Here is a 72,089-nt window from a genome sequence, read left to right as displayed (position 1 = left end):
CCCCTTTTGTGCCTCCAGTGGCACTGTGGGATCTCAACGTAGTTCTGGGATTCCTCCAATCACATTGGTTTAAACCGCTCAAATCTGTGGATTTGAAATATCTCACATGGAAAGTGACCATGCTGTTGGCCCTGGCCTCGGCCAGGCGAGTGTCAGAATTGGCGGCTTTGTCTCACAAAAGCCCATATCTGATTGTCCATTCGGACAGGGCAGAGCTGCGGACTCGTCCCCAGTTTCTCCCTAAGGTGGTGTCAGCGTTTCACCTGAACCAGCTTATTGTAGTACCTGCGGCTACTAGGGACTTGGAGGACTCCAAGTTGCTAGATGTTGTCAGGGCCCTGAAAATATAGATTTCCAGGACGGCTGGAGTCAGGAAAACTGACTTGCTGTTATCCTGTATGCACCCAACAAACTGGGTGCTCTTGCTTCTAAGCAGACGATTGCTAGTTGGATGTGTAGTACAATTCAGCTTGCACATTCTGTGGCAGGCCTGCCACAGCCAAAATATGTAAATGCCCATTCCACAAGGAAGGTGGGCTCATCTTGGGCGGCTGCCCGAGGGGTCTCGGCTTTACAACTTTGCCGAGCTGCTACTTGGTCAGAGGCAAACACGTTTGAAAAATTCTACAAATTTGATACCCTGGCTGAAGAGGACCTGGAGTTCTCTCATTCGGTGCTGCAGAGTCATCCGCACTCTCCCGCCCGTTTGGGAGCTTTGGTATAATCCCCATGGTCCTTACGGAGTCCCCAGCATCCACTTAGGACGTCAGAGAAAATAAGAATTTACTTACCGATAATTCTATTTCTCGTAGTCCGTAGTGGATGCTGGGCGCCCATCCCAAGTGCGGATTGTCTGCAATACTTGTACATAGTTATTGTTACAAAAATCGGGTTATTATTGTTGTGAGCCATCTTTTCAGAGGCTCCGCTGTTATCATGCTGTTAACTGGGTTCAGATCACAGGTTGTACAGTGTGATTGGTGTGGCTGGTATGAGTCTTACCCGGGATTCAAAATCCTTCCTTATTGTGTACGCTCGTCCGGGCACAGTATCCTAACTGAGGCTTGGAGGAGGGTCATAGGGGGAGGAGCCAGTGCACACCACCTGATCCTAAAGCTTTTACTTTTGTGCCCTGTCTCCTGCGGAGCCGCTATTCCCCATGGTCCTTACGGAGTCCCCAGCATCCACTACGGACTACGAGAAATAGAATTATCGGTAAGTAAATTCTTATTTTATCACTTCCTTATGCCTTCTCCAGGTTAATACATCTGCCCAATGGATCTTGTATTAATTTTTTTTTTAAGTGAAAGATAGAAATAATTACCAAAAGCACCACCTCACCAGCAGTAGTGCGCTTGAAAAAAGAAATTTATTTATACCCTTGCATTGGATCATAGGTTGTCCAGGTGCAAGGTTACTTACTTTTTCTTCCTTGCTCCTACCTCAGAATCAGCTCTGAAGTGTCTATCCTGACATATATGTAAGGAAGAAGCACATGGAATGTCCGGGAGACTCCCACAATAAATGGAAGTACTCCTGCTACCTAGAGAACGGAGGCAATGATCCCAGAATTGTGTAGTCCCGCGTAAATGCTGGGCATGTATGACTTTGATGATGCAGATGGAAGACTTTCTGGTAGTGAAATCCTTCCTATGTATATAAGGCATCTATACAGATAAAGAAGTTAATGGGATTCTGAGTTAAGTGATCTCTTTACTGAGCAGATAATAGGTTCCTGGGAGTAAGAGTGGGAACCAGGCAATAAGAGCGCTTCTTTTATCGTTCAATTGTAAATCCACCATTCTTCCTATTTCAGGGAGAGGAGACCCAACAAAGTTTCATTCCTCTACCCACTTTACACCACCTCCTAAAATGCTGTATTCAAATGTTATTATTGGTAATAGCAGTGACGTGCGTTGAGGGCGGTGACTGGTGAGGCACTGGCGCCACCTCTCCCCCCTCCCCCCCCCCAAAAAAAAAGCATAGGGTTCCCCTTCTTTTACAAAGACCAGGGGGAGTAATGCCGTAGCAGGGGAGACACTCAGTATGGGGTCCCCCTGCCATAGCATTAAGCACCCCCCAATCCAGTCAGCCCAGGGTTGGAATTCCTCAGGAAGTAGGGGCCCCGAAAATTTAAATGGGGTCCTCCATCCTGAGCAACAACCAGCACTGGGTTGAAAGCCCAGTGCTATGTCCCGCACCCCTGGTGGAGGTGGGTGCAGGGTTCATGGCATACTAATATTGTTCTGTACAGTCGGCCTACAGGTCCCAGCAAGCCTGCCCAAGCATTCCGGCACTTGGTGAACCACAAGTGCCAGCATGTGGCACCAGTAGTCCACCTGTAAAGAAAATATTAAAATAAAAACACAACACCTAATGTTTTAATATTTTATTGTTCACCTGGGGGCGGCGGCCTTTAAGCTCTTTTGCATGGCCGCCCCCACTCCAGGACTTCCATCTTCTTCACCTGGGGACGGCGGCCATTGCACTCTTTTGCATGGCCCCAGCTTCCCCAGGGCTTCCGGCGTCTTCGGTTTCGGGAGCTATTGACTGCTCCCTCTCCGCCGCCGGACTGGCCGCCGCTACCTCACCGCTGGCTTATATAAGCCAGTTGAGGGGGCGGGGCGATGACGCGGCAAGCCGTGATTGGCTCGCAGCGCCCATCTTGGACCCTTTCCCCGCCGGGTCCCGCCGCCACTATGCCGCGTCGCGCCACCGCATGTGCGCGTCACAGACTCTGTGTTATAAATATCTTCTTTTTATTATTTGAATCATTATGACAGGGGAGGCACTGCCTCCCCTGACTGCACGTCTCTGGGTAATAGAATATTTTGCCTTCTGTTACAACTATTTAGCCACATGCTGTCTGAATTGATTATTTTACCACATTTTCTTTCTTACATATGTCTGCTGGCATACAGGGCCTACGACAAGGGGGGGGGGGGGGGGGGGGAGTGGGAGTCAAATGGGGACACCTATACCAGGCCCCAAGGATCATAGGAGCCCCAAGGATACGCAGCTTAGTGCCCGGAAGGGATGTAAGCAATCCTGACCAAGGAAGGCAGCGAGCTGTAGGCGATGTGGGTGCGGTCTCAGAGTGACAGGAGCCTCTCACACACAGTGACTGTGTGGTACAAGTGTGCATCCACTCTTCCTAGTCCAGCTCTGTTGCAGGCATTTACGGGACATGGCAGAAGCTCCGCTGCCAGGACTCCTGTGCCCTGCGCCGGCCTCTTCTGGTGGGTTGTGAGCACCGTATGGTACCTGTTATGCGGTGTGAGGATCTGGATACTGGGGAGTGCAGCGCAGGTGTGGCTTGGTATGGGGATACAGAGCTTTGGGTTGGGGTGGGGAAGTTGTGAATGCAGCATGGAGTAATTGAGAAAGACAGACTTTGGGGTGTGTGGGAGGAGAGAGGGAGACATACTGTGGTGTGTGGGATGGGGAGGAAGCAGAGATATACATATTTATATATGTGTATAAGTAAATAAATATTTAAGTTTCTTATATAGCGCAGCATATTTAGAATTTGCTGCTGCATTGAAATGTTGGCTGAAAGTAGCTGTCATTGTGTGTTTTAATCCTGAGTGCTGCTGTTGAAACTTGTTTATTTATACTGTGTACGCAGTATATAAAATCAAAGGGGGTTCCAGAGATATCACTGTACCTGGCCCCAAGATTTCTATTTCCGGCCCTGGTTGCAATTACCTCTATATCTGTCCCTATGTCCCTGCTGCCTCTCTATCTGTCCCTACGTCCCTGCTGCCTCTCTATCTGTCCCTACGTCCCTGCTGCCTCTCTATTAGTCCCTAGGTCCCTGCTGCCTCTCTATCTGTCCCTATGTCCCTGCTGCCTCTCTCTCTGTTTCTATGCCCCTGCTTTCTCTTTCTGTCCCTACGTCCCTGCTGCCTATCTCTGCCCCTATGTCTTTGCCGGCACTCTCTCTCTGTGTCCTGACTGCCACTCATTCTGTCTCTGTGTTCCTGCTGCCACTCTCTCTGTCTCTATGTTCCTGCTGCCACTCTATTTGTTCCTACATCCCTGCTGCCTCTCACTTTGTCCCAACTGTATCTCACCAAATCCCTGCTGACCTTCTATCTGTCTCTATGTCCCTGCTGCCTCTCTATCTGTCCCTACATTCCTGCTGCCTCTCTGTTTCTATGCCCCTGCTGCCTCTGCCTGTCCCTTCTGTCTCTCTCTGTTTCTATGCTCCTGCTGTCTCTTTCTACCCCTAAGTCCCTGCTGCCTAACTATGTCCCTATGTATTTGCCGACACTATATCTCTGTGTCCCTGTCGCCATTCTCTCTGTCTCTATGTCCCTGCTGCCATTCTCTCTCTGGAGATCTGAGTTGGGGGGCCCTTTAAAAATGTTTCTATGGGACCCACAAAGTTCTAATCACGCCCCTGCCTCTATATAAATATGGTGCTGATTCAGAGGTGGACGCTAATGGCATCTCTGCAGAATTATGCAAAAACTACATGAGGTGTATGAAGTAAAAAGTAACCCAGGATTCTGTGATGCGCTGCTACATCTGAAGGGGCAGCATGGGATCATCTGCGTGCACATAGGACATCTAGTAACCCTGAGGTTACTCAGGATGTTGCAGGACCAGATCTGCACGTGTGCAGTGCGGTGCCTGCTCATGTGCAGATCATTAAACATCTGAGATTTATGTAAATCTCAGAATCAGGCATTATATGTGTAACCAAATATCTCCCCCTATTAGCTAATAACACTGTTCTGTTACATGACTTTTTTCTTTTATCTTTGTGTAACAGGTAAGTACTGTGTAGTGTTGTTGCGAGTGCAGATGTCGGTTGACGTACCTGGATTCTTTGCCCGGAATCACCTCTTTGTCCGGATATCACTGCTGGAACCCGAGGCAGAGGGACAAGGAACCCCAACCCCAGAGGACCCAACACGATAGTCACCACACTTTAGGACGGTGACATGAAATTTATTATTGAGGAACAAGCTGGTCACCGCTATGGGTTTAATGGAGTAAGCAGAAAGTACAACTCACAATATGAGGAATACAATACATGCATGAATACGGAATAGCATTGTACATAACCGTGTAAAGTCACCGTATGCTGGTAGGGTATTTCAACATACAGTTTACATTGGCTTTTGGTATACTAAGCACTCTCAGCGCCCCATAAATGTCCACCAAGTTGCAATCTTACGCCAAAATGTTGAATACCTAATGTAGGGTAGTCTCTCTATTATTCACTCTAAGTAGTGTGAGTTAGGCTGCACTAAAGGATTCTCTACAATGTCTTTTATAGAGTAATCAAGTGGCTGGGCAAATGCTAACCTTGTCCAATAGAAGCATAAGGTAGGTACTGTGACTAGTAGGATGGTCTAGCAGGACTGTGCATGCAGAGGTCGACAGCAATGGGATCCTTAAAGCAGTCTTTAATGTCAGAGGCTTAAACCAGTCAAAGCAAAGTTAGCAAGGGGTGGCTTAGTTCAGTTCCCAAGAAGCAACAGCATACCCCTGTCCCTCAACAGAATACAGATAATGGGAGAATGCTAGAAGCGAGGTGATGAAAGGATTGCAAAAGCGTATATGCAGCACATTTTCTATCCCTGGAGATGGAGAAGGTTAATGGGTAGGCAGAACAGGTCACTTACTCTAAAGCATTTTTCCCTCACACTGTGGTCAGTATTAGCTGGCTGGTAGCACCTTGTAACAGAAATAAACTTGATATGTCCACGGGACCTTTTAGTTATAGACAAGTTTCTCACTATGCTTCCAATTATATGGAATCTAAATATGTAGTATAGTCTCTCCTTAGTGGCAGGGAGGCTCCTGACTCTCCTAGTTAGATGTACACCCTTTCAGATAGATTGCAGGCTAAGCAGCTGACTGGCAGCATGTGATTTACTGAGGTAGAGCTGTGTGCAAGGGTTCTTGTCCTAACGGCTGCACTAAGTCTCTCACGTACTGGTAGGGGAATATGTCAGCTTAGGCTGCCACTGGCTGTAATAGTGTTGGGTCTAAGTGCTGGCCAACTGGGTATGGTTTGTCAGTAGTAGGGCTGTGAGCACCTTTGATTACCTGCTCACTCTGTCTCCTCCGGGCGCCTCTCACGAAACAGCAACACGCTGGTCACAACAGCTGTCCTTTCGGAGGTATCCCCCCACTCTATCACCTCTCTGATGGGATGCCTGCGGATCTGCTGTCTGACGGGTGCAGGTCAGGACCCCGGTGCCTCCTTCACAAGCTGTCCTTTCCCTGGCTGTCCTCTCCCTCCTTACGGCGGACAGGCCTCTCCTCAGTGTGGCGGCTGGCGGTTGTATCCCGGCTCTGATCGCGGTGGGCAGCTGGCGACTCTCAGCTCCTGTCCTCTGCTCTTCTCCTGGCAGCCCGTTTCTCCTGCGCGCAGCTCTCTTTAGCACACTCTCCTCAGCACACTGAGTGCTAACTCCGCCACCTCGTTCTCCCGCCTCACTTATCCAATCCTTTCCATCCCAGCGTCCCACTCTCCTCTCACATAACAGGACGGCCTCAGGGTCCTAGTGCTTGTCCGCTCACTGGTCCTGCTGACGTCTCCCAGGCAACAGCAGAAGGACGAGTAGTAATTGATGCTCAGCAAGGGGAAAATTAGTGAACCTTACTCATGTCTTATCCAGTCCGACAGTTGCCAGCAATGTACACCCTTTGTAATACAAATTAAGGAGGTACAGTTCAGAGTGTCACATTTGGCTTCATCTGAGCCATGCCAGTTCAGGAACTCCAATGGCACATCGTGTCCTACCGGCATTACAACATGGAGGTGTGAGAGAAAACCTGAGATTTGGGCACTACCATAAGTGACCAATATGTGCTCAGCTGGGCAAGGGAGAGATGTAGCAAACCTTCTAAAGAGTTTGTTGTCCATAGCAACCAATGAGCTTCTAGCTATCATCAAATATATTCTATAAAATGATAACTAGAACCTGGTTGGTTGCTATGAGCATTGTATGGTGGTCACTGGGATGCTCCTTGTATTGAATATTTCTCACTGGTAGACAGAGACATTGTAATTTATTTTTTCTTCTACACCCGCAAGAAAAAATGTGAGCCCAGTGTGTGTTTAACAATGGATGAGACCCCAGTCAGAAGGATCTATGTTATAGTGATCTTTTACCAAGTCGGTGCTAATCTTTGGAATTCCCTGCTGTTGGATTAAGTAGTAATAATCATTTAATGTGTCTACTTGTCACACTGGTGTGCTGACTCTGCCTACCAGTACAATGCCTCACCTACTGGTGTGATCACCCACTGTGACACAATCTTTCTGCTGAGGCCACTACATGAGGCCACTTTTCAGATTTTTCCAGGGCCACTTTACGTTCTCAATCCACCCCTGTCTGGTAAAATCAAAGTAAATGTACCAGGAGGGTATTGACAAGCCATTAGAAAGTTATCGGAAGGTGGAAACCCTTTTTACATTATCTTATACTGTGAATTTCTTACCCTGTTTCCAAGACAAAGACATTGGGGCTAATTCAGGTTGGATCACAATAAGCGCTCCAACCGCAGTTTCTGATAAAAATATGCGGGCGCATGTGCAGCACCCGTCCTACGCATGCGCCCGCATTTTCTGCGGGGTGGCCGCAGAAAATGCGTTAGCCTCTGCCTGTCAATCAGGCAGAGGCGGGGTGGGGGTGGAGGCAACGATCCGTTTCCAGAGAGGAGACGGAGCATTGCGGGGCGGAGGCTGCCGAACGGGGGGCGGTGCAATGCAAACAGGGGCATGTTGGGGGCATGATCCCGGTGGCTGCATGACGTCATACACAGCTGCCGCGATGGGTAAGATGGCGCCGGGTCTCCAGGAGGCATCAATAATTTTTGCATCATCAAGGGGGGGGGGGGGGAGGCACCAGTCCGCATGCAATCCAAAGGATAGCAAATTCTGCTGATTAGCAGAATTTGCTATCCTTACTGAATTAGACCCTTTGTCAATTATTAAGTTAACTTGTTAATTATGTGAAAGGGAGACATGATATTTTTCGGGAGATGTATCAAGCCACGGAGAGAGATAAAGTTGGGTATTTTCTCAAAGCAAATTATGCTTCTAACTACAGGTATCATTTCATGTACTGTGCTGGATAAGTGACAGAAGATGATTGGCTGCTTTGGACATTTCCACTTTCTCTCTCTCCAAGGCTTGATACATTTCCCCAAGAGTGCTGTATATAAAATATATGTCTGGCTGCTATACAGCAGGCCAGGAGCACCAGCAGGACAGTAGAGTAACAGTCATATCAGTAATAATTTGCGGACCCTGTGAAATTATCATGCAATAAAGAACGGAGACTCAGTCAATTAATACAAAACATTTTTAGTTTATGCTAAAATATTAAAAATTTATTATGAAGAATATTTAACAAATAATATTTGTGAGATATCTCAGAAAACAGTCTGTCTTGGAGGCTTCCCACAAATATTAAACAGTCCCTGAATGTATATATTGGGGGCTGCAATAGATATTGAAGATATCTGCTACAATCCTACTATTGTGATTGCAAAGCAGCCAGCAAAAGTTTCTACGGCAGTTGGTAAACTGTGAAACCAAGCTCCAAAATGCAAAGCATTTCTGAGCTTGGCCCGGCAGCGAATGCCATTTCTGAATGGCGTTTGTATCCCGTGGGATACATGATGCAATTCTTCCCAGGAGAATGATCCTTGTGATCCCTCTGCATTACTGTCTGCTCTCACATACGCAGTCTGATGAATGCACTTGTGAAGTAGCACATCCGGAGTCTAAACCCAGAAGTAAAGTTATCGCATTAGCAATTATTTTACTTCTTATACATTGCAGGAACGGGCATGAGATTGATACTCATTATGGCATAAAAGCTACACCTCTGGACTCACGAAGAGTCATCCTTCAGGACTCAGGAGAGGAAAATCCCCCTTGGGAAACCTCTGGGGAACCATGGCCTCAAGATTGCTCTTCCCTCTGGGCATTAAGAGGTGTACTAATAGGAAGATCAATATGATATCCCGGCGCACGGGATCCTATTGGTCATAATACAGACGCCAGGATCGCAGTGCAAAAAAGGCCAACAGGGGTGAGTGAGGGGTGTTTTCACCTCTCCCTACCCCCTTAATCCTCCCTGTCCGCAGCCTAACACTGGCATCCCCCTTTGTGCCTATCTCTAACCCACCCGCGGAGGAGCCTCCCCACCTGCAGCCTAAATCTAACCCCACTGGGAGCTATGGCTAATGGGAGGGGTAGAATACTTACCTATACCTTCCTATACTTGCCAAAGGTCAACTGCTGTGTATACTAAGAGGAAAAAATGTAAAAAGATTGTTAGTGAATGAACAAGCAGAGAGACAAACTGCAAACAGTAGTGTGGTTGTATAGGGAGACAAATCACTCTATGTAAATATGTTACTCTAACTATTGAGGACATGGAAAATGCCTAAATTAAGGACAATTAACCCAAAAGGCTAGTTGTTTTTATATAGTACAACAGTGATTTTCATCCTTTTTTTATTTGCGGCACACCGAACAATGGGGGTCATTCCGAGTTCTTCGCTCGCTAGCAGATTTTAGCAGCATTGCACACACTAGGCCGCCGCCCTCTGGGAGTGTATCTTAGCATAGCAGAATTGCGAATGAAAGATTAGCAGAATTGCGAATAGAAAATTATTAGCAGTTTCTGAGTAGCTCGAGATTTACTCCTACACTGCAGTCAGCTCAGCCCATTTCATTCCTGGTTTGACGTCACAAACACGCCCTGCGTTCGGCCAGCTACTCCCCCGTTTCTCCAGACACTCCCGCATTTTATTCTGGCACGCTTGCGTTTTTCCGCACACTCCCAGAAAACGGTCAGTTTCAGCCCAGAAACACCCACTTCCTGTCAATCACACTCCGAACACTTCAACGATGAAAATTCTTCGTTCGGACGTGAGTAAATCTACTAAGTTTTGAGCTAAAATACTTAGTGCATGCGCACTGCGTACCATGCGCATTTTTGCCTTAATCGCTCCGTTGCGAAAATCGTCAACGAGCGAACAACTCGGAATGACCCCCAATATTTTAAAATTGCCAAGACACACCATCAGTTCCCCACAGAAAAAAACAAAACACACACATTGGCCCTCACAGTAAAAAAAAATAAAAAAATCCACACATACTTTGGCCTACACGGAAAAAACAATCACATTTCTCCCCACATAAATCCTATTGCTCCCCACATGAATTATTCACATTGTTCTTATTCTCCCCTCATAAATCCTATTGTTCCCCACAGGAGAAATAAAATAACAAATATTATTATCAGCTTTCCTCCTCCCTGTCCCTCAGTGGAGAGGGTTGTTCATAGTGGAGTGCTGCGAATACTGAGCAGTGGGCGGTCGGGCAGGTGTGGATGTGGGTGGGCAAGGAAAGCTGTGTATGCAGCCAGGAACTGGAAGATGTGTATGCAGACGGGTGGGCTGGCTGGGCGGTGAGACGCGGCGGCTGTGACCTATGATATCACATCGTTTTCAAGGCATAGGTCAAGGCCAGAGCACGACTGATCCTCTAAGAAGATCCCGGGACAACAGTTCACTCTGAAGGTGCAGGAAGCTGCTCTGGCTCCGCGGCACACCTTGCAACTGGTCGCGGCACACTAGCCTGTAGTACACAGTACATGGTTGTTAAAGAGATTGTTGCTGCCATCTTTTGCCGTTCGCAATTGCAACGCAGTCCACCCTGAGTGAATCTGAGCAGTCGTAGGCTGAGCAAGTTGGCTAGACACTGAGGGCTCTCCAGCATCAACACAGGTCACAATGGGTAATTTATACACATGCTCGGAAAGGTGTTTGAACAGAAATGACACACCTGTGTACAGTTAGCCACCCCTGTTACTGTTATGAGCCACGGCTGTGGCATTTTATGTTAATACTTCTGTTTATGTTCCCCGTGGGTGTCATGGGGTGTTCGGAGCTCACCTTTAAGGAGAGGGTACTGTTATGAACCACAGGTAGTGGTTCATTCCTATTTTATGTTTATAGTTGTCTTGCAGGCCAGGATTTCCCGTTGCTCTGGTTTAAGAAGATTCTTGTTTGCTGCCAGTGGTGAGTCTGTGTAATTGCAGCTTGTTCCCATGTGTTCAGCCTCACCTGTCTGTTGATTGCACTTTTCAGTTGTTCAGCAGGGCAGCTGCACAACATAATTAATTAAGACTCTCTGTTATATTCTGGCTCAGTGCAATTCACAGATCCTGGTGATAGTTCCAGGGTTCTTGAGTTCTGAGCTAGTCCCTGCCAGTTCCTGAGCTCCTGTCTAGCAGTGTCTGTCTAGCTGCTTCCAGTGTCGGTTCCTGTGTCGGTTCCAGTGTCTGATCCCGTGTCCTGCCGTGAAGCGTTCCTGTCCAGAAGTCCTGTGGCTTTGTCTGTTCCTGGTCGAGTATCAGGCTTCTTGGTGTCCACCGGTCTGTCGTTTGGGATTCTGCCTGTCCTCCGGTTCTGAGAGCCTGTGTCGGCTACATTGGGGGTTCCCGTCCGTTTGCCAGTATTTGTACCGGTTCCGTGAGTAGCGGCTTTGCCGCGTCCGTCGGCCTAGGCCGCTGTATTCCTTGGTTATATCTGTCACTGGTGTTTTGCAGAGGGTTCTGCATATGCTGTCACCGCCGGTACACAACAGTATTGTGCCGGCGTGTGGACAGCATTTCCTTTGTTGTTCTTTTCCTTTGGCGGCGTGCCGCACATATACTTAGTTTTAGGGTTGTTAGTAGCCCCTAGCCTTCTGTTTGCTTTAGTTAGAGGTCCCCTTGTTATTATCCTGTCTCGGTTCACGCCTTGTCTCACTCTAAGACCTGGGGGCATCGGAGTTGGGCAGACCTAATCCGCCCTTCAAACGCGGCTGCCGTGGGCCCAAGAAACCATAGTCACTCAGGCGTGAACTGACCACACGGGTGAAACAATGGAGGTAGGGTGCTAGGGGCTATTTCCACACCACACCTTATTTCAGCATCACGTTCTGGTGCTCTGGACTCACTACGCAACATCTCCCTTGTTCTGAGCACCAGGAACCTAACAGTTACCACCCAAATGCCGACTTCCTGTCAGTCACTTTGCAATGGGATATTCTATGTGAGTAAATATATCTGCCCCCAAGGTCACCCTGTTCACTATCTCCAGAGGAGCAACTCTTCCAGTTTTGACATAAGGAAAATGAGCAGAGAAAAATAGGCTCCCCACTACTACTGTGCTTATCATGTGTATAAGAGGCATTACTAATGTTGACGTTATACATATAAGGGGCACTACTGTGGACATAATGTGTATAAGCAGTACTACTACTGTGGGCATTATTTGTAAGGGGCATTACAACTGTGGACATTATGTGTATAGGGGTACAACTACTGTGGGGATTATGCATATAAGGGGCTATACTACTGTGGACATTAGGTGTATAAGCAGCACTACTACTGTGGGCATTATGTGTATAAGTGGCACTACTACTGAGCGCATTATGTGTATAAGGGGCATTACTACTGTTGACAATATGCATATAAGGGGCACTACTGTGGGCATAATGTGTATAAGCAACACTACTACTGTGGGCATCATTTGTAAGGTGCATTACTACTGTGGGCATTATGTGTATAATGGGCACTACTCTTTAGCATCACGTGACTAGGGGGTGCTACTGTGTGACGTAATGTAAATAAGGGACACTACTATGTGGCATACTATGAATCAGGGGCACTATGTGCGGTGTAATGTAAATAAGATTGTGATTTGTGTGACATAATTTGAATTTGTGTACTATTGTGTGGTGACACCCCTTCTTTGTGAGACCAGACTGCTTTTTTTCAGCCTGCTAGTTGTCACTTTATGGGAGGGCTCAAATGTAAAATTTGCAGGGGACGCCAAACACCTTAGCACCGCCCCTGCCCCCACACCATCTGTATGTCCCATACTGAGCTGCCCCCTTCTGCATAATTTGTATTGTCCAATCTCCCCCATAGTCTCTGTTTTGTACTGTGCTCTCAATACCCCCCACCACACACACAATTACATACTGTAAGTATGGTAACTTACCTCCTGCATGTTATCCTCCAGTCCTTCTTCCTCTGCGACCCCTCCTGTCGTCTTCAACTGACACTTTGCAGATCTCTTTGCCGGTCACCCGACACTCTGCAAATCTCTTTGCCAGAACTTTTCCAGATGATGATCTAAACAACCAAAATTTCTTGGTCAGACATACTATGTGTATAATTGTACTACTATATTTTGTTACGTACTTTCAATTTTATTCATTTGCAATTTATTTTATTGACTTTTTCATCCAAAGCCAAGATCCTGTCTCATAGAGACCCAAGTTATCTGCTCCAGGTTTTATCTTCCCTAGTGCTAGGACCAGGTTAGTATCATACAATACCCACAGTGTGCAGGTTACAGTCAGAATTTTAGAGCTACTGTAACTATCCTTTATACTAGAAATTACACTATGTGTATAAGGGGCACTACTTCTGCGGGCTTTAAGTGTATAGGGGGCACTACTGCTGTGCGCATTGTGTGTAAGGGGCACTACTACTGTGGGCATTATGTGTAAGGGGTACTACTACTGTGGGCAGTATGTGTATAAGGGGCACTACTGTGGTCATTATGTATAAGGGGCACTACTATGGGCATTGTGTATAAAGCATTATGTATAAAGGGCACTAGATTTGGGTGGGGTGTGTTCAAACTGAAATCTAAACTGTAGTGTAAAAATAAAGCAGCCAGATTTACCCTGCACAGAAACAACATAACCCACCCAAATCTAACTCTCTCTGCAAATTTTATATCTGCCACACCTGCAGTGCACATGGTTTTTGCCCAACTGCTAACAAATTTGCTGCTGCAATTAACTCTAAATTAACCCCCATTATGCGTATAACCGGCACTACTACTGAGGGCACTATGTGTATAAGTGGCACAACTACTAAGCGCATCATGTGTATAAGGGGCATTACTACTGTTGACATTATGCATATAAGGGGCACTACTGTGAGCATAATGTGTATAAGCAGCACTACTACTGTGGGCATTTTTTGTAAGGGGTATTACTACTATGGGCATTATGTGTATAATGGGCACTACTGTGTAGCATAATCTGACTAGTGGGCGCTACGATGTGACATACTGTGAATAAGGGATACTATTATGTGGCGTACTAAGTATCAGGGGCACTACGTGCAGTGTAATGTGAATAAGATTGTACTTTTGTGTGGTGTAATTGTCATTGGGAGTACTATTGTGTGGCCACGCCCCTTCTTTGTGAGGCCACACACCCTTTTCAAGCTGCTTGTTGTCACTTTACAAAGTATGGGAGGGCTCAAAATTATAGTTTGCAAGGGGGCGGCGAATACCCTAGCACCGCCTCTGCCCCCACACCATACTGAGCTGCCTCCATCTGCCTGTGTCCTATACTGAGCTGCCTCTGTCTGCCTGTTTTGTATTGTCCGCTCTCCCCCACTATAGTCTCTGTTTTGTACTGTGCTCCCAATACCCCCCACCACACACACAATTACATAAGTATGGTAACTTACCTCCTGAATGTTATCCTCCAATCCTTGCTGCCACTGCGACCCCTCCCGTCGTCTTCAACTGACACTTTGCAGATTTCTTTGCCGGTCACCCGACACTCTGCAAATCTCTTTGCCAGAACATTGCCAGATGATGATCTTCTAAAAAACACAAAAGACTATCCTTAAGCATAGTACTAGTTTAAGTACAATAAAATGTCCATGGTTCAACCACTTTCCCAATTTTCCTTAAACCAAACAACATACTTAAAATTGATCAATTTGCCATTTATCTGTTTTATTTACTTTTTCATCCCAAAGCAAGATCCTGCCTGATAGAGACTTATCTGCCCTCTTTATTTGTGTAACGCTACATTTGTATTCTTAAATATGTCATTCCTTCTTGCGCTTCTCCTAATGTGTGCTTGTACCTATATTCCCTGATCTGTCTATCGTGGCTTGCCTTTTAGCTGACTATACAGCACTCTGTCTTTCTTACCCCCCTCCATCATACCCTGCTATGTAGGACTCACCTCCTCCTACCTGTCTTCCTGCACGATAACTGGAAACTTCTGCAGCTGTAGATACAATGGCCCTCATTCCGAGTTGTTCGCTCGCTAGCAGATTTTAGCAGCATTGCACACGCTAGGCCGCCGCCTTCTTGGAGTGCATCTTAGCATAGCAGAATTGCGAACGAAAGATTAGCAGAATTGCGGATAGAAAATTCTTAGCAGTTTCTGAGTAACTCGAGACTTAGTCCTACACTGCGATCAGCTCAGCCCGTTTCGTTCCTGGTTTGACGTCACAAACACGCCCTGCGTTCGGCCAGCCAGTCCGCCGTTTCTCCAGACACTCCCGAATTTTATCCTGGCACGCTTGCGTTTTTCCGCACACTCCCAGAAAACGGGCAGTTTCCGCCCAGAAACACCCACTTCCTGTCAATCACACTCCGATCACTTCAACGATGGAAATTCTTCGTTCGGACGTGAGTAAATCTACTAAGTTTTGAGCTAAAATACTTAGCGCATGCGCACTGCGTACCATGCGCATGCGCATTTTCGCCTTAATCGCACCGTTGTGAAAATCGTCAACGAGCAAACAACTCGGAATGACCCCCAATGTTACAGGAAGAAGCATTATGATGTCACAGGCTAGGTGTGATGTCACAGTAACCAACAGCAAAGCTACTAAGTTACAGCTTTCTTACATATACATTTTATACATCAATTATAACTGGATTTACATGAATTTCTAGTTTAAAGAAAAATTAGACTAGTGTAGAAAATGAACTATACGGCAATGTTTTACAGAGTGCCTCAATACATAGGTAAAGGGAAAACAGAAGTGAAAGGCATTTCTAGACTAAATCACTACTAATATTTTATAAGGAAATAAAGCTCGTTATCTAGCGGGCTGAATTAATAATTTTTCATTATATTAGTGTGTGTATATATATATATATATATATATATACACACATACAAATTGGCCAACTGTCCCGCTTTTTGCAGGGCATCCTCGTTTTTTTTGGGACTGTTCTGCTGTCCCACCCGCAGGCAGCAGTGTCCCGCAGTGGGGAGGGGGGGGGGGGGGCTTCTATCAATCGCTGCTCTGCTGTAAAACAGCGGAGATTAGACACTGTGCGCTGTGTAACATGCCCCATTTTCTGCAACGCTGCCTGTTGCCGCGACATCGCACTCCCTGATCTGCACATGTGTATATCTAAAAACATCAGAGATGTATGTACACGCTGGGGTTACTTTTTGGGCAAAGCAGTAAATTAATTCTTAAATCTCTTTTAGGGTGAACTGCGTTGACAACAGACTTAAAACATAAAAGACGGCATTCAAAATAAGAAATCACCTTAAGCACTGCTGTTTCATAAATCATCCCCAGATATGCGGACACAGATAGTTATAATTGGTAGTATCAGCAAAGGCTACAGCTATAAATGGGAGTAAAGAGGTTTTGTACAATACTTCTTAATGTATTCTTACAGAGAGGGGGGTGAAACCATCCTGCAGCCTGAGTCAGAGGCTTGTAAGGGGTATATCTATTAAAGTGAGTTTCTTGGGGGTACCTGCAAATATAATGGATCCAGTAAAGAAATAGGGTGATTCTGCACAACATCATTCTGTACATTCAGTAAGTGCAATGATTGGATTCCGAGTGTAGGACCCAGGAGTTCTGCTCACACACAGAATGATGCTTGCACCGCCGGGGATACTGGGAGGGATCCATTTAGATCCCTCTCAGGAATCAATAAGAAGCCCATAGGCTTCTATTAGGCAAGGCGACCTACAGATGGCATTGCCTACTGGGTCCAAGTTCTGCAAAGTAACACTTTCCAGAGCTTGGTACATATGGGAATCACTTTAGTACATCCCGTCCAAAGTCATTTATGGGTTTTAAAGGGAGGCAGGGTATTATTTGTATTGTAGCAATCATACATTATGATGTATTTATTATATTGTCCTAATTCGGATTTGTACATAAGGCCCATTTGTGACTGGGCACTAAAGAGACAGGCGATGGGTTGTCTACTGAGACGCCCACCAGCTGCGGCCGTAACACACTGCGCTGTGCAAACAGTCGCACCATCGGACTTCGAGTAACCCCATAGGGTCAAACCACTCGTCCTCTGTGGGGAGAATGAGAAAAAGTCCAGCACTCCACTCTTCCAATTACTGTACTTGCCATGGTGCCCTCCGAGATGTCCAAGCATCAGAAATTACACAATATGGAATAGCACTACTCATGGTCACACACAGAATAGATAACTGAAAGGCGGCCTCTGTCCTTTATGTAGCCCACAGGAGATAGAAGGGTATATGGGGAGTAACAGACGGCTGATTATTTGATCCTGCTCTAGTTATCAGGGCCTGGCGACAGGGGGCGTTCAAAGGGGACACCTGTACCAGGGCCCAAGGATCAGAAGGGCCCCAAGGATACACCACTTATTGCCCGGCAGGGATGTGAGCCGTCTTGACCAAATAGGGCAGCGAGCTGTAGGCTGTGTGGGCGCAGCCTCAGAGTGACAGGAGCCTCTCACACATACTAACTGTGTGGCACAAGTGTGTGTCTGCTCTTCCGGGTTCAGCTCTGTTGCAGGCAGTTACGGGACATGGCAGCAGCTCCCCTGGCCAGGATTCATGTGCTCTGTGCTGGCCTCTTCTGGTGGGGTATGAGGGCCGCATGGTACCTGCTGTGTGGTGTTCGGGTCTGAATACTGGGGAGTGCAGCGCAGGTTAGTCTCTTCCCAGGGTAAGAGTAGATTGGTGAGGGGATACAGGGCTTTGGGATGGGGTGGGGGAGCTAGGAATGCAGCATAGAGTCATTTGGGAGAGAGACTGTGGTGTGTGTGGAGGAAGGAGAGAGGGAGGTACAGACTGTGGTGTGTGTGGGGGAAAATTTTATATATATATATATATATATATATATATATATATATATATATATATATATAAACAGATGCTGATGTGGCACTCATAACCGATTGGCAAAGAATGAAGTCACACAAAGGATGCTTCAACGTTTCAATCTGTAATAAGATTGTATTCAGGAAATATACAAACAAACAGTGTTTCTTACCTTATATCCCTTCACAAATCACCCAGACAAACACAGGTTGGCTGCGTTCCCGGGCGCGGGAGTCCCGGCCCGAGATTCTGGCGCAGATGGATGACATCATTGCGCACTCCCGCGATGTACGTCAGTACTATTTGCAGGTAACTAGGCAACCACAAGCTAGTACCGATACATGAAAAAAAAAAAGGAAACCGGAACAATACCTAATTACTCCCCTAGCAGAAGAACACATGATCAAGACATCGTAATAACAAAGGAATAATCAATCACATAAATACATTATTATAGAAACATGGTGCACACGCTCATGGATGAATATTCATATCGATCTTGTAAGTAACAAAGTGTTATAAACATCTAAACATGAACATCACTTAACTAGACCCCCAAACCGAAACAATGCGTCTAACACATACCAGATAGATAGTGAAATTATATCATATGGTTCTATGTATATAAAAAGAGCACTGTATCCTACATACAAGGAAATCAGCAGCAGATTCTACAAACCATCAACTTATACCTCAATGATTAAAGAAAGCTAGCAAATGAATTATGATCATTAAGGCCCCGAGGACTGACAACGTCTAGTCTATGGATCCATTCTGTTTCCTTTCTTAATAGCAATAAATTACGGTCTCCACCTCTCTTGTTGATAGGAACGTGATCTATCATCCTATACCTGAGGCTGTTTAGGGGGTGTCTAGCTAAGATAAAATGCCGGGCCACAGGTTGGTCACTGACCCCACTCGCAAGGGCTAACCTGATTGAGGAACGATGAACAGTCATACGTTCCTTGAATTTGCGTTGCGTTTTACCTATGTATGAAAGACCGCATGGGCAGATAAGCTGGTAAATGACATGTGTGCCCTCACATGTCAAATTATGGTTAATTTTAAATCTGGTCCCTAGATGCGAATGACAGAAGGTATCTCCGGTTAATAAAAAGTTATATGTTGTGCATGTACATTTAAAACAGCCTTTGCGAACCTAGGACATAAAGTGCTGTTTAGTGGTTGTGTCAATATTGGAGATATCAGTTTTTACTAGCAGATCCCTGAGGTTTTTTGACCGTGAGTAACATGGCATAAGTGTGTGTCCTACAATTCCGATTTCCACGTCTGCAGAGATGACCGGCCATCATTCTTTTGAAGTAGCGTTTAGCATGGATGAAGCTGTATTGTATTTATTAACCCAATTCAATTTATTTTTCAAATAAAAGTGAATTACAGCGCTAATACAACTGATGCTAATGATATCTGAATTTATTCATTAAAACAGACTGATAATCAAATGTATATAAAATTGTAAAAATTGCTCATAGACCAATTTATGGACATATAATAGACTCCTCAGCAATGACCTTATCTAGGCAAAAGTCCATATGATATTGTTTGGACAGCAGGTCTAATTTTCACAAGGACCAGTTTGATTAGTTACCCATCAGGTGTTCCAATGCATGGATCCGGATCAAGGTCTTTATCTGTAGAGTGGATTCTGGTTCACAGTTCGTTTTTATTTGACACTTTAATGTCCAGCACACTGTGTTCCGTTTAAAAGTGAATCCTGGAAAATTTTCCTTACTTAGACCAACTTGGATTCGGGATCCTGGTTCACAAATAGCATGAAGATGGGTGGTCCTGGGTGGAGAGCCTGATGGAGCTGTCTTGAGTCACGTCCAATGGTCAGGAGCAGTGTTACCTTACGCGTTTCGCCGCTCCAGGCAGCTTTCTCAAAGGGAAAGGCCTAGGCCCCGGCGCGTTAGCGCATTGGAAAGTGGCTAGGTTGCCTTGGCAACCGGGCCAGGGACCAAGCGTGATGCCATGGCAACGGGAGACCGGAAGCGGTGAGTCGGCGCGGATGTGGCGTCACTAGCCCAGCGCCGGAAACCCCTCGGGTCCCGGAGCGATTGAGCAGCGCGGGGAATACTCTGCCGCACACGTGGTGGATCACAGCTTTAAAAGAAAAAGGTTAGTTAGGTATCGCACAAGACTACAATCAATCTTTTTGTAAAGGGCTCTTTATGAAATTTGTCCCTTGTGACCAACAGTGCATTTACATAAAGAATGCCTGTAAGCGGTATTCAAGGAATTTATTGTGGTTGGTGGTGCACCCAGAGTCAATAATACATAGTAATGTTTAAGAAGGGAAAGAGAGACTCTGTGTTGGGGCACGCTTAAATAAAACTTAACTTTTAATTGGAATAAGATAAAATATAGTACCTTGACAGACACACACATATATATATATATATATAGTCCTAAAAGAGGAGGACAAAAAAAGGAGAAGATTCTAGATCTCTCTCTACTATTATCATAGAAATCTGAGAGTAGATTCTGAGAGAATTTAATGATTAAAGAAAAAATTGAAAATAAACATTCTTAATTGATGTAGTAAGTGAGGTGACAGTGACACCTAAGATGAAAATATCAAAATTGGTTTCTACATCAAAGGAGAAAAGGATTTCTGATATAAATCACAATGGCATAGAATGTAACAACAAATTTGTAAACTTAGAAATATAGGTCTATTGACCAATGACCATTGTGATGAATTTATCCTGGTATCCTAGTAGGAGGTAAATTGCCAATTCTAACTTTCTCGTCAGCGATCAGCGTATCGGAAAATGTATGTGAAATGTATGCAAATCTGAAATCAGATGCACACTAGAGTCAATTAATGCTCCAATACTTCGGTTTAACATACATAGATAATGACATGTGGATATTCACAGGTAAGTAATGAGTTTAATATTTTTAACAGGTCTGAGATCAGACAATTAAGAAAGGGAAAAAAAGGTATGAAATTCAGTAAGGTCAAAGGTTGCTCCAACACTTCTGCTTTTCACATTTGGATATAGATATCTATTACTGCACCTGAGATTCCCTAGTAGTCTCCCACCTAGGTACTATTCAGGCTCCTCACTGCTTAGCTTCCAAGATCAGGCGAGATTGGGCGTAACCAGAGAGATATGGCAGTAATATCACATGAATTGTGAATGAGAGAGTGTATGGTTATTGGCACATACCAAAAGAGCACTTCTACTATCCAATTGAGATGCACAGTCTAAGAGTTATTATCGTATTACCGGGAATTTATATGACTGGCATTTTGGATAAGTGAGTACTTGAATAAGTGAGATATAGGAAACAATTAAGCACAGGGCTCGTCCCCTATTGTCCACCGTACCATATAATAATGGACAGTGGATGAGAGAGGCGGGTTACCTGTGCTCGTGGAAAAAAAGGGGGTGGAATTACACAGATATCTTAAAGTTTTATTATATAATCAAAGTTCCAAGATAGGGATCACATAATCATGTGTTATCCTAAGTGAGCATTTATATCTCTTGGAGCAACCAGGGTAGATTTTGAAATTAAGAAAGGGAGGACTGAATGTTCATAATAACATATATTACTTGTTTATCACAATAATCGACATAGAATAAAAGAAAATGACAAGAAAAGAGAATTTAGCGAATTACCTGATGGTAGATCAAAATTAGATAACAAATATCAAAATTTAACATAGGTAATACGATACCAGGAAAGATGGTGGGCTGAACCGTGCACTGTTCAGCACCACATAACACAGACGGCCGTTTCACCTGAGGTGGCTTGTTCACTGTGTGAGAGGATAGTGGAAAGCTATCTATTTAAGGTCAAAAGGGGGGAGTGGTCTCAAATAAGGACCAATCACAGGAAAGAAGAAATATGTACATCATGTGATATGTATGCCCTACTATACACCTCACTTCCGGTTTCGGAAGGGCGGAAGTGATGTGAGATTGTATCATGTGGTAGAGATTTGCATACCTGTAGGGATTTAAGGTTAAAATTTAGAAAAACATAATCGAGACTAATAAGTGTTGGAACCTAAATGTAATGGTTGCGATCAAGGTAAAGGCCCCGTGATCGGAGGCCTACGTAGATGAACTGACAATAACGCGTCACACAGTATAACGCGTCACTTCCGGTTACGGAACCCGGAAGTGGCGCGTATCCATCTGGTTTTTAATTAAGTGCGCGGCTCAGTGAGATTGATAGTGAGTTCAGTTTATTGACGCAGTGGTGAAGTGGATGATACGGAATAACTTATTAGATAAGATAGGTTCTATAATACTCGGAGTGTTTACTCCGTGACCGGAAGTGGCGTCACAGCGCATAACTTCCGCTTGAGGAAAGGTTTGAGGATGATTGCCGGGAATGTGGACCAGCCAAATTACCTCACTTCCTGTTTAGTAGTCATGGTGATGGAAACATAAATAGGGCAGTTTCGCCGTGACCGGAAATTCAAAGCTTTAAAAGGTAAGAGGTTTGTCACTTTCACTTATTCACACCTTGACAAAGGGGCTGCGGGCCCCGACACGTTGGAACAGTGATTTGTTAATACACAGAGTTTTTTACATAAGCCCTGGAGTGACGCTGTGTTTTGTTCGTATGCTATTTGATTGAGAACGGAGGGCACCCAGGCCAGTGATATTAAGGACCAGGAGTGTCGGGCACCAGACTATTGTGTGTATTGGCCCAGTGCACACCACACTGTGGCCAGCCCGAGCCAAGGCACCCGTAGGAGTCCATGCAATGAGGATTTGAGATTCTATCTGGAAAACAATTACCAAGTCAAGCTGTGCGGGTAGCACAATAGAAGCACGGACACTTTAGCACTAGTCTTGGCACTATTGCACTAAACACTTGTAAGCACATCAGCACATGCCCCATGGATACAACAGCAATGGAGGGTCAACTCTTTGGCATGGAGCTTCCCAGCCAGGGTCCCCGTAGTGGACTACAGTTGAATCAGATGTCCCTACCTCCTAAGGGGGGTTTATTCAGCTTCAACGAAGGTGATGCAGATAGGCTTCTATTCAAGGACGCCCTTCCGGAGGCTGACCTCCAGTTGGATGCCCAGGATACCTTTTTCCAACTGCTGAAATTAAAGAAAAAAGAGACAGACTATCTAATGCACGGGATCTCATTATCACAATATTATAGGGAACAAATGATCCCTAGGGGGTTCAGGATAAGGAATGTTCCCACACTAGGGAGATTTAACCCGGAATTCTGTCAGAAATGGACAGGAATCCTTAACAAATGCAGCCTGGACCTTGTGTTGTTGGTTGTGGAGGAAGTTGGAAGGGAACTGAGAGTGACTAAAGAAAAGATTTTGTCTTTTGAAAAGGACAATTTGAAAACACTTAAGGAAGATTCCTCCCAGGACTGGATGAAGAAACTCCAGACCCAATGTGACCTGTACAAAAAGGAATTAATCAGATTTAAGAGGAATAAGCACCTTATTGTAAAAAGTGACTACGAAGACAACCAAGTATATAGATGGCTCCTGGGAGAGGACACCCAAAGACCTACCCAACGGAGTTATACGTTTAAGAGAGATTGGAGAAAGAAGAGAGAAGGAGGCATGAAACTGAGCAATTCCTCTAACAGCGACAGTGAATTCATGGCCCCAGACTCAGATGATACTACCATCCCAGGTGGCATCCCATTAGGGGGAGAGCAGGCGAAGGCCCAAAGAGCAAGAGGATGCCCACCCGCAGAGGGGGCCAGAGCAAGAGATTACAGAAGCCGAGCGGCCAAGAACAAAGCATGATTTTTAATCTTTCGTCTAGGACGTTTACACCACCAGAGATTGCAGTCCTGAATAAAAGGTTGTCTGTCTTACATCCCGACGAACAAACATGATGACTTCACATGGAAATATGATCTGCATAAATTTGCTCGGAAATTAAGACTCCAGGAACATTTCCAAGACTCCAATAATGTACAAACTACTCCCACGATATTTGAAACAATTTTGTCGGCACGATCAGCTTCATCCTTTGACCCACCTTCTACCAACCACTCCCTGAAGACTTTCACACGACTGTTGGATGATTCAGTATCTCGTTACATCAAGACCCCTACCCAGCAGAGGAACAACATGACAAGAGAAGAGAGAGAGGCTTTGAGGAACCCGAGCAATTATAAGGATGTCATTTTCCGACAGGCAGATAAAGGAGGGGGTTTAGTAATACAGGATGTAAGTGACTACCAGGAAGAAATCTACAGACAACTGGGTGACACTCTTACATATAGCAAGCTAGAGGGAGACCCCACCATCCAGTATAAACTAGAACTGGATGCGACCCTAGAGGAGGCCAAACAAGAGGGCAAAATTTCCCCTAAGATGCAGACAGCGCTTACACAGAGGTTCCCTGTTGTACTGGTCCTGTTCACTACTCCGAAAATCCATAAAAACAGCACAAGGCCACCCGGAAGACCGATCATTTCGGCAAGGGATTCTTTGTACCAACCAATTGCACAGTTTCTAGATAGTGTGCTACAACCACTGGTGGTTAAGCAACCCACATTCATCAATGATACAACTGACTTCCTGGTTAGACTTAACAACATAGGGACCATCCCACAAGGCACTCAAATGTGCGTGATGGATGTCTGTAGCCTCTATACTAGTATACCTCACAATGAGGGGCTACAAGCTACCAGAGAATTCCTAATTGATGAGAACATGAAGGACGTGGATGTGGATCTCTTCTTGCAGCTCTTGTCCCTGACACTGCATAGGAACTACTTCCTATTCGATGGAAAAATTTTCCTACAGCAAAACGGGTGTGCAATGGGCAGTAGCGTAGCGCCGGCGTACGCTAACATTTTTATGTTTAAGGAAGAAAGAAAACTGTTTTTTGATAACAGAGACAGGGCCCAGAACATCCTATTATACTGCCTGCTCATTGATGACGTGGTCATGCTGTGGACAGGACCAACTGAGCTATTTAAGCAAATGATGGAGGACATTAATATGCAAGCAACGCATATTAAATTTACATACCTCAATGACCCTGCAAGCATGAATTATCTGGACGTCACAGTAAGAATCACGGATAACCTTATTTCTACCACCCTCTTCTCTAAACCAATAGACAAAAATACACTATTAAGGGCAGATAGCCACCATCCAAAACCTCTTATTAGGGGCCTCCCTAGGTCACAACTATTGAGAACAGCTAGAATCCACAGTGACCACGCTACACTGGAGGCTGAATTGAACAAAGTGGTAGAGAGGTTCAAAATAAGAGGATATGACGCAAAAATATTACAGGAACAGAAAATGGAAGTCCTCAACCTGGAAAGAGAGAAGTTGTTCATTAAATCTGAGAGGAGTTCCAAAGATGTGATAACATGGACTAGTAAATTCAGTACTTCTAGTCCGGTAGCCCAAAGAGCTACTAAAGCTTTGTGGCCCATAGTGGCAAGTGATGAGAAACTCAGATGTTTCAGATCTAAAAGACCCATGTGTTGCTTCACAAGGGGAAGAAACATCAAAGACAACGTGATCCATTCTGACATCACAGGTTTTGGAACTGAGACACCGAAGAATTTTCTGAGTAAAGCACCAGGGTGCTACAAGTGCCTGGGATGCACAACCTGTAAATCTATGTTGGTGGGAACCTCTTTCAAGCATCCAAGTAAAGATCGTACCTTTAATATCCGCCACATTCTGACCTGCACCACGTCCCATGTAGTGTACCTCATCGTATGCCCATGTGGACTTGGCTACGTGGGTAAGACCATTAGAAATTTGCGACAACGGATGGCACTTCACCGTTCTGCCATCTCCGCGGCAATTAAGAGTGGAAGATCGCAGCAACCAGTAGCTCAACACTTTGCTGAGAAGCAGCACCCACTTAGTTCATTAAGACATATGGTGATTGATCATGTGCCCAGTAATTTGAGAGGGGGTGACAGGAATGGAAAATTGTTAAAACTGGAGGCGAGATGGATCTTCAAGCTAGAGACAACAAAACCGAAGGGCCTCAATGATCAAATTCTGTGGAATTCGTTGGGGAGAATCTGAACCATGAGAAGATACTGAACTATCTAGGCCTTAAGGCCCTAGTATATTTATGAGAGGTACACGGGGTTCTAGGAGTAACTGGTGAAGGGTAGCCTCAGCATCTATTCGCTACTCCCTTCCATTTTCAATGCTTGTAGAGGTGGTGGTTAGAGCTGATTTACTATGCCATTAAGTTAGCCACCAGTATGAATGCAAATACAACTGTGATAGGTAGACTATGGTGACCTGCTGACCCCAAGTACTAGAATAGCAATAATACATAGTAAGTCATGCAGATAATAGTAGCAGTTACGTTTAAAGCATGTATCAATGCGGGCATGTACACTGATGTTTTCCTCACTATTGTCACTATTTTGCACCCTAGGCCCCGGCGCGTTAGCGCATTGGAAAGTTGCTAGGTTGCCTTGGCAACCGGGCCAGGGACCAAGCGTGATGCCATGGCAACGGGAGACCGGAAGCGGTGAGTCGGCGCGGATGTGGCGTCACTAGCCCAGCACCGGAAACCCCTCGGGTCCCGGAGCGATTGAGCAGCGCGGGGAATACTCTGCCGCACACGTGGTGGATCACAGCTTTAAAGGTAAGAGGTTTGTCACTTTCACTTATTCACACCTTGACAAAGGGGCTGCGGGCCCCGAAACGTTGGAACAGTGATTTGTTAATACACAGATTTTTTACATAAGCCCTGGAGTGACGCTGTGTTTTGTTCGTATATATATATATATACATATATACATACACAGCTCAAAAAAATAAAGGGAACACTTAAACAACACAATGTAACTCCAAGTCAATCACACTTCTGTGAAATCAAACTGTCCACTTAGGAAGCAACACTGATTGACAATCAATTTCACATGCTGTTGTGCAAATGGAACAGACAACAGGTGGAAATTATAGGCAATTAGCAAGACACCCCCAATAAAGGAGTTGTTCTGCAGGTGGTGACCACAGACCACTTCTCAGCTCCTATGCTTTATAGCTGATGTTTTGGTCACTTTTGAAAGCTGGCGGTGCTGTCACTCTAGTGATAGCATGAGACGGAGTCTACAACCCACACAAGTGGCTCAGGTAGTGCAGCTCATCCAGGATGGCACATCAATGCGAGCTGTGGCAAGAAGGTTTGCTGTGTTTGTCAGCGTAGTGTCCAGAGCATGAAGGCGCTACCAGGAGACAGGCCAGTACATCAGGAGACGCGGAGGAGGCCGTAGCAGGGCAACAACCCAGGACCGCTACCTCTGCTTTTGTGCAAGGAGGAACAGGAGGAGCACTGCCAGAGCCCTGCAAAATGACCTCCAGCAAGCCACAAATGTGCATGTGTCTAATCAAACGATCAGAAACAGACTCCATGAGGGTGGTATGAGGGCCCGACGTCCACAGGTGGGGGTTGTGCTTACAGCCCAACACCGTGCAAGACGTTTGGCATTTGCCAGTGAACACCAAGATTGGCAAATTCACCACTGGCGCCCTGTGCTCTTCACAGATGAAAGCAGGTTCTCACTGAGCACATGTGACAGACGTGACAGAGTCTGGAGACGCCAAGGAGAACTTCTGCTGCCTGCAACATCCTCCAGCATGACCGGTTTGGCAGTGGGTCAGTAATGGTGTGGGGTGGCATTTCTTTGGGGGGCCGCACAGCCCTCCATGTGTTCGCCATAGGTAGCTTGACTGCCATTACCGAGATGAGATACTCAGACCCCTTGTGAGACCATATGCTGGTGCGGTTGGCCCTGGGTTCCTCCTAATGCAAGACAATGCTAGACCTCATGTGGCTGGAGTGTGTCAGCAGTTCCTGCAAGACGAAGGCATTGATGCTATGGACTGGCCCGCCCGTTCCCCAGACCTGAATCCAATTGAGCACATCTGGGACATCATGTCTCGCTCCATCCACCAACACCACGTTGCACCACAGACTGTCCAGGAGTTGGCGGATGCTTTAGTCCAGGTCTGGGAGGAGATCCCTCAGGAGACCATCTGCCACTTCATCAAGAGCATGCCCAGGCGTTGTAGCCAGGCCTTGTAGGGAGGTCATACAGGCACGTGGAGGCCACACACACTACTGAGCCTCATTTTGACTTGTTTTAAGGACATTACATCAAAGTTGGATCAGCCTGTAGTGTGTTTTTCCACTTTCATTTTGAGGGTGACTCCAAATCCAGACCTCCATGGGTTAATAAATTTGATTTCCATTGATAATTTTTGTGTGATTTTGTTGTCAGCACATTCAACTATGTAAAGAACAAAGTATTTAATAAGAATATTTCATTCATTCAGATCTAGGATGTGTTATTTTAGTGTTCCCTTTATTTTTTTGAGCAGTGTGTGTGTGTGTGTATATATATATATATATATATATATATATATATATATAAATGATCTGAAGGGGCCCCAGAGAATATATGTATATATGATATATGTATAAATGATCTGAAGGGGCCCCAGAGAAATCAATGTACCGGGCCCCAAGATTTCTGTTGCCGGCCCTGCTGTCATAACAACATCCATTAGCATTTAAATTGCTGATAGAATACGTTTGTTGTTTCTATTATACGGCGGGTATTACATGGTAGAAGATTGATGCCATAGGATACTGTATAGAATGGACAGGAGAAAAGCAAAAGCTTTCCACAACTGTGGAAGCTGCGTTCCTCTTCCTAGGAATGCAGACGTGGGCTATGTATTATTTGATACATATGTTATGGTGCAGATGCCATATTATGGCTTTAGAGGCATGTGAGGAGGACTGAGTGATATGTAGAGAGGTATGGGGGCATGTGGGGCAGTCTGGTTGGCACGTGTAAAGGCGTCAAAGGCATGTGAGGAGCTCTGAGTGGCTTTTGTGGCATCTGAGGGGCATGGGAGGAGGTCTGGGAGGCATGTAGGTTGGTATGAGTGGCATTCTGAAATATCTGACAGGCATGTTTGCTGGTTGAGTGACATTTGAGGATACCTGAGAGACACGTAGGGGCACATAAGAGTGGCGCAGAGAGGGGATGAATGGGTACTAAATACCCGAGCCTAGCTGCTCTCCACCCCCAGGACCTGGCAGTGCCGCTTCTTCTGCCTTGGAGCGATTGCACTGATTGTGCCCCTCCTTTGATCTTCACTGGCTGAGGGGCATAATGGCAGCCTCCTCTGGCTTTGAGACACCACAAATGCTAACTCTACTTTTTTTGGGTGGTGGTGGTGGGGGGTGGCCACACCTCCTTACATTAGGCCACGTCACATCAAAGTACCCGAGCCCATCCTCTCTATGGTCCTGCAGGTAAGGAGTCTGAGAGGCATGTGGGAAAGTCTGACTAGTGTGGGACACCCCACAGGGTAGCCATAGATGTGACATGGGTCGAGTTAGACATGCCTCCAGGATGAAGTAGGACAACATCACAATGCATTATAAGTCATACATGAATTTACTAAGTTGGTCTCTCTAAAGTGCCTTTGCAAAAGCAGCCATGAAAACAAGTACATGGCAAACAAGGATAGATGTAATTATCTAGCTCTTATAAATTGGGCATAAACCAGAGCCGGATTAAGACCATGGGGGGCCCGGGGTACTTAAGACAGTGGGGCCCCTATTCAAAGGGGGGGTGTATATACACACACACACACACACACACACACACACACACACACACACACACACACACACACCACACATATACACATATATATATTCACACACATATATACATATACATACACCCACACGTGTGTGTGTGTGTGTGTGTGTGTGTGTGTGTGTATGTATGTATATATATATATATATATATGATATGTATATATATTATATACACACACATATTTATATATACACACATATATATATATATATATATACACACGATATATATATATATTATATACACACATATTTATATATACACATATATATATACATTTTATATATATATATATACATATATATATATATATATATATTTATATATATATATTAAAACCCAGTACATAATGTAAATTACGCAGCCTTACGTTTTTTTTAGGAGTCTGAGAGCTGGCTAGCCTGGCTGAGAAAGGGTGCTGGGCTGGCTGCTGCCTCCACGGAGTCCTCACGCGGCTGTCCTCCCTACTCCTTCTCTGCAGCCTGCGCGCCCAGTGGCAGCCAATGTCTGAGCCGCAGGCTGCTGCTGCTCCTCACGTTATTGGACAGCTGAGCCGTCGCTCAGCTGTCCTTCCATCACAGCCTGTGAAGCCGCCGCCTGGAGCCAGAGCCGCCAGGGACAGGACAGCCCTGCCGCTGCGTGTGTCGCCGGTTCCCGGGAGCGCAGCGCAATACCGCAGATCGGATCTCTGTTCCGATCTGCGACGGGGGGCCCTTTCAAAAAAGGGGGCCCGGGGTACTTATCCCCGGGACCCCCCTCTTAATCCGGCTCTGGCATAAACCATTCTGTATTAAACACTTTTCACTTTAATCCAAGCCTGCCCTCTGTGGTTACAGCACATTCATACCATTATAGTATCTATTAATGTCAAAATCTGCTAAAGAGTACAGGAAATTGCCAGCACTCAATGACTTTGACCATGAAGCTTAAGTACAGAAACATCTAGAGAAAGTAGTTGTCCCTGATGAACCTATAATATCATTAGACTTCTGTCAACTAGTATATCATAAAGGGGAACCATAACTCATTAATTTCAGATGGTGCTATCCAGGACAGTTTCACACATTCATTCTAATGGCATACGTAACAAAATTACCTCTTAGAAAAAAAATTAATGAGCAGCTATTTCACAGCGCTTTCTTTGACTATGGAAAGTGGTCATTTGGGTGAGGAACGTGCTCATGCTGTAGTAATCTCCATTACTGGTTAATGATGGCTTTTCCCAAGGAGTTGGCACTCCTCATCATTAACCTTTTTGGAGACAACTGAAAGGATTAAAAGAAACAAAAAGTAACTGTCCTTCAGTCGTTTTATTAAAGCCAATTTCACTGGTTACAGTGTATCATCTTTTATAATGTACAGGTTAAGTACAGTATAAAGATGGACTAACAAGCAATTACAACTACATGTAATTAGTAGCCAACATCTCCTCCTCACTGTGCCAAGGACCTTCGGGATTCGGGAGAACTCACATAATCCAGTTTTGCAGTGCCTCTTAAGTGCCCCATACACTACAACAATATGTCTAGAGGCTGAAGTTGGGGAGATTTCCCTTGAACTCTTCCAGGAACGTTTACATATGATTCCAAACGAGTTGGTACAATTTGACTTTTTTGAGCATGCTATACATCACATACGATATGTCATGTGCCTAAATATCGCATGGGATGTATAGCATGCATTCACAGGTACCATCAGATACATCTGATGGGCTGGATTAGGGTGCTTCAAACTTCCTACGATAGATCGCATGCGATATATCGCGAGCACAAAAACCACACTTTATTTCCGTTCGATTCCATATTATTCCATTTGATCACGACAAATAACGAGTGCAGCACCAACGACCTGGAGGAGTCGACCCGACGCTCACGGGGCCGCGGATCGGATTGGATACACAGCAAAAATGCACGATTTCCCCCTATATATGGGCCCGAATGACTGAATTGAGCTGAAATTGAGCAAAATCGTTCTAGTGTATGGGGCCCTTTAGAGACATGACCACTAGGAGAAGGTGACATTCATACAGTGCTCCAACTGGGGGCAATAACTGGACTGTATTGCTATTTGAATGTTAAATGCTACGAGATGTCATTTCCAGATCCACAAGTGTTGGAGCACAGGTGTTGTGACTTCTGAATGGTGAGGACTCTTCTCATGGAAACCTAGTTATCTCCAAAAGGTTAATGATCTGGTATCCGGATGATAGATAGATAGATAGATAGATAGATAGATAGATAGATAGATAGATAGATAGATAGATAGATAGATAGATAATAAAATTGGGTTGGTGACACTTGACAATTTTTACATCACATTACATAATATCTTAGAGTTATATATGTATGTTTTCTGTTGTCATACACAATGTTCATTCTAATAGCAGAGTAGCCAAAAATATACCACAATGTTTAGACCACCAATATGTGTGCTAGGATAAAAGATGAAATGGCTACAATTTTCCAATGTTTCCATGAGGCAGCACATTAGTGGACTGTATTACAGTATATGACGGCGTTTCTCATACTCAGTCCTTAGACAGTACACCTTTTCAGGTCACCCAGCAGGTGTACAGGTGTAATCATTACTCACCGACACATTTTAAAAGATCTTCAGGGGCAAAATTTACTATCATTCAATTTTGATTTAGAAGGGATTTTTGGCATTCGGTTTCCCATAGATTTTCATTCGATTTGGATTGAACAGATTTTCTAAAGATCAAATTGAATGTAAAATCGATTCTATCACTAAATTCAACTCACATCCCAATGGAAATTGAATTACTGAAAAATATCGATGTCTTTCCATAGCCCAACAAAAAAATCCCCTCATTTACTAAAATTCGATTTGCAAATCGATTTGAAGTCTAACTCAAAATCGAACCTCAAATCCCCAAATGCTTAGAATAATGTTAGATATTTGATTTTGGCTTTTTAACACCATTCTAATGATAGGACATTGATAGTGATGACATTTTAAGTACCCAAAGGTATGAAGGGCAGTGTGGAAGTAGTAATAATGGATGTCCAAGGTTATGGTATGTTGTGCACCTACCTGCACAATGCCAATCATCACCTGACTGAGATAACCCTGGAGGATCAATCAGAGCACCATCACCAGCTCTATGAGTTTAATAGTGCACATATGTATACTTATAGACAGACTTATATTCCATTCATGTGCAATAGATAGCATCAGAGAACAATATTGGCCAATTTGGCTGGATGATATAATGAATTTTAAAATCATGAGTGCTGTAACTCGCTATCCTGGTTTGTCCCATGATGCCCACATCCACAGCAATTCATCCCTGTCTGCAAAATTTCTTGTGGGACAAATGCCAGAGGGATGGTTGTTGTGTAAGATACCATTATGTGCTAATAAAGCAGCTAATTGTAATTGTTACTATATTTCTTCTAATTTGTTCCCCTTCCACCAAAAAAGGTAAGGCTATGGCTGTTGCTCCTGGCTTCTGACTCAATTGTCAAATCCACAAAATCCTGCTGAGCATAAGTATAAACTATTCCCCCCAGATTTTGCAATAAACAGGAAGCAGGCAAAGGTTTGTTTTTTGTTAATACCTACTGACTGTGTGAGCACAGAAAGTGGAAAGCAGGCTGGAAGGCAGATTAGGGCTAAACTTATTTCCAAATATTTCAGCTGTAATTATTTAAAAAATAATAAAATAAAAACATCACTTAGGTTTTCATGTATAAAACAGTGTAAAGAGAGAGCTTCCCCATTTATTAGTGTGCATATGATACATTTGGACCAATAGGAAGCAATTAGGAAGTTCTGACAATTTTGCATTCGATTGTGCTGGGGATTTTAATGGGGATTTGAGATTCGATTTTGGAAGGGATTTCAAAATTTGATTTTGAAGATTCATAAAGATGATTCCTTAATCAAATTTTAGTAAATATACCCCCAGGATTAGCTAATCATTTCACTTGTGATTCTGTGAGGAGACCTGGAAAACATGAACTGTTTGGGTCCTGAGGAGTGAGTTTAAGAACTCATGGCCCTCATTCCGAGTTGATCGCTCGTTAGCTACTTTTTGCAGCCGTGCAAACGTATAGTCGCCACCCACGGGGGAGTGTATTTTCGCTTTGCAAGTGTGCGATCGCATGTGTAGCCGAGCGGTACGAAAAAGTTTTTTGCAGTTTCTGAGTAGGTCTGAACTTACTCAGCCCTTGCGATCACTTCAGCCTGTCCGGTCCCAGAATTGACGTTAGACACCCGCCCTGCAACCGCCTGGACACGCCTTCGTTTTCCCTACCACTCCCAGAAAACGGTCAGTTGACACCCATAAACAGCCTTCTTCCTGTCAATCTCCTTGCGATCGGTTGTGCAAATGGATTAGTCATTAGAAGCATTGCACAGCAGCGATGCTGTTTGTACCCGTACGACACACGTGCGCATTGCGGTGCATACGCATGCGCAGTAGTAACCTGATCGCGGCGCTGCAAAAACCGGCAGCGAGCGATCAACTTGGAATGAGGGCCTATGTCATATGATATATGCATATATTTTATTCTACATAACTGAAAAGCTGTATAATATGATGGATAGTTGGGGTCTTATTGTATTAAGATCATAAGCTATTTTATTATTTTAAAAGTGGCATAAACTGGGATGAGTATAGACTTAGTATTACATTTTCATAATGCAGATTAGTCTGGCATCAGTTTGCATTTTCAGCCCTCACCAGGGTCATAACTCAGAGAGAGGGGCACATGCCCATTGTGCCCCCCCCCCCCCCCTTCCCCCTCCTCCCCTTAGCTCCACTCTGGGTGAACTAGGGATAGGGGAGGAGCGCCTTGCAGGTGGTCTGGTCCAGGTCCTATAGCAACAGCATTCACTGCACCCACTATATATGCCCTTGGTTGGTGCCACCTGTGAAGTGATCTGTGTGCAAATTAGGTTTAGGCTGCAGTGGGAGTATTAGGGTTAGGTTGAGGTGAGCGTATGTGTGTGTGTGTATATATATATATATATATATATATATATATAAAAATATATTTATATATATGTAAAATTGCTAATTTATCCAAACTACCCGATACTCCCCTAGTTCAAACGATACATTGTGTGTGTGTGTGTGTATATATATATATATATATATATATATATATATATATATATATATATATATATAATTTTAGACCTGAGCGCCCCCCTGTCTTAAGAGCCCCGGGCCCCCCAATGCCTTAATCCGGCTCTGCCCTTAGGCTCCTCTTCTCTCCAGACTTCAAGATTTCAGCCACTATTTACAAGTCACTATGGAAATCTCCCAGTAATCACCTCACCACTGGTCACGTTAGGGATGAGATAAGGGGAGGGTCACTGGGTGCAGCTGTAAAGTCTCTGCTCTGGCCCACTTCTGCCAAGGAGGAGGTGGAGGAGCTTGCCTTGTTGGACATCTGATACTCTATGCCTGCCGTGGTTGAAAGAAAGTCCCCTGAGGTACATTACAGAGACTGTACTGTGGTGTACACTACAGTACAGGCTTTCAGGCATAGCTGCTCCACTGCATGTCATACTATAAATTGACAGGCAGTAGTGGAGCAGGTGCAGCATCAGTCAGCCTGTACTGTGTGTAAATGCTACAAAGACCTTTGACAGTTTTTGCCATGGGTGCCCTGCCCCCACCCCTGGGTGACCCCTCATCTGCGAGTGCCCCTACCTGTGGGGGCGTGTCCTGCCCCCCACTCACGGGGGCAAATGCAGGATTTTTAGGGGGGGGGGGGGTGTCCAGATATGAGAGAAGAGGGAGAGAGAGAGAGAGATAGAGAGTGAAAGAGACTCCAACCCAATTCAAGTGTGTGTGTGTGTGTGTGTGTGTGTGTGTGTGTGTGTGTGTGTGTGTATTCCTTTTTCACCTTCCACTTTATCACTTCACCAAGCTTAATAAATCTGCCCCTATGGAGACAGAAATGGGGAGAGAGGGGAACATGAGGAAGGAGAGAGAGACAGAGAGCTGCAGACATGCAGAGAAGCTGACAGACAGACAGACATGCGGGGAGAGAGACAGGGATAGAGAGAGCGGCAGGCATGCAGGGAGACAGACAGACATGTGGAGTAAGACAGGGAGAGAGAGAGAGACAGTTATGGAGAGAGAGTGTGACATGGGTATGGAGAGAAAGAGATGTGGAGAGAGAGAGACAGACGTGGAGAGAATGAAATGTGGAGGGAAAGACACACAGAGAGAGAGAGAGAGACATGGGGAGGGACAGATACAGGAAGAGAGAGTCAGACACAGACATGGGGAGGGAGCAGGAGACATGGTGAGAGAAAGAGAGAGTCAGACACAGGAAGAGAGATGGAGAGAGAGACAGGGTGAGAGATAGACACAGGGAGAGAGTTGGAGAGAGAGAGAGACACGGAGAGAGAGACAGACAGGGTGAGAGATAGACACAGGGAGAGAGATGGAGAGAGAGAGAAACGGAGAGAAAGACAGACAGGGTGAGAGATAGACACAGGGAGAGGGAGAGAGAGAGAGAGAGAGAGAGAGACTTGGTGAGAGATAGAGACAGGGAGAGAGATGGAGAGAGAGACAGACAGGGAGAGAGAATACTGACATGGGGTGGGAATACTGTCAGCACTCACCCGATCAGCCAGCTCCCCTCCAGCACGCGAGCCACGAAGTTGCTGCAGAGTCACTTCCTACTTCCTCACGCGGCCAGTTCTGTCTCTGTCTCAAAGGCCCATGGGAACTGCCTGAGAGGAGCTGGCCTGGTGAGGAAGTGACTCTGCAGCTCCCCCTATGTTTAGTTAGCCCAGCCTCCACGTAAGTCTAAAGAGAGGCTGTGCTCTACACACACAGACAGCCTGTCTTGCCGGCCGCCCGGACTGAAGCTGAAGCTTCAACATCTGTCATGTGAGTGCACTGATAGATCGGAGCGCAGGGGGAGGTTTCCAGGTACTCGGAACCCCCCCCCTCCGTGCGCGTATGCCGCAGGTGTCCTGCCCCCCACCCACGGGTTCCCCATCATCTGCAAGTGCCCCATCTCACCCGGGGGTGCCCCTCCCCCCTTTGGTTGGCGCTGCACTTTTCACATCATTCGTATGGTCAGATAGTGCTCGCTGCTGCTCCCTCCTCTCGGCCAGTGCTGATGCTTCTAAGACAAAAAAAAGCATCACTGAGCTTAGATGACAGACAGCACTGGCCGCGGGTGGCACAGCCTGGCGGCGCCCCCTCTTGGTGGGCACCCCTGGCGAGTGCCATCCTCGCCAAACAGTAGATACACCCCTGGTCTGGAGTTTGGTACATGAACTTCTACAGGTGTAATGGTCCATACACACTAGACAATGTCGCTCTATGAGCGATGTCGTCTAATGTTTCCCCTCCCGGGCCAGGCGGTCAGCGGCCGCCCGTACACACTGAGTGATATGACCGTTCATAACGCTCAGTGACGTCACGCAGCGGCCGGCCGTGCATCCAGTTGCTGGACGACAGTCCAGATAGAGCATGCATGCACTGCCGACAGCAACAATCATTGCCGACCCATGGGGCCGCAAATCGATCGTCGATGGGAAGGGGGAAAATGATCGACGTTGCTAATTTTCTCGGCAAGTGTGTATGCACCCTTAGACACCTCTGCTCCTCTATGTCCATTATATGCAGCGCCGTAACTACCTATGTGCCTGGCATACAGCGCAGTTACACTGAGGGCGCACGGCGAGCGGCATGTAATGAGTCAAATCGACTCATTACATGCCGCCTCTGCTGGGTGCCGTGCGCCGCGCTGGAGGGAGAGCAGAGCCGGAGGCAGAGAAGGAGGAGGAGGGAGGGGGACTTGAGCCGCAGCAGCGCTATTTCATTGATAGCGGCGCCGCTGCAGCACTACCCTCTCCTTCTGTACTGGCTGCCCGGAAGTGCTGTGAATGCTGGGATGCGGTTCCCTCATCCCAGCATTCTCAGCAGCGCCCAGCCAATACGGAAGGAGAGGGGAGTGCTGCAGCGGCGCCGCTACCAATGACATAGCGCTGCTGCGGCTCAAGTCCCCCTCCCTCCTCCTCCTTCTCCCCTGCGGCTGCCCGGGATCTCTGCCAGCACGAGGAGCCTGAGAGATGGTAAGTATATATCTCTCTCTCTCTTTCTGTCTCTCTCTCTCTCTCTCTCTCTTTCTCTTTCTGTCTCTCTCTTTTTTTCTCTCTCTCCCCCCTTCTGTCTCTCTCTCTCTTTTTCTCTCTCTCTCTCTTTCTCTCTCTGGTGTCTGTCTGCCGCAATGTGTAAAAAGGGGGACTGGCTGCCGCAATGTGTAAAAAGGGGGACTGGCTGCCGCAGTGTGTAAAAAGGGGGACTGGCTGCCATAATGTGTACAAAAAGGGGACGCTGTCTGCCGTAATGTGTAATAAGGGGGACGCTGTCTGCCGTAATGTGTAATAAGGGGGACGTTGTCTGCCGTAATGTGTAAAAAAGGGGATGCCGTCTGCCGTAATGTGTAATAAGGGGGACTGTCTGCCGTAATGTGTAAAAAGGGGGATGCTGTCTGCCGTAATGTGTAATAAGGGGGACGTTGTCTGCCGTAATGTGTAAAAAAGGGGATGCCGTCTGCCGTAATGTGTAATAAGGGGGACTGTCTGCCGTAATGTGTAAAAAGGGGGACGCTGTCTGCCGTAATGTGTAAAAAGGCACGCCTTCTGCCGTAATTTGTAAAAAGGGGCTCTACCCGGTGTAGTGGCTCTACTGTGCAGCGTAATTTGAATAATGGAGACTACTATGCACCGTAGTATGAATTGGCATTATTTTGTGACCACGCCCCTTCCCCATGAAGCCACGCCCCTATATTTTTTGGGCGCGCCTGTGGCGCGCACTGCTCCTGTCTTACGTGGGGGGGGGGGGGGGGGCAATGCCATTTCTTGCACACAGCACCAAAATACCTAGTTACGGCACTGATTATATGTATTTTTCAGACAACAGTATTTCCAGCAGGGTGACTTGGAGGTTATATAAACATAAATAACACAGTTTATACCATTCATGATCAATGTTTATGCAGTAGAAGTGAGCTTTATCAACTGCTGATTAATAGCCAGACATAATCCTAAAGGATTATGTTTAATCAGATGTTTTATTTTATGTAACAGACATAGCTCTATTATAGTAAAACATGATCAAGTTAAATATAATTCTTAATACAGTATATGGAATTTATTGTAATTATGAAGAGCAAAGGAAAGTGTAGTCATAAGAGAACTATTGTCTCAGCTATCTCTTATTGTTAACAGTAAGGGGTGTATTTACTAAAGTGCTGGTTTTAAGAAGTGGACATGTTGCACATAGCAACCAATCAGATTATGCTTTTTTATCTAGCACCTTCTAGAAGATAATAATTTAGCATTTGATTGGTTGCTATGGGCAACAGCTCCACTTCTAGAAACTTGCACTTTAGTAAATATTAGTGAAGAGCGGGTTCGGTTCCTCGGACACCGAACCCCCCCGAACTTCACCCATTTTACACGGGTCCGAGGCATACTCGGATTCTCCCGTATGGCTCGATTAATCCGAGCGCGCCCGAACATCATCATCCCGCTGTCGGATTCTCGCGAGATTCGGATTCTATATAAGGAGCCACGCGTCGCCGCCATTTTCACTCGTGCATTGGAAATGTTAGGGAGAGGACGTGGCTGGCGTCCTCTCCGTTTATTAATGTGGCTGCAAATATTTGTGCTTATTGCTTAATTGTGGGGACTGGGGAGCAGCTGTATTATATAGGAGGAGTACAGTGCAGAGTTTTGCTGATCAGTGACCACCAGTTTTATCCGTTCTCTGCCTGAAAAACGCTCCATATCTGTGCTCAGTGTGCTGCATATATCTGTGCTCACACTGCTTTATTGTGGGGACTGGGGACCAGCAATATTATATAGGAAGAGTACAGTGCAGAGTTTTGCTGACCAGTGACCACCAGTATTATACGTTGTCTGCCTGAAAAACGCTCCATATCTGTGCTCTGTGTGCTGCATATATCTGTGCTCACACTGCTTTATTGTTCGGACTGGGGACCAGCAGTATTATATAGGAGGAGTACAGTGCAGAGTAGAGATGAGCGCCGGAAATTTTTCGGGTTTTGGTTTTGGGTTCGGTTCCGCGGCCGTGTTTTCGGTTCGACCGCGTTTTGGCAAAACCTCACCGAATTTTTTTTTGTCGGATTCGGGTGTGTTTTGGATTCGGGTGTTTTTTTCAAAAAACACTAAAAAACTGCTTAAATCATAGAATTTGGGGGTCATTTTGATCCCAAAGTATTATTAACCTCAAAAACCATAATTTACACTCATTTTCAGTCTATTCTGAATACCTCACACCTCACAATATTATTTTTAGTCCTAAAATTTGCACCTAGGTCGCTGGATGACTAAGCTAAGCGACCCTAGTGGCCGACACAAACACCGGGCCCATCTAGGAGTGTCACTGCAGTGTCACGCAGGATGGCCCTTCCAAAAAATACTCCCCAAACAGCACATGACGCAAAGAAAAAAAGAGGCGCAATGAGGTAGCTGTGTGAGTAAGATAAGCGACCCTAGTGGCCGACACAAACACCGGGCCCATCTATGAGTGTCACTGCAGTGTCACGCAGGATGTCCCTTCCAAAAAACCCTCCCCAAACAGCACATGACGCAAAGAAAAAAAGAGGCGCATTGAGGTAGCTGTGTGAGTAAGATAAGCGACCCTAGTGGCCGACACAAACACCGGGCCCATCTAGGAGTGTCACTGCAGTGTCACGCAAGATGTCCCTTCCAAAAAACCCTCCCCAAACAGCACATGACGCAAAGAAAAAAAGAGGCGCAATGAGGTAGCTGTGTGAGTAAGATAAGCGACCCTAGTGGCCGACACAAACACCGGGCCCATCTAGGAGTGTCACTGCAGTGTCACGCAGGATGTCCCTTCCAAAAAACCCTCTCCAAACAGCACATGACGCAAAGAAAAAAAGAGGCGCAATGAGGTAGCTGTGTGAGTAAGATAAGCGACCCTAGTGGCCGACACAAACACCGGGCCCATCTAGGAGTGTCACTGCAGTGTCACGCAGGATGTCCCTTCCAAAAAACCCTCCCCAAACAGCACATGACGCAAAGAAAAAAAAGAGGCGCAATGAGGTAGCTGTGTGAGTAAGATAAGCGACCCTAGTGGCCGACACAAACACCGGGCCCATCTAGGAGTGTCACTGCAGTGTCACGCAGGATGTCCCTTCCAAAAAACCCTCCCCAAACAGCACATGATGCAAAGAAAAAAAGAGGCGCAATGAGGTAGCTGTGTGAGTAAGATAAGCGACCCTAGTGGCCGACACAAACACCGGGCCCATCTAGGAGTGTCACTGCAGTGTCACGCAGGATGTCCCTTCCAAAAAACCCTCCCCAAACAGCACATGACTCAAAGAAAAAAAGAGGCGCAATGAGGTAGCTGTGTGAGTAAGATAAGCGACCCTAGTGGCCGACACAAACACCGGGCCCATCTAGGAGTGTCACTGCAGTGTCACGCAGGATGTCCCTTCCAAAAAACCCTCCCCAAACAGCACATGACGCAAAGAAAAAAAGAGGCGCAATGAGGTAGCTGTGTGAGTAAGATAAGCGACCCTAGTGGCCGACACAAACACCGGGCCCATCTAGGAGTGTCACTGCAGTGTCACGCAGGATGTCCCTTCCAAAAAACCCTCCCCAAACAGCACATGACGCAAAGAAAAAAAGAGGCGCAATGAGGTAGCTGTGTGAGTAAGATAAGCGACCCTAGTGGCCGACACAAACACCGGGCCCATCTAGGAGTGTCACTGCAGTGTCACGCAGGATGTCCCTTCCAAAAAACCCTCCCCAAACAGCACATGACGCAAAGAAAAAAAGAGGCGCAATGAGGTAGCTGTGTGAGTAAGATAAGCGACCCTAGTGGCCGACACAAACACCGGGCCCATCTAGGAGTGTCACTGCAGTGTCACGCAGGATGTCCCTTCCAAAAAACCCTCCCCAAACAGCACATGACGCAAAGAAAAATTAAAGAAAAAAGAGGTGCAAGATGGAATTGTCCTTGGGCCCTCCCACCCACCCTTATGTTGTATAAACAGGACATGCACACTTTAACCAACCCATCATTTCAGTGACAGGGTCTGCCACACGACTGTGACTGAAATGACGGGTTGGTTTGGACCCCCACCAAAAAAGAAGCAATTAATCTCTCCTTGCACAAACTGGCTCTACAGAGGCAAGATGTCCACCTCATCATCATCCTCCGATATATCACCGTGTACATCCCCCTCCTCACAGATTATCAATTCGTCCCCACTGGAATCCACCATCTCAGCTCCCTGTGTACTTTGTGGAGGCAATTGCTGCTGGTCAATGTCTCCACGGAGGAATTGATTATAATTCATTTTAATGAACATCTTCTCCACATTTTCTGGATGTAACCTCGTACACCGATTGCTGACAAGGTGAGCGGCGGCACTAAACACTCTTTCGGAGTACACACTTGTGGGAGGGCAACTTAGGTAGAATAAAGCCAGTTTGTGCAAGGGCCTCCAAATTGCCTCTTTTTCCTGCCAGTATAAGTACGGACTGTGTGACGTGCCTACTTGGATGCGGTCACTCATATAATCCTCCACCATTCTTTCAATGTTGAGAGAATCATATGCAGTGACAGTAGACGACATGTCCGTAATCGTTGTCAGGTCCTTCAGTCCGGACCAGATGTCAGCATCAGCAGTCGCTCCAGACTGCCCTGCATCACCGCCAGCGGGTGGGCTCGGAATTCTGAGCCTTTTCCTCGCACCCCCAGTTGCGGGAGAATGTGAAGGAGGAGATGTTGACAGGTCGCGTTCCGCTTGACTTGACAATTTTCTCACCAGCAGGTCTTTCAACCCCAGCAGACTTGTGTCTGCCGGAAAGAGAGATCCAAGGTAGGCTTTAAATCTAGGATCGAGCACGGTGGCCAAAATGTAGTGCTCTGATTTCAACAGATTGACCACCCGTGAATCCTTGTTAAGCGAATTAAGGGCTCCATCCACAAGTCCCACATGCCTAGCGGAATCGCTCCGTGTTAGCTCCTCCTTCAATGTCTCCAGCTTCTTCTGCAAAAGCCTGATGAGGGGAATGACCTGACTCAGGCTGGCAGTGTCTGAACTGACTTCACGTGTGGCAAGTTCAAAGGGCATCAGAACCTTGCACAACGTTGAAATCATTCTCCACTGCACTTGAGACAGGTGCATTCCACCTCCTATATCGTGCTCAATTGTATAGGCTTGAATGGCCTTTTGCTGCTCCTCCAACCTCTGAAGCATATAGAGGGTTGAATTCCACCTCGTTACCACTTCTTGCTTCAGATGATGGCAGGGCAGGTTCAGTAGTTTTTGGTGGTGCTCCAGTCTTCTGTACGTGGTGCCTGTACGCCGAAAGTGTCCCGCAATTCTTCTGGCCACCGACAGCATCTCTTGCACGCCCCTGTTGTTTTTTAAAAAATTCTGCACCACCAAATTCAAGGTATGTGCAAAACATGGGACGTGCTGGAATTTGCCCATATTTAATGCACACACAATATTGCTGGCGTTGTCCGATGCCACAAATCCACAGGAGAGTCCAATTGGGGTAAGCCATTCCGCGATGATCTTCCTCAGTTGCCGTAAGAGGTTTTCAGCTGTGTGCGTATTCTGGAAAGCGGTGATACAAAGCGTAGCCTGCCTAGGAAAGAGTTGGCGTTTGCGAGATGCTGCTACTGGTGCCGCCGCTGCTGTTCTTGCGGCGGGAGTCCATACATCTACCCAGTGGGCTGTCACAGTCATATAGTCCTGACCCTGCCCTGCTCCACTTGTCCACATGTCCGTGGTTAAGTGGACATTGGGTACAGCTGCTTTTTTTTAGGACACTGGTGACTCTTTTTCTGAGGTCTGTGTACATTTTCGGTATCGCCTGCCTAGAGAAATGGAACCTAGATGGTATTTGGTACCGGGGACACAGTACCTCCAACAAGTCTCTAGTTGGCTCTGCAGTAATGATGGATACCGGAACCACGTTTCTCACCACCCAGGATGCCAAGGCCTCAGTTATCCGCTTTGCAGCAGGATGACTGCTGTGATATTTCATCTTCCTCGCAAAGGACTGTTGGACAGTCAATTGCTTGGTGGAAGTAGTAAAAGTGGGCTTACGAGTACGACTTCCCCTCTGGGATGACCATCGACTCCCAGCAGCAACAACAGCAGCGCCAGCAGCAGTAGGCGTTACACGCAAGGATGCATCGGAGGAATCCCAGGCAGGAGAGGACTCGTCAGAATTGCCAGTGACATGGCCTGCAGGACTATTGGCATTCCTGAAGAAGGAGGAAATTGACACTGAGGGAGTTGGTGGGGTGGTTTGCGTGAGCTTGGTTACAAGAGGAAGGGATTTACTGGTCAGTGGACTGCTTCCGCTGTCGCCCAAAGTTTTTGAACTTGTCACTGACTTATTATGAATGCGCTGCAGGTGACGTATAAGGGAGGATGTTCCGAGGTGGTTAACGTCCTTACCCCTACTTATTACAGCTTGACAAAGGCAACACACGGCTTGACAAATGTTGTCCGCATTTCTGTTGAAATACTTCCACACCGAAGAGCTGATTTTTTTGGTATTTTCACCAGGCATGTCAACGGCCATATTCCTCCCACGGACAACAGGTGTCTCCCCGGGTGCCTGACTTAAACAAACCACCTCACCATCAGAATCCTCCTTGTCAATTTCCTCCCCAGCGCCAGCAACACCCATATCCTCCTCATCCTGGTGTACTTCAACACTGACATCTTCAATCTGACTATCAGGAACTGGACTGCGGGTGCTCCTTCCAGCACTTGCAGGGGGTGTGTAAATGGTGGAAGGCGCATGCTCTTCACGTCCAGTGTTGGGAAGGTCAGGCATCGCAACCGACACAATTGGACTCTCCTTGTGGATTTGGGATTTCGAAGAACGCACAGTTCTTTGTGGTGCTTTTGCCAGCTTGAGTCTTTTCAGTTTTCTAGCGAGAGGCTGAGTGCTTCCATCCTCCTGTGAAGCTGAACCACTAGCCATGAACATAGGCCAGGGCCTCAGACGTTCCTTGCCACTCCGTGTGGTAAATGGCATATTGGCAAGTTTACGCTTCTCCTCCGACAATTTTATTTTAGGTTTTGGAGTCCTTTTTTTTACTGATATTTGGTGTTTTGGATTTGACATGCTCTGTACTATGCCATTGGGCATCGACCTTGGCAGACGACGTTGCTGGCATTTCATCGTCTCGGCCATGACTAGTGGCAGCAGCTTCAGCACGAGGTGGAAGTGGATCTTGATCTTTCCCTAATTTTGGAACCTCAACATTTTTGTTCTCCATATTTTAATAGGCACAACTAAAAGGCACCTCAGGTAAACAATGGAGATGGATGGATACTAGTATACAATTATGGATGGACTGCCGAGTGCCGACACAGAGGTAGCTACAGCCGTGGACTACCGTACTGTGTCTGCTGCTAATATAGACTGATGATTGATAATGAGATGAAATCAATATATATATGTATGTATATATAATATCACTAGTACTGCAGCCGGACAGGTAGATAATATATTTATTAGGTATTGGTAATGATGACTGATGACGGACCTGCTGGACACTGTCAGCTCAGCAGCACCGCAGACTGCTACAGTAAGCTACTATACTATAGTAGTATGTACAAAGAAGAAAGAAAAAAAAAAACCACGGGTAGGTGGTATACAATATTATATATATATATATATATATATATATATATATTATATACAATTATATATATATTAAACTGGTGGTGATTGATTATTAAACTGGTGGTCAGGTCACATTGCAACTTGCAACTAGTACTCCGAGTCCTAAGCAGACAATCACAAAATATATTATTATACTGGTGGTCAGTGTGGTCACAACAATGGCAGTGTGGCACTGACTCTGGCAGCAAAAGTGTGCACTGTACGTTATATGTACTCCAGAGTCCTGCTCTCAGACTCTAACTGCTCCCCACTGTCAGTGTCTCCCCCACAAGTCAGATAATACACTTACAGTCACACTATCTAATCTATAAATATCACTTCAGCAAGTAGTATAGTAGTATACAGTATAGTAGTACTCCTCCTAATAATGCTCCCCAAAATACTGTGTCTCTCTCTTCTCTAAACGGAGAGGACGCCAGCCACGTCCTCTCCCTATGACTCTATAAATATCACTTCAGCAAGTAGTAGAGTAGTATACAGTATAGTAGTACTCCTCCTAATAATGCTCCCCAAAATACTGTGTCTGAGTAGTATACAGTATAGTAGTACTCCTCCTAATAATGCTCCCCAAAATACTGTGTCTCTCTCTTCTCTAAACAGAGGACGCCAGCCACGTCCTCTCCCTATGACTCTATAAATATCACTTCAGCAAGTAGTATAGTAGTATACAGTATAGTAGTACTCCTCCTAATAATGCTCCCCAAAATAGTATACTGTGTCTCTCTCTTCTCTAAACGGAGAGGACGCCAGCCACGTCCTCTCCCTGCGACTCTATAAATATCACTTCAGCAAGTAGTATAGTAGTATACAGTATAGTAGTACTCCTCCTAATAATGCTCCCCAAAATACTGTGTCTCTCTCTTCTCTAAACGGAGAGGACCCCAGCCACGTCCTCTCCCTATGACTCTATAATATCACTTCAGCAAGTAGTATAGTAGTATACAGTATAGTAGTACTCCTCCTAATAATGCTCCCCAAAATACTGTGTCTCTCTCTTCTCTAAACGGAGAGGACGCCAGCCACGTCCTCTCCCTATGACTCTATAAATATCACTTCAGCAAGTAGTATAGTAGTATACAGTATAGTAGTACTCCTCCTAATAATGCTCCCCAAAATAGTATACTGTGTCTCTCTCTTCTCTAAACGGAGAGGACGCCAGCCACGTCCTCTCCCTATGACTCTATAAATATCACTTCAGCAAGTAGTAGAGTAGTATACAGTATAGTAGTACTCCTCCTAATAATGCTCCCCAAAATACTGTGTCTCTCTCTTCTCTAAACGGAGAGGACGCCAGCCACGTCCTCTCCCCCTATGACTCTATAAATATCACTTCAGCAAGTAGTATAGTAGTATACAGTATAGTAGTACTCCTCCTAATAATGCTCCCCAAAATACTGTGTCTCTCTCCTCTAAACGGAGAGGACGCCAGCCACGTCCTCTCCCTGTGACTCTATAAATATCACTTCAGCAAGTAGTAGAGTAGTATACAGTATAGTAGTACTCCTCCTAATAATGCTCCCCAAAATACTGTGTCTGAGTAGTATACAGTATAGTAGTACTCCTCCTAATAATGCTCCCCAAAATACTGTGTCTCTCTCTTCTCTAAACAGAGGACGCCAGCCACGTCCTCTCCCTATGACTCTATAAATATCACTTCAGCAAGTAGTATAGTAGTATACAGTATAGTAGTACTCCTCCTAATAATGCTCCCCAAAATAGTATACTGTGTCTCTCTCTTCTCTAAACGGAGAGGACGCCAGCCACGTCCTCTCCCTATGACTCTATAAATATCACTTCAGCAAGTAGTATAGTAGTATACAGTATAGTAGTACTCCTCCTAATAATGCTCCCCAAAATACTGTGTCTCTCTCTTCTCTAAACGGAGAGGACGCCAGCCACGTCCTCTCCCTATGACTCTATAATATCACTTCAGCAAGTAGTATAGTAGTATACAGTATAGTAGTACTCCTCCTAATAATGCTCCCCAAAATACTGTGTCTCTCTCTTCTCTAAACGGAGAGGACGCCAGCCACGTCCTCTCCCTATGACTCTATAAATATCACTTCAGCAAGTAGTATAGTAGTATACAGTATAGTAGTACTCCTCCTAATAATGCTCCCCAAAATAGTATACTGTGTGTCTCTCTCTTCTCTAAACGGAGAGGACGCCAGCCACGTCCTCTCCCTATGACTCTATAAATATCACTTCAGCAAGTAGTAGAGTAGTATACAGTATAGTAGTACTCCTCCTAATAATGCTCCCCAAAATACTGTGTCTCTCTCTTCTCTAAACGGAGAGGACGCCAGCCACGTCCTCTCCCCCTATGACTCTATAAATATCACTTCAGCAAGTAGTATAGTAGTATACAGTATAGTAGTACTCCTCCTAATAATGCTCCCCAAAATAGTATACTGTGTCTCTCTCTTCTCTAAACGGAGAGGACGCCAGCCACGTCCTCTCCCTATGACTCTATAAATATCACTTCAGCAAGTAGTATAGTAGTATACAGTATAGTAGTACTCCTCCTAATAATGCTCCCCAAAATACTGTGTCTCTCTCTTCTCTAAACGGAGAGGACGCCAGCCACGTCCTCTCCCTATGACTCTATAAATATCACTTCAGCAAGTAGTAGAGTAGTATACAGTATAGTAGTACTCCTCCTAATAATGCTCCCCAAAATACTGTGTCTCTCTCTTCTCTAAACGGAGAGGACGCCAGCCACGTCCTCTCCCTATGACTCTATAAATATCACTTCAGCAAGTAGTAGAGTAGTATACAGTATAGTAGTACTCCTCCTAATAATGCTCCCCAAAATACTGTGTCTCTCTCTTCTCTAAACGGAGAGGACGCCAGCCACGTCCTCTCCCTATGACTCTATAAATATCACTTCAGCAAGTAGTAGAGTAGTATACAGTATAGTAGTACTCCTCCTAATAATGCTCCCCAAAATACTGTGTCTCTCTCTTCTCTAAACGGAGAGGACGCCAGCCACGTCCTCTCCCTATGACTCTATAAATATCACTTCAGCAAGTAGTAGAGTAGTATACAGTATAGTAGTACTCCTCCTAATAATGCTCCCCAAAATACTGTGTCTGAGTAGTATACAGTATAGTAGTACTCCTCCTAATAATGCTCCCCAAAATACTGTGTCTCTCTCTTCTCTAAACGGAGAGGACGCCAGCCACGTCCTCTCCCTATGACTCTATAAATATCACTTCAGCAAGTAGTAGAGTAGTATACAGTATAGTAGTACTCCTCCTAATAATGCTCCCCAAAATACTGTGTCTCTCGCTTCTCTAAACGGAGAGGACGCCAGCCACGTCCTCTCCCTATGACTCTATAAATATCACTTCAGCAAGTAGTAGAGTAGTATACAGTATAGTAGTACTCCTCCTAATAATGCTCCCCAAAATACTGTGTCTCTCTCTTCTCTAAACGGAGAGGACGCCAGCCACGTCCTCTCCCTATGACTCTCAATGCACGTGTGAAAATGGCGGCGACGCGCGGCTCCTTATATAGAATCCGAGTCTCGCGAGAATCCGACAGCGGGATGATGACGTTCGGGCGTGCTCGGGTTAACCGAGCAAGGCGGGAGGATCCGAGCCTGCTCGGACCCGTGGAAAAAAGCTGAAGTTCGGGCGGGTTCGGATTCAGAGGAACCGAACCCGCTCATCCCTAGTGCAGAGTTTTGCTGACAGTGACCACCAGTATATATAGCAGTACGGTACGGAAGGCCACTGCTCTACCTACCTCTGTGTCGTCAAGTATACTATCCATCTAGATTCTATACCTGTGGTGCATTTTAGTTTTGCAGTTTGCTGACAGTGACCACCAGTATATATAGCAGTACGGTACGGAAGGCCACTGCTCTACCTACCTCCTGTGTCGTCAAGTATACTATCCATCTAGATTCTATACCTGTGGTGCATTTTAGTTTTGCAGTTTGCTGACAGTGACCACCAGTATATATAGCAGTACGGTACGGAAGGCCACTGCTCTACCTACCTCTGTGTCGTCAAGTATACTATCCATCTAGATTCTATACCTGTGGTGCATTTTAGTTTTGCAGTTTGCTGACAGTGACCACCAGTATATATAGCAGTACGGTACGGAAGGCCACTGCTCTACCTACCTCTGTGTCGTCAAGTATACTATCCATCTATATTCTATACCTGTGGTGCATTTTAATTTTGCAGTTTGCTGACAGTGACCACCAGTATATATAGCAGTACGGTACGGAAGGCCACTGCTCTTCCTACCTCTGTGTCGTCAAGTATACTATCCATCTAGATTCTATACCTGTGGTGCATTTTAGTTTTGCAGTTTGCTGACAGTGACCACCAGTATATATAGCAGTACGGTACGGAAGGCCACTGCTCTACCTACCTCTGTGTCATCAAGTATACTATCCATCTAGATTCTATACCTGTGGTGCATTTTAGTTTTGCAGTTTGCTGACAGTGACCACCAGTATATATAGCAGTACGGTACGGAAGGCCACTGCTCTACCTACCTCTGTGTCGTCAAGTATACTATCCATCCATACCTGTGGTGCATTTCAGTTGTGCGCAGTATATATAGTAGTAGGCCATTGCTATTGATACTGGCATATAATTCCACACATTAAAAAATGGAGAACAAAAATGTGGAGGTTAAAATAGGGAAAGATCAAGATCCACTTCCACCTCGTGCTGATGCCCAATGTCATAGTAGAGAACATGTAAAATCCAAAAAACAAAAGTTCAGTAAAATTACCCAAAAATCTAAATTGAAAGCGTCTGATGAGAAGCGTAAACTTGCCAATATGCCATTTACGACACGGAGTGGCAAGGAACGGCTGAGGCCCTGGCCTATGTTCATGGCTAGTGGTTCAGATTCACATGAGGATGGAAGCACTCATCCTCTCGCTAGAAAAATGAAAAGACTTAAGCTGGCAAAAGCACAGCAAAGAACTGTGCGTTCTTCTAAATCACAAATCCCCAAGGAGAGTCCAATTGTGTCGGTTGCGATGCCTGACCTTCCCAACACTGGACGGGAAGAGCTTGCGCCTTCCACCACTTGCACGCCCCCTGCAAGTGCTGGAAGGAGCACCCGCAGTCCAGTTCCTGATAGTCAAATTGAAGATGTCACTGTTGAAGTACACCAGGATGAGAATATGGGTGTTGCTGGCGCTGGGGAGGAAATTGACAAGGAGGATTCTGATGGTGAGGTGGTTTGTTTAAGTCAGGCACCCGGGGAGACACCTGTTGTCCGTGGGACGAATATGGCCATTGACATGCCTGGTCAAAATACAAAAAAAATTCAACTCTTCGGTGTGGAATTATTTCAACACAAATGCGGACAACAGGTGTCAAGCCGTGTGTTGCCTTTGTCAAGCTGTAATAAGTAGGGGTAAGGACGTAAACCACCTAGGAACATCCTCCCTTATACGTCACCTGGACCGCATTCATCAGAAGTCAGTGACAAGTTCAAAAACTTTGGATGACAGCGGAAGCAGTCCACTGACCACTAAATCCCTTCCTCTTGTAACCAAGCTCCTGCAAACCACACCACCAACTCCCTCAGTGTCAATTTCCACCTTACACAGGAAAGCCAATAGTCCTGCAGGCCATGTCACTGGCAAGTCTGACGAGTCCTCTCCTGCCTGGGATTCCTCCGATGCATCCTCCTTCACATTCTCCCGCAACTGGGGGTGCGAGGAAAAGGCTAAGAATTCCGAGCCCACCCGCTGGCGGTGATGCAGAGCAGTCTGGAGCGAGTGCTGACATTCTGGTCTGGACTGAAGGACCTGCCAACGATTACTGACATATCGTCTACTGTCACTGCATATGATTCTGTCACCATTGAAAGAATGGTGGAGGATTATCTGAGTGACCGCATCCAAGTAGGCACGTCAGACAGTCCGTACGTATACTGGCAGGAAAAAGAGGCAATTTGGAGGCCCTTGCACCAACTGGCTTTATTCTACCTAAGTTGCCCTCCCTCCAGTGTGTACTCCGAAAGAGTGTTTAGTGCAGCCGCTCACCTTGTCAGCAATCGGCGTACGAGGTTACTTCCAGAAAATGTGGAGAAGATGATGTTCATCAAAATGAATTATAATCAATTCCTCCGTGGAGACATTCACCAGCAATTGCCTCCAGAAAGTACACAGGGATCTGAGATGGTGGATTCCAGTGGGGACGAATTAATAATCTGTGAGGAGGGGGATGTACACAGTGAAAGGGGTGAGGAATCGGAGGATGATGATGAGGTGGACATCTTGCCTCTGTAGAGCCAGTTTGTGCAAGGAGAGATTGATTGCTTCTTTTTTGGTGGGGGCCCAAACCAACCAGTCATTTCAGTCACAGTCATGTGGCAGACCCTGTCGCTGAAATGATGGGTTCGTTAAAGTGTGCATGTCCTGTTTATACAACATAAGGGTGGGTGGGAGGGCCCAAGGACAATTCCATCTTGCACCTCTTTTTTCTTTCATTTTTCTTTGCATCATGTGCTGTTTGGGGACTATTTTTTTAAGTGCCATCCTGTCTGACACTGCAGTGCCACTCCTAGATGGGCCAGGTGTTTGTGTCGGCCACTTGTATCGCTTAGCTTAGTCACACAGCGACCTTGGTGCGCCTCTTTTTTTCTTTGCATCATGTGCTGTTTGGGGACTATTTTTTTGAAGTGCCATCCTGTCTGACACTGCAGTGCCACTCCTAGATGGGCCAGGTGTTTGTGTCGGCCACTTGTGTCGCTTAGCTTAGCCATCCAGCGACCTCGGTGCAAATTTTAGGACTAAAAATAATATTGTGAGGTGTGAGGTGTTCAGAATAGACTGAAAATGAGTGTAAATTATGGTTATTGAGGTTAATAATACTATGGGATCAAAATGACCCCCAAATTCTATGATTTAAGCTGTTTTTGAGGGTTTTTTGTAAAAAAACACCCGAATCCAAAACACACCCGAATCCAACAAAAAAATTTCAGGGAGGTTTTGGCAAAACGCGTCCGAATCCAAAACACGGCCGCGGAACCGAATCCAAACACAAAACACAAAACCCGAAAAATTTCCGGTGCACATCTCTAGTAAATATACCCCTACATGTGCTGTTTGTTCCTATTTGTTAATCTAAAATTCATCAACGTGACAAGGTGTACAGTAATAAAGTAATGTCACGGAAACAGCCTTGGCTTTGGTCCACTGCCTGTGGTGGACGTGCTTGGCCAGATGGACCGCAGCTCATCTTTAATGTCTTATAAAAGGCAGTGCACCAAAACCAAACCTGTTTCCGTGACATGACCTTATCACCGTACACCTGGACAAGCTGGCGATGAATTTCTGCTGCTGATGTACCCTTTAGATGCAGAAATCTGATCACATCATGCACCTCAATGTGTGACCATGTTTCCACCAGCGCCACCATCTCAGGAAGCAGTAGTCTACCTGCTCTGGCCTGGCGGGGAATTAGAAGGAAATAGAGAACATTACGCACCTGAGAGGTCTTGCTACTGTACCTTACTTACTGAACCACCCTCGTAGTTCTGCCATGTTTGGAATTATGACCATTGCCCTTGTTGCACTATTTTGTTTATTGTATGTATTATAGTCTACTGTATTTATTATTTATTTATTAACAGTTTTTTATATAGCGCAGCATATTCCGTTGCGCTTTACAATTAGAACAGCAGCAATAGAACAAAACTAGGTAAAAACAGACAGACATTGAGGTAGGAAGGCCTGCTCGCAAGCTTACAATCTATAGGGAAATAGGCATAGATACACAAGGATAGATGCTATCTATTGCATAATGGTCCACCAGATTGCTAGGTTCTTAATGGGATGTATGATGATACCCCGCAATGTTGGCCAAGTGTCAGGAGGGTGTGAGAGTAAAGAAAGACAAGATATGTGATGTTATGTGTACTCTACAGAGAGGATGTAATTAGATAGGGAAGCACTGAAGGTTATGTGGGTGGGTCTGGAATTTGATAGGCTTGCCTGAAGAGGTGAGTTTTCAGGGAACGTTTAAAGATTTGGAGACTAGAGCTGAGTCTTATTGTGCGTGGGAGGGCATTCCACAGAGTGGGTGAAGCTCGGATAAAGTCCTGTAATTTTGAGTGTGAACAAGTAATGCGTGTGGATGAGAGACGTAGATCTTGTGCAGAGCGGAGAGGTCGGGTAGGGAGATATTTTGAGATGAGTGAAGAGATGTATGTTGGTGCAGTTTGGTTAATAGCCTTGTATGTAAGTAAAAGTATTTTATATTTAATACGGTAGAATACCGGTAACCAATACTATACTGTATATATTATTGTGTATTTTTTCTTCTTCTACACTGCTGTAATGATTATTTACAGTGTTATTATGTTTGTATTAAATCCAATCTCTTTCTATTCACGGTGAGACTCAGTGGGAGAATATTACATATTTCCTAGTTAAATTGTCTCCTCTAGGTAGACTGCGAGACAGGCGTCACCTAAGTGAGAATTAGGTCGCCAGAAATAGGCTTCTCAGTTTTATGCTCTTAGTTAATAGGTGTACAGAGACCTGTCTCCTACTATTATAATATATGTCATCTGAAACAGGGCTTTTGGAATAAGGCTGTGAAACAAAGATGTGTCTTGCTTTGGCCAAAGCTGAGTGGACTGACGTCTCTAATTATAATAGTTGACAGTCCTGTACATTAATTTAACTGCAAAACGCAATGGTCAAAAGACAAAACCTACCAGAAATGTTTGTAAGAGGGACAGATAAAATCATTTCTTCAAAAATCAATTTGCTGTAAGAAAAAAACGTCTGCAGTGCATTACAGAGTAATCTCTCAGTAACGGCATATCTATTGCAAGTTAATTACCAGAGGAAGGTATATTAGTGTAAATGTTTTATAGGAATTACCACTGTGTTAAAGTGAGCTTAAATAATAAACAAAAGCATTTGAAATGTTCTAGTACAGGAAACCAGTGTAGCCATTTGTTCTTTGCTCAGAATGCAGTGATTCTTATAAAAAAGGAGATTTATGGTAAAACTTACCATGGTTAAATCTCTTTCTGCGAGGTACACTGGATTCCACAGGGAATAACATCGGGGTGTAGAGTTGGATCTTGATCCGAGGCACCAACAGGTTAAAGCTTTGACTGTTCCCAGGATGCACTGGAATGCCTCCTCTATATCCCCGCCTCCAGGCACTGGAGCTCAGCTTTGTTAACCAGTCCAATGCAGTAGCAGGTAAAAGAGACGATATAGTTAGCCACATAGAACCACAATCTCACGACAGGAGAAGGTACCAGCGGCTAATGCCATACAAACCCAAAGAAGCTAAGTGCGTCAGGGTGGGCTCCCTGTGGAATCCAGTCTACCTCGCAGAAAGAGGTTTAACCATGGTAAGTCTTACCATAAATCTCCTTTTCTGCAGCGGGGTACACTGGTATTCCACAGGGAATAACATTGTGGATGTTCTAAAGCAGTTCCTCATGGGAGGGGACACACTGTAGCGGGTATAAGAACCCAGCATCCAAAGGAAGTATCCTGGGAGGCGGAAGTATCAAAGGCATAGAACCTAATGAACGTGTTCACTGAGGACCACGTAGCCGCCTTGCACAATTGTTCTAGGGATGCGCCATGGCAGGCCGCCCAAGAAGGTCCAACAGACCGAGTAGAATGGGCCTTGATAGCAGCAGAAGATGGAAGTCCAGCCTGCGCATAAGCTTGTGCAATCACCATTCTAATCCATTTGGCCAAAGTTTGCTTATTCGCAGGCCAGCCACGTTTGTGAAAACCAAAAAGGACAAAGAGAGAATCACATCTCAAAAAGGACAAAGAGAGAATCACATCTCCTATAGAGGCGGTTCTCTTCACATAGATACGGAGAGCCCGTACCACATCCAAAGACCGCTCTTTGGAGGACAAACCAGCAGAGATAAAGGCCGAGACCACAATCTCTTGGTTACGGTGGAAAGATGACACCACCTATGGTAGATAGCCAGGTCGACTTCCTAGAACCCCACGGTCACAGTGAAAAATCAGAAAGGGTGACCGACAGGATAAGGCACCCAACTCTGAAACCCGTCGAGCAGAGGCAATAGCCAGCAAAAATAAGACCTTAAGCGTAAGGCATTTAATGTTCACAGACTCAAGAAGTTCAAATGGAGACTCTTGTAAGGCATTCAGAACAACGGACAAATCCCAAGGAGCCACAAGAGAGACATAAGGAGGCTGAATCCGTAAAACACCCTGAGTGAAAGTATGAACGTCAGGCAGAGACGCAATTTTTCTCTGAAACCACACCGACAAGACTGAAATATGAACCTTGAGGGAGGCCAGACGAAGGCCTAAGTCCAGGCCCTGTTGCAGAAAAGCCAAAAGTTTGGCAGTACTGAACTTGTAAGCATCGTAAGTCTTAGCCGCACACCAGGTGAAGTAAGAATTCCAGACCCTATAATAAATACGAGCCGAAGCTGGTTTACGGGCTCTCAACATAGTTTGAATGACCGCCTCAGAAAATCCTTTGGCCCTCAGGAGTGAAGCTTCAAGAGACACGCCGTCAAAGCCAGTCGGGTCAGATCCTGGTAGATACAAGGGCCCTGAACGAGGAGGTCTGGGCGTTGCGGAAGTAGAAGAGGACGCTCTATCAAGAGACCCTCCAGGTCTTGAGAACCAATGCCGTCTGGGCCACGCTGCAGCTATTAGAAGTAGTATTCCGCCTTCTTGATTGAACTTCCTTATTACCCTGGGCAGGAGTGACACCGTAGGGAACACGTACGGCAGCCAAAAGTTCCATGGAATTGCCAGTGCGTCCATGAACGCTGCTTGAGGATCCCTTGTCCTTGCTCCGAAGACCGTAACCTTATGATTGTGTCGAGACGCCATCAGGTCTACATCTGGTAGGACCCACTTGTCCAATAGGAGTTGAAAGACTTCTGGATGAAGGCTCCACTCTCCGGCATGTACGTCCTGACGACTGAGGAAGTCCGCTTCCCAGTTGAGGACCCACGGAATGAACACTGCCGATATGGCTGGCAGATGGCGTTCCGCCCATTGAAGAATCTTCGACACTTCCAACATTGTCATGCGGCTACGCACGCCGCCTTGATGATTTATGTATGCCACCGTGGTGGCATTGTCCGACTGTACTTAAACAGGCCTGTTCTGTACCAAACGCAGGGCAAGTTTCAGAGCATTGAATACTGCCCGCAACTCCAGAATATTTATTGGGAGGAGAGGTTCCTCCCTGGTCCACTGACCCTCGCTCCAATATCACGCCCCAACACCGCAGACTGGAATCCGTCATTAGAAGGACCCAGTTGGAGATCTAGAAGGGATGACCCCTGCTCAATTCTTGGTCCTGTAGCCACCAGCTCAGTGACAGACGAACCTCCAAGGAGATCATCAAGCAAGCCCTCCCACATGGAAAGGATTAACCTCTGCAGAGGGCGAGAATTAAATTGAGCGTACTCTACCATGTCGAAAGCTGACACCACGAGGCCTAGTACTTGCATCGCCGAGTGTATCGACACTCTGGGGCTAGAGAGGAAGCATCTTATCCTGTCCTGAAGTTTCAGGACCTTCTCTGGAGACAAGATCAAACGTTGGTTGTGTGTGTCCAAGAGTGCCGCCAGGTGCACCATGTTCTGAGCAGGGACCAGCGAGGATTTCTTCCAATTGATGAGCCATATGTGGGCTTGTAGGAATTGGACCGTCAGTTCTAGATGATGGAGGAGAACCTCTGGGGAGTTCGCCAGGATCACCAAGTGGTCCAGATATGGCAGGATCCTGATGCCTTGACGACGGAGAACGGACGTCATAACTGCCATGACCTCGGTGAAGATCCGAGGAACTGTGGTCAGTCCAAAAGTCAAGGCTTGGAATTGATAATGTAGGTTGCCAATAGCAAACCACAAATACCGCTGATGTGACATGGCAATAGGTATGTGTAGGTAAGCATCCTGTATGTCCAGGGATACCATATAGTCCCTGGGCTCCAAAGCCAGAACAATAGAGCAAAGAGTTACCATACGGAATATGGATACCTTCACAAATTTGTTCAAAGACTTGAGGTTGAGAATGGGCTGACAGGATCCATTCGGCTTCGGGAATAGGAACAGCATTGAATAGTCCCCTGCCCCTCTGAGACAGAGGCACCGGCACTATCACTCATGTGTCCAGGAGGGATTGTACCACAAAATGTAGAGTTTTTGCTTTTAACGGATCCGAAGGGATAACTGTCGAGCAAAACTGGTGAGGGGGATGTGTCTTGAAAGAGATGGCGTATACGCGAGTAACGACTTCCCTAACCCAGGCATCTGAAGTGGTCTGTAATTATACCTGGGTGAACTGCAGAAGTCGGCCTCCCACCCTGGGGTCCCCCATGGGGAGGCACGCCCCGTCATGCAACAGGCTTGTCTGGTTTGGAAGCAGGCTGACAGGCAGCCCAAGAATGTTTAGGCTTGGGCTTAGAGGTTTTGGAAATGCGAGCCTGTTTCAGGTACGCCTGACCGTTTGCTGTACTTGGAGGTCGAAAGGAACGAAAGGAGGTACTTTTAGCCTTCGGAGTCGAAGGATTAGTACTTGGTAGACATGCAGTTTTAGCAGACGCTAAGTCAGCAACAATCTTGTTCAAATCTTCCCCGAATAGTATGTCTCCCTTAAAAGGGATCACCTCCAAGGTCTTTTTAGAGTCCAGGTCCACTGACCAGGACCGCCACCACAGAATCCAGCGAGCTGGAATGGACGTAGTAGACGCTTTGGCTGGCAGAACACCGGCATCAGAGGCTGCCTCCTGAATGTAATGAGAAGCTGTGGTAATATATGAAAGACACTGTCTGGCATTATCAGAAAAATTCAGAGGTAGCACTGCCTCAACAGCTTGAACCCAGGCTTCAATACCTTTTGCAGCCCAAGAAGCTGCTATAGTGGGTCTATGTACGGCACCCTCAAGAGTGTAAATAGACTTCAAGCAACCCTCCACACACTTATCCATCGGTTCCTTCAGAGAGGTGACAGTAGTGACAGGCAGAGTAGAAGACACCACAATACGCGCTACATGTGAGTCCACCAGTGGTAGTGTTTCCCAATTCTTACTTAACTCTGCAGAGATGGGATAACGAGCTAGCATCTTTTTAGACAGGGAGAATTTCTTTCCTGGAGACTCCCAGGATTCCTGATGTATGTCAACTAAATGGTCAGAATGTGGCAAAACTAATTTAGTAACCTTCTGACGTTTGAACTTATCAGGTTTCTTAGACGTATCTGGAGGTTCAGTTTCATCATCAATCTGAAGAATCAGTTTGATGGCCTCCAATAGGTCAGGAACATCAACCTGCATTGTAGATTCCTCATTAGAAGCATCTGGATCAGTGTCTGATGGGTCAGTATATACTCCATCTTCATTGGATGAAGTATCCGAAACATGAATGGATTGTGAGGAAGAAATGGCCCGCTTAGATGACCCTTTGGTCCTAGGAGGGTGAGGGTTAGGTTTTTGTGTAACCAAAGACTAATTTAACTGCTGTAACTTTGTTGACAGAGTATCCGCCCATGGTGGATTAACTACAGGGACAATATGTGGCTGTAATGGCACAGGAGGTCCCACAGGGGGCATAAGTCTCGTTACAAGCGTAGTCAGTAAATTAGAAAAAAAACAGCCCAGAGTGGGTCTTGGTGTGCCACTGGTGCTGCAGACTGACTGAGGGGTACAGAACCCCCGATACGTGGACCCTCAGTTGGAATATTTTCCTCAGATAAATCCGCGGAGTCAGCACTGCATGATGCAGGATCAGCCACGGATCTCCCATCCTGTGTAGCAGACATTGGGGGCCATTCCGAGTTGATCGTCGCTGTGCTAAATTTAGCACAGCTACGATCATTCACACTGACATGCGGGGGGACGCCCAGCACAGGGCTAGTCCGCCCGCATGTCAGTCCCGCCCCCCCCACAGAAGTGCAAAGGCATCGCACAGCAGCGATGCCTTCGCACTTCAAGAGTAGCTCCCGACCAGCGCAGCTTTAACGTGCTGGCCGGGAGCTACTCGTCGCTCCCCGGATCGCCCCCCCCCCCCCCCCAATGGTCTGGCCATGCCTGCGTTGGCTGGACCGCGCCCCCGAAATGGCGGCTAAACGCCGCCGTCCAGCCCCCTCCTGCCCAGTGACCGCCTCTGCCTCAGAGGCGATCGCTAGGCAACGACGGCTGCAGCGAGAAACTGCAGCGAGTGATCGGGTCGGAAGTACCCCCATTATATGGAAACGTAGCCTTAGGGTGTAACAGTACAATATAGCCAGACACAGTACCTGACAAAAAACCCTTGTGGAGTGTGACTGCGCATGCAGAACACAAACAGAGGATTTAAGTGGAAATACACAGAGAAAAATACAACAGCATATCCTGTGAAACACTATATATATATATATATATATATATATATATATATATATATATATAAAATAGGATTTTACTTACCGGTAAATCTATTTCTCGTAGTCCATAGAGGATGCTGGGACTCCGTAAGGACCATGGGGAATAGACGGGCTCCGCAGGAGATAGGGCACTTTAAGAAAGCTTTGGATTCTGGGTGTGCACTGGCTCCTCCCTCTATGCCCCTCCTCCAGACCTCAGTTAGGGAAACTGTGCCCAGAGGAGATGGACAGTACGAGGAAGGATTTTTGTAAATCTAAGGGCGAGATTCATACCAGCCACACCAATCACACCGTATAACTTGTGATAAACTACCCAGTTAACAGTAGGAACAACAACATAGCCTCGGTCCAACCGATAAAACTACAACATAACCCTTATGTAAGCCATAACTATATACAAGTCATGCAGAAGAAGTCCGCACTTGGGACGGGCGCCCAGCATCCTCTACGGACTACGAGAAATAGATTTACCGGTAAGTAAAGTCCTATTTTCTCTAACGTCCCAGAGGATGCTGGGACTCCGTAAGGACCATCGGGATTATACCAAAGCTCCCAAACGGGCGGGAGAGTGCGGATGACTCTGCAGCACCGATTGAGCAAACAGGAGGTCCTCCTCAGCCAGGGTATCAAACTTATAGAACTTTGCAAAGGTGTTTGACCCCGACCAAGTAGCTGCTCGGCACAACTGTAATGCCGAGACCCCTCGGGCAGCCGCCCAAGTAGAGCCCACCTTCCTAGTGGAATGGGCCTTAACCGATTTAGGCAATGGCAATCCTGACGTAGAATGCGCCTGCTGAATCGTGTTACAGATCCAGCGAGCAATAGTCTGCTTTGAAGCAGGAGCCCCAACCTTGTTGGCCGCATACAGAACAAACAGAGCCTCAGTCTTCCTGATCCTAGCTGTTCTGGTCACATAAATCTTCAAAGCCCTGACCACATCCAGGGACTCGGAATCCTCCAAGTCCCGTGCAGAGGCGGATTTAGACCTCTTGGGGCCCTAAGCGAAATACCGATTTGGGTCCCCCCCTACCTCAAACAATCCATAGCACTATATTTTTGTTCTGACTTATGCCCCCTTACATTACAGATGGAGTTCCGTCTGTGCCTGGGCCTATCACCGCGTCTGGGGTGCGCACGTGTCCGTGACACGCATGTGCCCCATTCACTAGAATGAGAGCGTCTGTGTGCACTCCCGGTGGGGCTAAGCGGCGACCAATCAGACAGAGAGTGCCCCCCAAAAAATGGGTGTGGACAATTAAATTGGGACGTGATACACAGACATATGCCCCCAATAGTGCAGTGCCAGATCCACAATTGCCCCCACAGTGCCAGATCCACAATTGCCCCCACAGTGCCAGGTATACAAATGCCCCCACAGTGCCAGGTATACAAATGCCCCCACAGTGCCAGGTATACAAATGCCCCCACAGTACCAGATCCATAAATGCCCCCACAGTGCCAGATCCACAAATGCCCCCACAGTGCCAGATCCACAAATGCCCCCACAGTGCCAGATCCACAAATGCCCCCACAGTGCCAGATCCACAAATGCCCCCACAGTGCCAGATCCACAAATGCCCCCACAGTGCCAGATCTACAAATGCCCCCACATTGCCAGATCCACAAATGCCCCCACAGTGCCAGATCCACAATTGCCCCCACAGTGTCAGGTAATACCTGACACTGTGGGGGCAATTGTGGATCTGGCACTGTGGGGGCAATTGTATACCTGACAGGTATACAAATGCCCCCACAGTGCCAGGTATACAAATGCCCCCACAGTGCCAGGTGAACAATTGCCCCCACAGTGCCAGGTATACAAATGCCCCACAGTGCCAGCCAATTGCCCCCACAGTGCCAGGTATACAAATGCCCCATAGTGCCAGCCAATTGCCCCCACAGTGCCAGGTATACAAATGCCCCACAGTGCCAGCCAATTGCCCCCACAGTGCCAGGTATACAAATGCCCCACAGTGGCAGCCAATTGCCCCCACAGTGCCAGGTATAGAAATACCTCCACAGCAGTGCTGCAGCTACTTACCGCTGCTGCTGGGGCTGAAGCTGCTCAGAATGCGGGCGCGCGGCTATGTCTGGCGGCGTGTAGGGACTTCAAACTAGCCGCCGGTTCGTGAGCCAATCAGAGCTCGCGGACCGGCGGCTCCTGATTGGCTGAAGGTCCGCGAGCTCTGATTGGCTCACGAACCGGCGGCTGGTTTGAAGTCCCTACACGCAGCCAGACATAGCCGCGCGCCCACGTTCTCCTCTCCCGATAGCCGAGACACGCTGCCGCCGGACTGAGCGGCAGCGCGTCTCAGTGACACAAGCGGGGGGCCCGCTTCGGGCCCCTTGCGACCTGCCGGGCCCTGGGCAACCGCTTAGGTTGCCTAGCGGCAAATCCGCCACTGGTCCCGTGAAGCCACAGGCACGACAATAGGTTGGTTCATATGAAAAGATGAGACCACTTTTGGCAGAAATTGAGGACGAGTCCTCAAATCCGCCCTATCCACGTGAAAAACCAGGTATGGGCTTTTATGTGATAAAGCCGCCAATTCTGAAACACGCCTTGCCGAAGCTAATGCCAACAACATGACCACTTTCCAAGTGAGGTATTTCAACTCCACTGTTTTGAGTGGTTCAAACCAAGGGGACTTGAGGAAACGTAATACCACGTTAAGATCCCAAGGCGCCACCGGAGGTACAAAAGGAGGCTGAATATGCAGCACCCCCTTAACAAAAGTCTGTACTTCAGGAAGAAAGGCCAATTCTCTTTGAAAGAAAATGGATAAGGCCGAAATTTGGACCTTTATGGACCCTAGTTTAAGGCCCAAATTCACTCCTGTTTGAAGGAAGTGAAGTAGACGGCCCAAATGGAACTCCTCCATAGGAGCAGCTCTGGCCTCACACCAAGAAACATATTTTCGCCATATACGGTGATAATGTTTCTATGTCACGTCCTTCCAAGCCTTGATCAGGGTAGGAATGACCTCTTCCGGAATCCCTTTTTCCGCTAGGATCCGGCGTTCAACCGCCATGCCGTCAAACGCAGCCGCGGTAAGTCTTGGAACAGACAGGGCCCCTGCTGCAGCCGGTCCTGCCTTAGAGGAAGAGGCCACGGATCTTCTGTGACCAACTCTTGCAGCTCCGGATACCAAGTCCTCCGTGGCCAATCTGGAACAATGAGGATTGTTCTGACCCTGCTTATTCTTATTATTCTCAACACCTTGGGTATGAGAGGTAGAGGAGGAAACACATAGATCGATCTGAACACCCAAGGTGTCACCAGAGCGTCTACCGCTACCGCCTGAGGGTCTCTTGACCTGGCGCAATACCGCTTTAGCTTTTTGTTGAGACAGGATGCCATCATGTCTATCTGAGGCAGTACCCACCGACCCGTGATCTGTGCGAAGACTTCTTGATGAAGTCCCCACTCTCCCGGATGCACGTCGTGCCTGCTGAGGAAGTCCGCCTCCCAATTGTCCACCCCCGGGATGAACACTGCTGATAGTGCGCTTACATGGCCTTCCGCCCAGCGTAGAATCCTGGTCGCTTCTGCCATGGCCACTCTGCTCCTTGTTCCGCCTTGGCGGTTTACATGAGCCACTGCCGTGACATTGTCCGACTGAATCAGAACCGGTTTGTCCCGAAGCAATCCCTCCGCCTGACGTAGGGCGTTGTATATGGCCCTCAACTCCAGGACGTTGATGTGGAGACAAGTCTCTAGATTTGACCAGAGACCTTGGAAATTTCTTCCTAGCGTGACCGCTCCCCAGCCTCGGAGGCTTGCGTCTGTGGTCACCAGGACCCAGTCCTGAATGCCGAACCTGCCACCCTCTAGTAGGTGAGCACTGTGCAGCCACCACAGGAGAGATACCCTGGTCCTGGGAGACAGGGTTATCCTTTGATGCATTTGTAAATGGGACCCGGACCATTTGTCCAATAGGTCCCATTGAAAGGTCCTCGCATGGAACCTGCCGAAGGGGATGGCCTCGTATGAAGCCACCATCTTCCCCAGAACCCGTGTGCAATGATGCACTGAAACCTTTTTTGGCTTCAATAGGTTCCTGACCAGGGCTATGAGCTCCTGAACCTTTTCCATCGGAAGAAAAACCCTCTTCTGGTCTCTGTCTAGAATCAGGCCCAAAAAGGTCAGACGCGTTGCAGGGACTAGCTGGGACTTCGGTATATTGAGAATCCAGCTGTGCATTTGCAACGTCTTCATGGACAGAGACACGCTGTCAAGCAACTTCTCCCGAGATCTCACCTTTATGAGGAGATCGTCCAAGTATGGGATAATTGTGACACCCTGCTTGCGCAGGAGCACCATCATTTCCGCCATTACCTTGGTGAAAATTCTGGGGGCCGTGGAAAGCCCAAACGGCAACGTCTGAAATTGGTAGTGACAGTCCTGTACTGCAAATCTCAGGAATGCCTGGTGAGGGAGGAAAATCGGAACATGAAGGTATGCATCCTTTATGTCCAGGGACACCATCAAATCCCCCCCCCCCCTCCAGGCTGGCGATGACCACCCTGAGTGATTCCATTTTGAACTTGAATCTCTTCAAGTACAGGTTCAGGGATTTTAGATTTAAAATGGGTCTGACCGAACCGTCCGGTTTCGGGACCACAAACAGGGTTGAGTAATATCCCTCTCCTTGTTGGAGATGAGGAACTTTGACTATCACCTGTTGAATATACAATTTTTGGATTGCAGCTAACACTAGCTCCCTCTCTGACGGGGAAGTCGGCAGAGCCGATTTGAAAAACCGGCGAGGAGGCATGTCTTCGAATTCCAGTCTGTATCCCTGAGAAACAATCTCTAATGCCCAGGGATCCACCTGCGAGTGAACCCAGACGTGGCTGAAAAATCGAAGACGTGCCCCCACTTGATCTGCCTCCCCCCGGGAAGCCCCAGCGGCATGCGGTGGACTTTGCAGATGCAGGGGAGGACTTCTGCTCCTGGGGACTAGCTGCGTGCAGCTTTTTCCCTTGCCTTTACCTCTGGCAAAAAAGGACGATCCCTGTACCTTCTTGCTCTTATTGGAACGAAAGGACTGCATCTGATAATGGGGTACCTTCTTAGCATGCTGCGGGGAACATAAGGTAAAAAATTCGATTTACCGGCCGTAGCAGTAGAGACAAGGTCCGAGAGGCCGTCTCCAAACAACTCCTCCCCCTTGTAAAGCAATGACTCCATATGCCGCATTGAGTCGGCGTCTCCCGTCCACTGTCGGGTCCACAAGAGTCTTTGAGCATCTCTCATATACAAGGCAGCATCTCTGATATGCTCTATGGTCATTAAAATGGCATCCCTATCTAAGGTGTCAAGCTCCGTAGATAAGGAATCTGCCCACGCCACGACAGCACTACAAACCCAGGCCGACGCCATAGCCGGTCTAACAATAGTAGCTGAATGTGTGTAAATGTGCTTCATAGTAATTTCATGCTTGCGATCAGCAGGATCCTTGAGGGAAGCTGTATCCTGAGAAGGTAGTGCCACCTTCTTGGATAAGCATGTCAGCGCCTTGTCTACTTTAGGCGAAGATTCCCATCGTATCCTATCCTTTTGTGGAAAGGGATACGCCATAAGAATCCTTTTGGGAACTTGTAGTCTCCTATCTGGAGATTCCCAAGCCTTTTCGCACAATTCGCTTAGCTCAAATGAGGACGGAAAAGTGACCTCAGGCTTTTTCCCTTTATACATGTGTACCCTTGTGTCAGGGACAGGGGTTCCTCAGTGATATGCAAAACCTCTTTAATGGCAATAATCATGTAACGAATACCCTTTGCCACCTTCGGCTGTAATTTTGCATCTTCATAGTCGACACTAGAGTCAGTATCTGTGTCATCGACCTGGGATATGGTGCGCTTTTGAGACCCCGAAGGTCCTGGCGCCACAGGGACAGGCATGATCTGGCTACCTGACTGATCCCTAGCTTCAGCCTTGTCTAACCTTTTATGCAGTAAATTTACATTTGCATTTAAGACATTCAGCATATCCACCCAGTCCGGTGTCGGCGTTGCCGACGGCGACCTGACATTCAAGCACTCCCCCTCCACATTAAGCGAGCCTTCCTCGTCCAACATGTCGACACACGCGCACCGACACACTTCACCCACACAGGGAAACTCTTTTTCTGAAGACAGTATCCCCTTTAAGGCCCTTTGGAGAGACAGAGAGAGAGTATGCCAGCACACACCCCAGCGCTATACCCCTGGAAAGAAACACAGAATGCTTTTCCCCAGTAGCACTGTGTAGTAATAAAACGCCAATTATGTGCCCCCCCCCCCCCCCCCCCTCTCCTTCAAAACCACCTTTCACCGTGTGTAAAGCAGGGGAGAGTCCGGGGAGCTTCCTCTCAGCGGTGCTGTGGAGAGAAAATGGCGCTGGTGAGTGCTGAGGGAGAAGCCCCGCCCCCTCGGCGGCGGGCTTCTGTCCCACTCAAAGTTATTAAAAAATGGCGGGGGCTCTTTTATATACATGTACAGTGCCCACCTGTACATGTATATAGTCTTTTGCCATCAGAGAGGTGTTTATATTGCTGCCCAGGGCGCCCCCCCCTGCGCCCTGCACCCTTACAGTGACCGGAGTGTGTGAGGTGTGTGGAGCAATGACGCACAGCTGCAATGCTGTGCGTTACCTCAGTGAAGCTCTGAAGGCTTCTGCCGCCTGAGACGTCTTCTGACTTCTTTTCTTCTGGCTCTGTGAGGAGAACGGCGGCGCGGCTCTGGGAGTGAACGCCCAGGACGAACCTGTGTTCACCCCCTCTGGAGCTAATGGTGTCCAGTAGCCGAGGAAGCAGAGCCTATCATTTAAGTAGGTCTGCCCCTCTCTCCTCAGTCCCTCGATGCAGGGAGCCTGTTGCCAGCAGTGCTCCCTGTAAAAAATAGAGAAAAAATCCAAACAAAAATGCTTTCTAGGCAGAGAACTCAGGGGAGCTCCCTGCAGTGCACCCATTTCCCTCTGGGCACAGTGTAAAACTGAGGTCTGGAGGAGGGGCATAGAGGGAGGAGCCAGTGCACACCCAGAATCCAAAGCTTTCTTTAAGTGCCCTATCTCCTGCGGAGCCCGTCTATTCCCCATGGTCCTTACGGAGTCCCAGCATCCTCTAGGACGTTAGAGAAATATATATATATATATATATATATATAGATAAAAGAAGAAATCTCTCTATGGAGCGCTCTTATTCTATAATCTGATATAATTAGATGACTGTTGGTGGATGTTATATAAAGAGAGGATGACCTTACACATTTATACACCCATGTTAGAATCACATATATCTCTTTATTAAAAGATTTTGATTTAAAACTTATCATAAAACTTTTCCTTTTCTTTTACATTGGAGATACAATTGTATATTTCAACATTATTTGTATAAGGAAAAAAACAACAATATAATGAGCTTTCACCCAACGCGTTTCGTCTGTATCGACTTCTTCAGGGGTGTTTTCTAAATAACAGCTCTCTGTTTATATTGGAATAACTGTAGTATTCAAAAGGTATGAAGTTCTAATTGAACAAAAGTTGTGCTGAAAAATATTTATTACCAAGTTGAAAAAACTTGAAGAAAATTATTCCCAGAATATGATAACGTTTATTGGGATTCCTTATTATAGGCCACCTAATGAATTATATTCTTCTCCAGCATGTAGATATATATTTCATTCATTTTTTTGGCTCATTGGGTTGGCATTTCCTCAGTTTTTCAAAGTATCAGTGAAGTCCAACAGAAGGGATCCACTTGTAAACTTAGGATAAAAATATCCCTTTAATTTTCCAGCAGTTGTCCTATAGGTCTGCCTGCATAGGTATCCAATATTGGAATCATTACCTTTGACTGTTACCTTTGACTGTTACTTGTTGGACCCTAGTCCATGCCAGCAATACTCAAGTTAACAAGCTAAAATTGACAGTCTGTCCAACAAGTAACAGTCTTTTCTGGGCGCACCTCTCATGAGCCTTTTAGGTAGTCGGCAGACGCATAATGTTTATTTGTAGGGCCCCCCATAACTTAATTCAGTCAGCTCATAAACATCAGGATCCCGTAGAGGATTCTTAGTTCACCACACTATTGTCATCCCATTTTTTCCTATATATATTTTTTTAGATACGCCAGTGTTTTGCTTTCTAGCTTTGCATGTAGGCTTATCCCTCTCTCTTTTTTTATCAATCCTGTATTCATGCACATATCAACGGTTTTATTCACGTTTCTTTGAACGTTCTTTGTTCCTCACGTGTCCCACATTTTTATTACAGTATACATTTAATCCACTTAGCATCCTTAACCGGATCTATTGATTAGCACAATCAATTTATAACTGCTATAATCAGTGAGCTTATGCCTGTCTTTACATCCTGCAGGCCTTATTTACGAGGAGGCAATCATTTATATATTTTATCCACAGTGTTACCCATTATGTAATATGGTTATACTGTAGCCACCATAGATATACAGGAGTCCGGCAGGGCGCTATATACCCAGCGCTGTGATGCCTGGATACGTAGGTGATTTCATCTGGGACTGCCATATTGGGCTATCTAGTTGGTGACATGAGAAGTGCGCCCACAACAGCATGTATGGTGGAGGGTTTTGTAGGTTGCGAGGACACGAGCTGTCACTGTTGTTTTTATCCATAGTGTAAACTAGCTCACGGAGGAGCGTCCGGGTTGCCTAGGCAACCAAAAGGCGCAGCCGAAGTGAGGTCACCACAGAGGGACCGGAAGCACAGTGGGAAGCCGCGTCTCCGGCCCACGCACGGACACTGGCGGGCTTCTTCTAGATATAAGGTATGTGTTTGTTTCTATGTATTGTTACACACCTTGACAAAGGGGCGGGTGAGCCCCGAAACGTCGGCTCTTTTGTATTTTTTGAATACACTTTATTGATTCGTAAATTCCCTGAGTGCCGCTGTCTTCTATTTTGGGATTATATATATATATTATATATATATATATATATATATATATATATATATATATATATATATATATATATATATATATATATATATATATATGGGACCCTGACGCACTTAGCCCCCTCAGGGTACAGAATATAGTTATAGGACTATGTGATACACAGAATGGAGACCACACAGCAGCTATAGGCACACACAGTCACATGTACAACGCAGAAATTATTACACACAACAATGAGACTGCACTGGACTAGTAATACTACATAAAACTATGTATCTATACAGATATAACAATACACAGTAAATACTGGATCACAGAATACGTGTACTAAATATTCCTGTAGGTATGCACTTGTTCTTAACTAACACTGTCTAAACGACATGTAGAATACTTAAGTGTCCTGTAAATGCACAGCGCTGATGAGGCAGGCGGCTTTACAGAGGAGACAGTGACCAGCAGTCCCAGAATTAGCGCAGCTCTGTGTAATGGCACCCAAACGCTGACAGGGAGTGAGGGAGAGAGAGAGATGCAGCTCCAGGGCGGGAACATCTGCTGTAGATGGTGGCTGGGGGAGGGGCTACAGGTCAGCGCCTTATCCCCTCTGCTGGACTTCACCACTGGGTACTATGGAGCCTGTAATAAACAGATTTTAGTAAATCTGACCTGTGCTTCCTGCCCTGGTGGATATAATGGGGTCCCTGCACGGCCACAGTGTCCACGCTAGTGGCGCGGTCCGTCTCCAGAGACCGCGTCCCGGATTGCGATTACAGCGGGTCCCGCCTGGGGGACCCTCTTACCTCCTCCCTATCGTGCGGCCACGCAATCCTGGAGAGCAGAGGCGGTGTGTGTGTCTGAGAAGACCGGAGCGCCTTCGCTGTAAGTACCCGGCAACCAGGGCGCGGGAGTATACAGCGCCGCTGGGGGAGGTGAGGGAGCCGCAGCACGATATGTCAGTATGACATATAGCACCAGATGCCTATGCTGCGGCCCTTGAAGTCTTCTTTCTTCTTAGAAAAGCTCTTTTCAGGCTGCCTAACGCAGCCCTCCCTGTTAGCTGCCTACACTGCAGGCACCAACTTACAAACTGAGCTCCAGTGCCTGGAGGCGGGGATATAGAGGAGGCGGTGCAGTGCATCCTGGGAACAGTCAAAGCTTTAGCCTGTTGGTGCCTCGGATCAAGATCCAACTCTACACTCCGATGTTATTCCCTGTGGAATACCAGTGTACCCTGCTGCAGAAACTTCTGTGAGCTTTATAATAAAGTCCATATCGCATGCACTTTTGCCTTATAAACAGAGTAAACATACGAGAGATTTTTTTTTCTGTTAGAAATCAAATTGATCTAATACATGCTGATCAGGGAACAACATGACTGACTGTATGTTGCAATTGAAACCTTAGAGGATTCTAATTTGATATAAGATTCTGTTGTCCCTCCCAGGGGCTACAACTGTTCCAGCACCTGATTGTTGCCACTGGAACATGTGGCTTCACAGGCAGAGGAGCACAGAACATTGGGGGTCATTCCGACCCAAACGCACGCAGCGGTGTGTCGCTGCGGTGCGAACAGGTCCGGAATGCGTATGCGCGGCAGCCGCACTGCACATGCGCGACGTTGCCCGGCGACAGGGGTCGCTGGGTTACGTCGCGGACACCGAAGAAATTGGTCGCAGAGCTGACCGCAAGAACATTGATAGAAAGAAGGCGTACCTGTGCGTCACCGGACTGTTGTCAACCGTTTTCAGGGAGTGGAGAAGAAAACGCAGGCGTGTCCAGGAAAACGGAGGGCGGATGTCTGACGTCAAAGCCGTCGCACAGGGTAAGTATGTCCAAGACTAGTCTTGTTTTACTTGAATTTTTTTTTAGCTTAGCAGGGCTGCACAAGCAATCGCAGCCCTGCTAAGCTAAAATACCAATACCCCCCCCCCCCCCCCCCCCCCCCCATAGGCGTGTACTAGTTGATCGCAGCAGCAGTAAAAATTTGCTGGCTGCTATTAACTTGGAATGACCACCTTTGAGTGCTGTTTCTATCAGAGAATAAAGGATTCCTGTGTGCAGAAACAGGAGACATATGCGGACATTGTGAATTAGAGAGCAGGACTGTAGGGATGTGCGAGTGGTGGTACTATCAGGGGTGCAGGGCATACTTGCCGACTTTTGGGCTGCTCTCTCCGGGAGAGAGCAGCCGGTCGGCTCAGCAGGGGGGCAGGCAGTGAGATGACGTGAAGAGGGGGGGGAGTGGAGGCTGAACGGGGGCGGGTCAGAGGCGATACGGGGGTGTGGCTGCTGGATCATGTCATGTAAGCCACGCCCCCCACTGTGTAATACAGCTATTACCGGCATTATACAGCGGGGGGCGTGGCTATGATGACGCGATTCAACAAGAATCGCGTCATCGCCTGCCCGGACTGCCCACTTTACTCGCTAAGTGGGCGGCCGGGCAGGGGGTGACTGCTGAAATCGAGAGACTTGCCTGCTCTTCTGGGGGGCCGGGAGAGTCACCCGATTTTCGGTAGCCTCCCGGCCATTCCGGGAGGGTAGGCAAGTATGGTGCAGAGCCCAGCAGGTATCAATGTCACTGCCCCATTTGGTTTGCAAGGTGCACTCACTTTGCAGCTTGTAGAGCGGCCCTGAGTGTCCCGGCAGCCCTGACACTTTTATGTGACATACAGTTATGATGTTACGTGTTTGGGGGCTGGATCAGCACAATTTTAGCTCTGCCATGGCCCTGATAGTGAACCAGAAACCATATCACTCTATCTTTTGCAGTATGTTTAAATCTCCCACCTTACCAGCACTGAAATAGCCCCATACCAATACATTTCCTCCACTGTGATTGGCAGAAAGCATTAAGCACTCCTCCAGCATCCTTTAATTCTCTGTACATCTCATGTGTACTCCTCTAAAAGCCAAACACCTCAAACTTAGGGGCTCATTTATCGAGTGATAAAACTCATTGCGTATGATAAATGGTGCTCCAGACAATCAGCTCCTAACTGTCGTGTGTATTAATATGGACTTCGCAGCATTATCGGTGACAGCGTTAGAACTTACGCATTTCTTTACACTGTCAGTAAGGTGATTATTAGTGTTGACTGTCATTAAGCTTTGTGTTACAGGTTGATGATCTATCCCTACAGAAAAGAGGATTTTAATTTGCGCAGAAAACCTTTCCACATTTATCACTCAAGTCAGCGACTTGGACATCCACAGCAGGGCTCCAAGTCAGGTGCTATTGCTGCAAAATCAACATCACGAGTAACAGTTGCAATGGAAGTGTGTAATCAGGTGTAGGAAATCTGCAGAGGCCCTGAGGTCCTTTCTTTGGATCTGGACACTTCTGACATATTTCCCTATAGGTGAGTATTGGGAAATACCAAACAGTAGTCCTAATATGGTATTTATATTTATATATCACAATTTAATAATGAGGAATCAAACTGTGCACACGGGTTGATTCTCAGAGGATG

The 72,089-nt window shown here is 46.5% G+C and overlaps 1 pseudogene; it reads right to left on the bottom strand.

Annotated features, from left to right (window-relative positions):
- Positions 1–20,959: 20,959 nt before the first annotated feature.
- Positions 20,960–21,078, bottom strand: LOC134934190 (5S ribosomal RNA; annotated as a pseudogene).
- Between the last annotated feature and the right edge of the window lie 51,011 nt (positions 21,079–72,089).

Source organism: Pseudophryne corroboree, chromosome 1 (genome assembly GCF_028390025.1).
Source record: "Pseudophryne corroboree isolate aPseCor3 chromosome 1, aPseCor3.hap2, whole genome shotgun sequence".
NCBI classification, from domain to species: Eukaryota; Metazoa; Chordata; class Amphibia; order Anura; family Myobatrachidae; genus Pseudophryne; species Pseudophryne corroboree.
This window is presented reverse-complemented; position numbering and strand designations above follow the sequence as displayed.